Source organism: Xenopus laevis, chromosome 3L (assembly GCF_017654675.1).
Source record: "Xenopus laevis strain J_2021 chromosome 3L, Xenopus_laevis_v10.1, whole genome shotgun sequence".
In the NCBI taxonomy this organism is placed as follows: Eukaryota; Metazoa; Chordata; class Amphibia; order Anura; family Pipidae; genus Xenopus; species Xenopus laevis.
Genome location: NC_054375.1, coordinates 139,214,812 through 139,271,793, shown reverse-complemented (window position 1 = coordinate 139,271,793; position 56,982 = coordinate 139,214,812). Strand labels below are relative to the sequence as shown.

At 41.4% G+C, this 56,982-nt stretch overlaps 2 protein-coding genes across 4 annotated transcripts; both read left to right on the top strand.

Annotated features, from left to right (window-relative positions):
• Window positions 1–12,907: 12,907 nt before the first annotated feature.
• Window positions 12,908–56,491, top strand: LOC121401602 (charged multivesicular body protein 7-like). The gene is made up of 9 exons (XM_041587094.1): window positions 12,908–13,328; window positions 14,018–14,137; window positions 14,233–14,331; window positions 15,382–15,436; window positions 15,519–15,656; window positions 16,159–16,192; window positions 19,284–19,418; window positions 24,708–24,760; window positions 56,393–56,491. Exons 3-7 carry the CDS (start codon window positions 14,251–14,253, stop codon window positions 19,330–19,332), a joined length of 357 nt encoding a protein of 118 aa, XP_041443028.1. The 5' UTR covers window positions 12,908–13,328; window positions 14,018–14,137; window positions 14,233–14,250; the 3' UTR covers window positions 19,333–19,418; window positions 24,708–24,760; window positions 56,393–56,491.
• On the top strand, window positions 33,063–44,336 carry LOC121401600 (tubulin monoglycylase TTLL3-like). 3 transcript variants are annotated; one of them, XM_041587087.1, is made up of 15 exons: window positions 33,063–33,171; window positions 34,125–34,157; window positions 35,008–35,380; window positions 35,860–35,948; window positions 36,651–36,747; window positions 37,542–37,591; window positions 38,079–38,198; window positions 38,870–38,984; window positions 39,919–40,047; window positions 40,298–40,475; window positions 40,945–41,093; window positions 41,588–41,804; window positions 42,378–42,813; window positions 43,521–43,536; window positions 44,158–44,336. In XM_041587087.1, the coding sequence occupies exons 1-15, from the start codon at window positions 33,109–33,111 to the stop codon at window positions 44,220–44,222; spliced, it is 2,130 nt and encodes a 709-aa protein (XP_041443021.1). In that variant the 5' UTR covers window positions 33,063–33,108; the 3' UTR covers window positions 44,223–44,336. The 3 variants fall into 3 exon arrangements, with proteins under 3 accessions (XP_041443021.1, XP_041443022.1, XP_041443023.1); XM_041587088.1 differs by lacking the exon at window positions 34,125–34,157; XM_041587089.1 differs by lacking the exon at window positions 44,158–44,336 and having other exon boundaries at window positions 43,515–43,789.
• Window positions 56,492–56,982: the final 491 nt, after the last annotated feature.

Here is a 56,982-nt window from a genome sequence, read left to right as displayed (position 1 = left end):
ATGGTGCACTTACATCAGACATGTCGGATAGTGCAGAAAAGAGAATAGCACTTAATGAAATTTGGCAGGGGGCAAACTAAATGTATCCGACTGTCCGGATGAAAACGCTGCAGCCCATAATTTAACTTGTTCATTAATGAATAGGGGAGGGTAATTGTAAAGTAAATGTATCAGTTTTGCAGATGACACTAAATTAATCCAGCCCAATTAATTCCATCCAGGATGTGGCAATCCTTGCAAAACAGGAATTCTTGACAAACTGGCAATCTGGGCAGGCTAAGTGGAAATGAGATTCAATGTTGATAAAATGTAAAGTCAAGCACACTGGGATGTAAAAATAATCCAATCACTTTATACCCTTAAATGGGACTGCACTTAGGCAAATCCTTATGGAAAAGGAACCTTGGAGTCCTTGTAGATCAGGGTGCTTCGCCAATTGGAGGCGAGTTGAGGCTGTCTGCCTCATGGCGGGCAGTGCCCCAGCTTAGGTACAGGGGCATGCCTAAAAATGCTGCTCCTGGGTACTTTAAAAGAGCGAATTTTCCGCGGAGGGGGGTCAAAGCAGCAACTCTGCTGCCTCAGGCGGCGGAGGAGCCAGGATCACCCCTGTGGGTAAAAGCCTGCGTTTTTGCGGTGTTGATTTTATATTCCATGAATTCTACTTGAACCTCTCTATTAGGTAGAGAGGTCAAGGATTCGTAACAGCCAGGAGAATATCGTCTGCGAACAAACCAATTTTCTGTTGCCCAGCAGGGCGTGGGGATGCCCCTTCTATTATCCTGATTGTCCCTATACTGTGGGCTAAAGGTTCAACCATTAAGGCAAAGATAAAAAGGCGACAGAGGGCACCCTTGCCTAGTCCCATTAGTAAGCTCGAAGGCGTCTGACAGGAGCTCCCTTGGTACCAAAAACTTTAGCTGTGGGCATTTGAGTATAGTGGAGAGAGCAGCTTTTTAAGAAAGTTGGTCCAATCTGAATTTGGCCAATGTAGCTTTCATATATTCCCCAATTTAACCCTGTCAAACGCCTTCTCCTGCGTCCAGGGGAAAGCAATAGAGCTGGTGTTTCAGTGCTTTTGAGTAAGTGTAAAATATTCTGGAAATCGCTTGGAGCTATCAGCCCCTTGCCTGGTTAGGTATGAATCCCACTTGATCGCCCTTTTTGATAAGTATTGTAAATTAGGTCCCGTTGAGCTTAGCAACCTTAGACGTAATTTTAGAGGTCAGTAATTAAGCAAAGTGATGGGGTCATGTAGTTTTGACACTGGTCGTGGGATTTTGCCTGGTTCTAGGGATGGTAGACTACACTGCAGCATGTAGAATTCAGGATTAATCAGACCCTGTGTCCCATGAATGCCTGTAAATAATTTAAGTAAATGCGGGGATATACTATGTCAAGGTATAGTTTGTAATATGGTTTGTGAAAGCCGTCAGGGCCTGGAGGCATTTACCAAGTTTCAGTTCTTTCAATTCACAGGGATTGCACAGACTTATCTTCAAGCTGAATGGGTTTTGCGAAGGGAATTTCGCATTGTTTGCGGGGTTGGTGAAGGGAGCGTCCAAAAGTGTTCAAATATGCGTCAATTTGGTTCCTGAGAAGTGGTCTAGAGTTTGCCGGTCAGAGCCATAATTGTATCTAACTTTTGTATAATAAGCGCAAATTTGTTTGCTATTTGTTTAGGGTCAGATTATTTTTGTATGAGCGTCCTGTAAGTGTTGTATGCGGGTTTGAGCTTGTCTTTGTCTTAATATAGTTCGCCAATAAGCCTTGTTTCCCTTAGTGTAAACAAAGTTGTTTCATACATGTACTCTGTACGCCGTTTTAGCAGCCAAGATCGTATTGTAATTTAGTACGTGTAGCCTCTATTTGTTTGACTGTATTCGCGTGGAAGTGCTGTATCGAGGTCCCTTTCTAGGTCTGCTAACTGAGATTCTAGCATCTTCTGTTCCGATTCCCTTTGCCTTCTAAGTTGTTTTGCCTTGGCTATTAATTCACCTCGCAAAACAGCTTTGTGCGCTAACCAATTGTTTTGCCAGTTAGTGTCTCTAGGATTGTTTTCCCTGAAAAATTGTAATATCCTCTGCTCAATATATCCCCTGGTTTCCTCATTCTGTAACAATGTATTGTTCAGTTTCCAGGGAAGTTTGTCAGCTATTCTATCTAGGGGGAGCTCCATACCGATTGGGGCATGGTCTGACCATGTTCGTAGACCAATCCAAGGATTAACGACTTTGTGTGGTGGATTGCAAGTCGGTGAGGAACATGTCAATCCTAGTGTGTGTTTGGAATCTAGGGGAATAGTATGTGAAGTCTTTCGCTGAGGGGTATTTAGCTCTCCATACGTCTATTAAGGCAAAGTTGTGCAAAAGTGTTCTAAATTTGGAGGCCTGGGCTAGCCGAGATTTGTTCGTAACCCCCCTACCATCTGCTCTTTGAACATCAATATGTGGGTTTAGGGTGAGATTAAAATCCCCAGCTATTATGCATTTCCCCTGTATATCATTAAGCAGTTTGGTAAAAGTTTGCGTCAGGAATCTACTTTTGATTGTCATTTGGGACATACATATTTATCAGGGTATATTTAACATTGTCAATCATACATATGAGGAGGATATACCTGCCTGCGGGATCTACAACAGACTTCAATAGTTGCCATGACACACGGGAGGATATCAAGATGGACACTCCCTTGGTTTTGTTTTGTGAGTATGAGTGGTAGCTATGTGGATAATGCCTATCTGAAAACCGTGGCGGGTTCTTGACACAGAAATGTGTTTCCTGGTAGAAAAGTATATCAGCCTTGGCCTGAAAAGCATCTCTAAGGGCTTGATTCCTTTTATGGGGGGAATTCAATCCTCTAGTATTCAGAGAGTAAAAACGTGTCATCACAACAAATTGACCAGTTGCTTTACCCGTTGGGATACCCCTAAAATATAATGCGACACTGCAACAATTTCGACATAGCTTGCTCGCAATACAATATTACGCTGATTAAGTAAGACATAGGACCCTGCAATTGTATGATACCACTGAGGTATGGTAGAAAAAACAGTATAATAAACATTGTTATCAACAAAACATAGAACATTAAACAATAGAACTGCGAAAACGCATGTGGTAACGTGTGGTAGATACCACGGTGTGACTACTCAGCTAATGTGGAGTCAATGGGGGCTCCGGAGATACAATATCTCATTGTGGACAGGGGAGTTTCTGGGTTACCTTACTGTCCTGTACTTTTAGCTTCCTCAAAGGGGCAACAAGATTCAATATCTCTGTTATGGCAGCTGGATTGTGGGCAACTTTAAGCTTTCGTAAATATCAAAGACATGCACAGTTTCTCGCTTAAAAACATTTATTGGTGCATATTAACCACAAAAACTAACATGTCAATGTACAATTCACACACACCCACAAAGCAGTGTCTCACCCCCAGTCTGCCTACCTGTCGTTAGCCACACATATGTAACCCTTGAACCTGCAGAAAACAATTCTGCAGGCAATTAATACACAAATGTGCAAGTATCTAACCCTAGAACCTGCATTAAGTAATCCTGCAGGTATTTAAGGGACATGACCAGCACCAGCCACACCTCCTCTGATGAAGCGCCCAATAGCGCGAAACGCGTCAGGAGGGTGTGGCTAACAACAGGTAGGCAGACTGGGGGGGAGACACTGCTTTGTGGTGTGTGTGAATTGTACATTGACATGTTAGTTTTTGTGGTTAATATGCACCAATAAATGTTTTTAAGCGAGAAACTGTGCATGTCTTTGATATTTACCTTGGTTTAATTGGACCTGTGCACAGTACTCGCTGTATAGACAGCAGCTACCCCATAATTGATTTTTGTTTTACTACAACTTTAAGCTTTCGACCAATCCTTCCTCACTTTATGCTGCTGTAGGGGAGCCCTACGTAGTGCTGTAGGCTCTGTGTCTTGCTCCGGCGACATGATGTTCCATCTGATGAGCGCTTTCCGCGCATCGTCAGCTGTTGACAGCGTAGTGGGCACTCCATTCCTTTGCACTTTACCGGATAACCCCATCTGTACGGAATATTGTGTTGGCGTAGCAGAGACGTAGTTTCAGCAAAGGCCTTCCTCTTTAGTAAAGTTGCTGGCGATAGATCGGTATAGATCTCCAACTTCTGGTAATCAGGTTGCCACCCCTCTTTCTTGCAAACAAGCGATAGTAACTTCTCCTCGCCAGCACATCCCGTGGCGCCGCATCAGGGGCCGCCTTGGGTTTGGGAACCGATGAATGTGATCCAGTTCTCGTTCGAGCTGGTGGGAGTCAGGCATAATGGCCGCCAGCAGCTGTTGTATGTGCTGCTCTAGGTCTTGCGGGCCTACCTCTTCAGGGATCCCCCTAAGCCGCAAATTGTTCCGGCGGGATCTGTCTTCTAGGTCAATTATCTTGTCGACCAGTCTGTCTGTCTCCGCCTGTACTTTCGTATGCGAGTCCGCGAGGTCATTATGGGCCTCCGCAAATTCGGTTATTTGCTCCTCTAGGTGCGCCGTCCTCTCGCCAATGTCTTGGATATCTTTGCGAAGTTCATCCGACATCTGCCGAACATCATTCTAGAGGGTACATTTCACTTCCTGCAGCATTTCGCGGATTTGCGTTGCTGTCGCCGGAATGCTCTCACCCTGCGGCTCCGTCATAACAGAGGCCTGCGATTCCGCACCTTGCGGCGAATCCAAGTTGGCGGAGGAGCATGTGCGACGCTCGAATAAAATAAGTGGAGACAGCTTTTTGTTCTTTTTTTTTTGATTTCTCTTCTGGCCCATGACTTGGAGGGATCACTCTGCCAGAGTAATAGCCCGCAATGGGCAGCTTAGATTCGCCCCCATAGGATCTGTAGCTCCCTCGTGCACGGAGCTCTTCTCCTATGCGTCCATTAAAGTTGCTAGGCAAACTCCGCCCCCAAGCTCAGCTTTCTTAAAGTACAGATATCAGCCTTATCTGTACTTCTTCAGACAAGACTGGCACTAGATGAATCCATACGGACATTTCTGCAGGGAGTACAACATCTAAAACCTCCGTTCCGATCCCCAGTCCCAGGGTGGGACTTAAACCTAGTACTCGAAGCGCTTCTTTATCCACCGTTTGAACCAATGGGATCCATTTCTGAATCACTTCTGACTAAGAAAGTGCTTTTCCTGATGACAATATCCTCAACCAGACGAGTATCAGAACTCAGAGCTCTGTCTTCTGAAGAACCGTACATCATTTTCCACAAGGACAAAGCCGTACTCAGAACACTACCCTCCTTCCTACCAAAGGTGGTATCTCAATTTCACATCAATCAAGAAATAGTAGTGCCAACCTTATGCCCTGATCCCAAGAACGACAAAGAGCGCAGACTACACAAATTAGATGTCGTCAGAGCACTTTGTTGGTATGTGGAACTCTCAAAAACCATTTCGGCATTCTACATCCTTGTTTATACTACCAGCGGGCCCTAAAAAAAGCCAGGCAGCTTCTAAAGCAACACTGGTAAGATGGATCAAAGAGACAATACGGCAAGCCTACTTATCCAAAGGGAAGGTTCCACCCCTGAATATACGAGCTCATTTGACGAGAGCAGTCGGAGCTTCCTGGGCATGGCGCAACTCTGCCTCAATTGAGCTGCAGAGCGGCCACCTGGTTTTCTGTTCATACATTCTCAAAATTCTACAATCTTGACACGTACTCCTCAGCGGAGGCAGAGTTTGGCCGCAAAGTACTGCACTCCATAGTGCAGTAAAGGTGTCATCTCTTTTCAACTCAGTTTAATTCCTCAATTCCCACCCGTTTGTCTGGGGCTGCTTTGTTAAGTCCCCTAAGGTCCCTGTGTCCCCCAGAGATGACAGAGAAAACAGTATTTTTCATACTCACCGTTAAATCTGTTTCTCTGTAGCCGATAGGGGGACACAGGGCTTCCCGCCCCTTGAGGAATGGTTGACCACGTTGGTCTAAATGGGAATATTCTTCTAGTTTTCTTACCTGTTCTGCCATTCGGCTATGGTTTTATGAAGTTATTATAGCAGTATCCTTGGTACAAACTGATGGAATAAGTAAGTGTGTGGGGTTAAGCTGGCTATCCAGACACGCCCCCTGAATGATTTTCATAAGTGTCCTGCCTCCTGGAGGATGGAGCTTAACCCCTAAGGTCCCTGTGTCCCCCTATCGACTACAGAGAAACAGATTTAACGGTGAGTATCAAAAATCCTGTTTTTTTAAGTATATATTGTGTGTCCACGCAACATGTTTTTGGGCATCAAGGGCCTTTTTTTCACACACTTGAATAAGGGCCCTTGATGCCCAAAAACAGGTTGTGTGGACGCACAATAAAAGCTTAAAATAGCAGTTATTCTGCTTGTGTGCATTTCCTAACCTCTATATTGTGACATATATATATTTCTCTTGCCTAATTGGGGGACACAGGCAACATGGGGATGAAGATCCTGCAGCAGGAGATTGGACACTAAGTTGTTAAAAGTTGACTCCTCCTCCTGCTCTGGGTTTCATCCCCTGTCTCCTCCTAACAACCTCAGTTTCATTTAGTGTCCTCAGAAGGAGAAGACATATACCTTGTGGCTGGAGCAACTGATCAGGACTACGTGTTACGATCTTGCCACACTAAGGGGCCATTGATCCGTTCAAGAGCCCCTCCAGCTATTGACTTAGATGCCCTACAGCCTTCCCGCTCTACGGAGGTCTGCAGGCTTGCTCCTATCTCCCTGCGCTGCTTCCCGCTCTTCGGAGGACTGCAGCAGCGCTGTGCACTCCCTCTGGGGGTTGCACTGTATGCTACAAATACAGATATATGTGTTTTTCATATATATTTTTATTTGTCATCTCTTTAGGGAGTTCTTACTACAGGGCATGGACCAGCTGGCATACTGCGTGAGTATGATTTTATTTACCCCCACATCTCTCTCTCTACATGGCAGCAATGTGGCCTATCTCGCGATGCAGGCTCCCCAGGCTCTCCTTACCCTTCCCTCTCTTCCGTTTAGGGCCTACTCCCTCTCCTCCGGCTCCTTCCGTCTTCTGGTTCTGGCGCGTCTTCTTGCGTTCCAAGCTGGAACGCACTTCCGCTTCCGCCCAACGCTGCCTGTGTATCGCGCCTTTTCACTGCGCCGCACCTGTTCCCTTACCGGCGCCCATCTTATTCTCTCCTGCGCAACACGCCTCAGGCTCCCTACAGCAGGCACTCAAGACTCTGCCTGGTACATTCTGTGTCCTACTCAGGGTCAGCAACGGAGTTACAGCTACTCCTTTTCCCTAAGGCAAGTACCTTTTTTGTTTCTGATCTTAGGCATTAGCTCTCAAGGTCTCTTACCCCATGTGCCTTTGATCTGTCTCCGCAGGTCATCCACGCCAAAGAACCCTCTCTGCCATCCACCCCACACTAGGCTGGGGACCCCTGTCTCATAAAAAAAAAAAAAAAAAAAAAAAAAGATCTTTTATTTACCTTACAAGGAGCATCATGGCAGACAAAACAGAAGAGCCCAGGACCTCCAAGTCCTCAGCTCTTACTCGCTCCCATACTCAAATTTCATTTTTGGCCTGCACACAATGCAAAGCTAAATTTTCCACCGCTTCGGCTGATTCAGTGTGTTTAGTATGCAGACCACCAGACTCAGTGCCACCTCCAATGGCCAGCACTTCTGATTCTGAGTTAGTTAGGGCTTTATCCCTCTCACTTGCAGGCATCCAAAACCTGGCCCGCATTCCAGAGACCCTAGACAAGGTCCTTGAGCGCCTTTCTCACCCTCCCAGGTTCGATGAACGTCCTACTGGTGCTAAAAGGCATGCTCTTTCCCCTCCAGATTCCCCAGGTGAAAATTTCACTCCCTCCGATGAGGAAGGCCAAGTTTTATCAGAGGATGACTCTGACCAGGAGCATCTGGATCCAGACTTAGACTCTCCGAGAACACAAAAGGAGGTCGAAGGTCTCATACAAGCAGTACTTAACACACTTAACATTGAAGACTCAGTCACGACTATTGAACCTGCCAAGAACATCTTCAAAAGACATAAGAAAAGTTCACATGTATTTCCAGCATACGAACAACTCGACGACTTAATAAAGTCCCAGTGGAAGCACCCTGACCACAGGGTTCAGATTTCTAGGAGATTCTCTCAAACATACCCCTTTCCTCAGGAGTGCACCGATCTCTGGGCGACACCTCCAGCAGTAGATCCTCCGGTTTCCAGACTGTCAAGGAACACCACCATACCTGTAGCAGACGCGGCTGCATTCAAGGACCCTATCGACAAACGCCTCGAAGGGTTCTGCAAGTCGGCATTCACAGCGTCAGGCTCCGCATTTCGTCCAATTTTCGCTATTGCCTGGGTCGCAAAGGCCATGGAGGTCTGGGTGGAGCAAGCAGCACAACTTATTGGTTCAGAGGATCCTACTACTGACAACCTGTTGTCTCAGATTGCGGATGCTACCTCCTATATCGGCGATGCAGCAATTGACGCAGCGAAGATGGTGGCACAGGCCTCAGCCCAATCTGTGGCGGCTCGGAGGTTTTTGTGGCTGAAATCGTGGTCTGCCGATTTAACATCCAAACGCTCACTAGTCAGCCTTCCTTTTCAAGGAAAATTACTCTTTGGAGCCGAGCTTGACAAAATTATATCCCAGGCTACGGGTGGCAAGAGCACCCTACTCCCTCAGACTAGGACCAAGAGACCTCCTTTCAAACGAAGGCCCTTTTTTCGTCCCTTCAGGCAAGGCCAACGTTCCAAGACACAGACGGATAAATCCAGCTCGAATTTCCGATCACGCTATCAGGGCAAACAAAGACCCAGCTGGTCTTCCAACAAGACTACAATTAAGCCCCCCCAGGACAAGTCCAGCTCAGCATGAAGGGGTGTCCACCCCCGAAAGGATCCCACTAGGAGGCAGACTCAAATTCTTTCGGGAGGTGTGGCAAAATCATGTACGGGACCTCTGGGTCCTTCGGGTGGTTTCACAAGGACTATTGATAGACTTTACGCAAAGACCACCCCGCAGATTCTTCATTTCAAGGTTGCCCAGTCTCAGACTCAACAAAGCCAGGTTTCTCTCGGTCATACACGACCTTGCCAAGGCCGGGACCATACAGCCAGTTCCAACTTCAGACAAGGGCAGAGGGTACTACTCCAACCTATTCATGGTACCCAAAAAAGATGGGTCTCTACGTCCAGTGTTAGACCTCAAAGACCTCAACCCCTTTGTTCGAAAATGTCACTTCAAGATGGAGTCAATCCAGTCAGTTTTGGCAGCTATGGAAGACGGCGAATTCATGTCAGTAATAGACATCAAGGAAGCCTACCTCCACATACCCATCCACCCGGCTCACCACCAGTTTCTCAGATTCTTCGTCGACGGTCAACACTGGCAATTTGTAGCCCTTCCCTTCGGTCTCTCATCGTCTCCTCGCACCTTCACCAAGGTCATGGCGGCAGCACTAGAGGGGTTGAGACTCAAAGGAATACCGGTCGTTCCCTATTTAGACGATCTTCTCGTAAAGGGCCCATCAGCATCCGCAGCTCATCGCCACACTACCCAGGTCCTACACACCCTGACCAACTTAGGGTGGATGATCAACTTCAACAAATCCATTCTAACTCCGACACAGACAATAGACTACTTGGGTCTGATCTTGGACTCCAGGCAGGGGAGAGCCTTCCTCCCACGGGACAAGACCTACACCCTGCAGGACAGGATTCAGACCATTCGGACGGCTCCCACGATCTCCCTGCGGGTGGCCATGATGGCTCTCGGGACGATGGTAGCGTCCTTCCCAACGATTCCATACGCTCAATTCCATACCAGACCCCTTCAACATACCATTCTACTTCAACAAAGGAGGGATCGGAAGGATCTCGATCGCCGAATAGTCCTGCCGCACAATGTAAAACTCTCCCTCGACTGGTGGCTCCAACCACATCGCACAGCAGGCGGAAAACCATTTCCCCCACACCACTGGACAATTCTCACGACGGACGCCAGCCTACGGGGTTGGGGAGGCGTACTAGAGCAAACGACGGTCCAGGGCCTTTGGGATCGAGAAGAGAGAAAACTTTCCATCAATCTCCTGGAATTGAGGGCGATTCGATACTCCCTAGAGAACCTGACCCACCTACTCCGGGGTCGAGCAGTGCGGATACAATCCGACAATGTAACAGCCGTTGCATATATAAACCATCAGGGCGGCACGAGAAGCCAAGCAGCCCTCCGGGAAGCAAGCAGCATCCTGGAATGGGCGGAACACAACGTACCTGCCACATACCGGGGGTCGACAATTGGATAGCGGACTATCTGAGCAGAGAAACGATAGATCACGGAGAGTGGTGCCTTCATCAGGAAGTTTTCCAACTCTTGGTGGAGAGATGGGGACTTCCAGACATCGACCTGATGGCGTCCCGAAGCAATCGAAAGGTTCAACGCTTCGTGGCAAGAAGCCTGGATCCTCTGGCTTACGCAGTAGACGCTCTTGTGATCCCTTGGCAATTCTCCCTAGCGTACATTTTCCCACCCCTGGCGCTGCTACCAAAGGTCATAAAGAAGATAAAAAGAGAAGGAACTCAAACGATTCTGGTGGCACCGTTCTGGCCAAGAAGAGCGTGGTTCGCAGACTTGGTACAGCTGGCGTCGGCGAACCATTTCATCTGCCTCAGAGGGAAGATCTCCTGACTCAGGGTCCCATCATTCACCCGAGTTCTCATCAGTGGGCTTTAACGGCGTGGCTCTTGAGGCCCTAGTTCTCAGAAGAGCTGGAGCTCCTGCCGAGGCCCTACCCACCATGCTTCGGGCCCGAAAGCCTGTTTCAGCAAAAGCCTACCACAGAGTGTGGAAGACATTCATCATGTGGTGTGAGGACAGAGAGTTGGATCCTCAGAAGGCTAAAGAAGCGGACGTCCTCTCTTTCCTGCAGGAAGGCTTAACGAAAGGTCTGGCGGTTAGTTCACTGAAGGTTCAAGTTTCAGCACTGTCTGTCCTGCTCCAGAAGCGACTAGCACTCAGGAGTCATATCAAAACTTTCCTTCAAGGCGCTACGAGGTTGGTGCCTCCATATCGTTATCCTGTACCTCCCTGGGATCTTAACCTAGTTCTCTCTGTTCTTCAGGAGGATCCTTACGAACCCATTGACTCTTTGCCTCTCTCTACTCTGACTGAAAAGGTGGTTTTCCTCTTGGCCGTCACATCGGCTAGAAGGGTGTCGGATCTGGCGGCGCTTTCCTGCAAGCAACCATTCACCATCATACACAAGGACAAGGTAGTGCTCAGGCCTACTCCGGACTTTCTACCTAAAGTAGTTTCGGAATTCCACCTGAACCAAGATATCATTGTACCATCCTTGTGTCCGGATCCCAAGCATCCTCTTGAGTGTAAACTGCACAATTTGGACGTTGTTCGCGCTATCACTTCATACTTGCAGGCCACCAAGAGTGTTAGGAAGACTGATGCTCTCTTTATCATTCCTACGGGGCCTAAATGCGGTTCCAAGGCCGCCAAGACGACGATCGCTAAGTGGATCCGTACTACGATCACTCGGGCTTATGCCCTGAAGGGAAAGCCACCTCCACTCAAGGTGAGAGCTCACTCCACCCGCTCTCTCAGCACGTCTTGGGCAGTCCGACACCAAGCTTCGGCGGAACAAGTTTGCAGAGCGGCCACCTGGAAGTCCCTTCATACCTTCACGCGCTTCTACAGACTACACACACTAGCTTCAGCCGAAGCCAGCTTCGGGAGGAAGGTGTTACAGACTGTAATTGGTTGAACGCCTTTTGGGGTACGCAGTGTCCCGCCCTCTGGGTTGCTTTGGGACATCCCCATGGTGCCTGTGTCCCCCAATTAGGCAAGAGAAAGAGAGATTTTTGTACTTACCGTTAAATCTTTTTCTCTTGTCCTATATTGGGGGACACAGGCCTTCCCTCCCTGTTCTGACACTGTTACTGACTAAAGTTATATACTTGTTATTACAGTTCGTATTTTAGTGGATGTTTTCCGATATTTTACTAAGTTTTCGGTTTTAAGGGGGTTTCCAACTTCCTCTTCTGTTTTGGGTCATTATGCTCCTTCTTCGGTCGAAACTGAGGTTGTTAGGAGGAGACAGGGGATGAAACCCAGAGCAGGAGGAGGAGTCAACTTTTAACAACTTAGTGTCCAATCTCCTGCTGCAGGATCTTCATCCCCATGGTGCCTGTGTCCCCCAATATAGGACAAGAGAAAAAGATTTAACGGTAAGTACAAAAATCTCTCTATACTTCTAAGCATCCATAGCTGCTTCCTGTAAAACACAGAAAGACACCCTAATGCAATCAGAATACACAGTGCTGGTGCTCTAATACAGGCACGACAAGTGACCCTATAATACCGGCAGAATACATTGAGGAGAATGGGCACTATAATTCAGGCACATTCAGAAGAGTTGGCATTCTAATACAAGGAAATAAAGGAAAAAAGGGCTGGTACTCTAGTTCACTAAAGGGGTAGGTTCACCTTCAAGTTAAGTATTATTATTATTAACATGTATTTATATAGCGCCAACATATTGCGTAGCACTGTAAAGTATGTTATAGAATGGCTAATTAGAATGGCTAATTCTAAGAAAATTTTCCATTGGCCTTTATTTTTTCTTCTTTATAGTTTTTGAATTATTTGCCTTCTTCTCTGTCTCTTTTCAGCTTTCAAATGGGGGTCACTGACCCCCATCTAAAAACAAATGCTCTGTGGGGCTAAAAATGTACTGTCATAGTGCTTTTTATTACTCCTCTTTCTATTCAGGTCTCTTTTATTCATATTGCAGTCTCTTTTCAAATCAATGCATGGTTGCCAGGGTAATTTGTAAAAGTGCAAACCAGAGAGCAGCTGAATAAAAAGCTAAATAACAAAAATAATAAAAAATCAAAACCATTTGCAAATTGTCTCAGAATACCACTCTCTACATCATACTAAAAGTTAATTCAAACGTGAACAACCCCTTTAATAATACAAGGAGAAGAACTGGCATACTAATACAGGCTCAATATAAAAAGAAAGATGATACATATAAACCTGATACAGGGAGAAATCTGGCATTTTAGTACAGTTACTACTGGTGGGTAACTAAGATCTTCCATTGGTTTAGAAAATATTCTGGCACTGGTTATTTTAGAGTTGCATTTGGCCTCTCACCTGCCACTTTCTATCATGTCCTGCCCCCTTCTTCCAAATGATACAGACATAGGGACTGACAACATAGACTGTTATGTGAAGCTCTGACTATTAGAGCAGCCGTCTCTTTGCTCTGCAGGCTGACGGAGGAAGCCAGAACCTATAATCGGCAGGAAACAAGAACCAGGTGAGCAGAACAGACTTTATATCCCTCTGTTTCTTCTGTCCATTCCAGCCTGCTCAATAAGTAAACCTTAAAAATAAGTGAATGTAAAATTGATGAGAGAGTGCTATTCTAAGCATTTTTGCAATGTACATTAATTTTTTTTTTTCATTCCAAGATGTTAAAGGATACATGTACTGTTATTATGAATGAATTTTGTTTCAACAGCACCGCCTGCTGGTCATTTTCTGACCAGTCTGACCACCAAGTAGTCAAGGAAGTTGTCAGGCGAAAGAAGGAGGCTGCTCTGATGTTCTTCTGGTTAAGAAATTAGAAACCTTTATCATATCTTTAATAACCAAAAGAACATCAGTCGCTGTTGTAACAAAATTCATTCATAATAACAGTACATGTATCCTTTAAAATCTTGGAATGAAAAATAAAATAAATAATGAATATACACTGCAAAAGTTCTTAGAATAGCACTCATAACACATTTTAAATTCACTTACTTTTGAGGTTTACTTATCCTTTAAGATCTGCCTCTAGTCTCTCCACCTTTGCATCTTGTTGTGCTTCGTTTGCCTACATGGTTGTCAAACCTGGAAGTACAACTAATGTCCTGCTGCTGACAATGGTTGGTTACAAGATCTGCTAGTAATTATATTTCATTAAATGGGTGCTTGTTTGTCTGCCCTTAATATTATTCCCAGGCTCTGCGTTGTTTGCAGAAGAGAAAGCTAGTGGAGCGTCGCATTACGGAGCTGCAGAACAAGCAGGACAACATACAGGGAATCTTGGAGAGGATATCGGCTGCCAAAACAGACCGCAAGGTGATGGCATTTAGCACTGAAAGAGCAAGAAACCCACAAGAAGTGACTTGTATTAACAAACTGGGCTAATGATAGCGATATGTTTACGGCCTTAGGTTGTCTCTGCGTACCAGATGGGAGTCTCTGCTCTTAAACAGGCCCTAAAAGATGTCACTTTGGAGAAGGCAGAAAGTATTGTGGATCAGATTCAAGAGGTAATAATGGCTAAGGCTAAAAGGGGAATTGTCTGTGCCTTTTGTATGAAGACATCATTATACTGTAATACCTCCCAGCTAGGATTGCCACCTCACCTCTTTAAAACATATGGAACCCACAACCTGCATGGCTAATTAGCAATTCATTTAGATTCATGCTGCAGACTGAACTGATTTTATGTGCAGCCATGCATCATGCCTCTAAATAAATTGCTAATTAGCCATGCACGCTGTGGATTCCATGGGGCAAATTCACTAAGGCGCGAAGCACCGAACGCTAGCGTTAATTCGCTAGCGTTTGGCATTTTCGCTACTGCGCAAATTCACTAACGAACGCTGTCGTAGTTTCGTTAGTGTTACTTCGCAACCTTACGCCAGGCGAATCTTCGCTAGCGACGAAACTACGCAAATTCACTAACTTGCGCAGTGTAGTGAACGCTACCTTTTACGCTAGACTTCCTTCGCCATCTCAGACCTGGCGAAGCGCAATAGAGTAGATATGGATTGTTTAAAAAAAAGTCATTTTTTTTTTCTAAGTCCCAAAAAACGCTGGCGTGCTTTCTACATGATGGGTGATAGGCTGAAAAAGATCGAAAATTTTTTGGGGCTCCCCTTCCTCCCCCCTACATTTCCTGACTCATGGCAACTTACCTAGACAGTGGGCACATGTGTAGGGCAAAATAAAATTTTTATTTGCTGATTTGAAGGTTTTCTAGGCATTTGTAGTGCAGATACGTGTTCCTCCATTGAAATTTGAATTTCGCGCCGTATGCAAATTAGCCTTCACTAGCGCAACTTCGCTTTATATAGCGAATCAACGCTAGCGCAACTTCGCAACCTTACGCTACCCCTGTGCGCAACTTCGGATTTTAGTGAATTTGCAGAGCCCTGGCGAAACTACGCCTGGCGAAGTGCGGCGAAGTTGCGCCTGGCGCAACTTCGCATCTTAGTGAATTTGCCCCCATATCTTTTAAAGGGGTGAGGTGGCAACCCTATTCCCAGCATGCCTTCTTTGTCTCTGACCAATCAGCCTTCTTGTGGCTGTAACAGTATTGTGATCTCCAGGATGACCTCAGTCAGACACTGTCCTCAGTCACCGACGCAGGTAAGATATGTACTTTTATTTGATGTATCTTTATCTCTGTCTGCTAAGGATTTCACTCCTACTCTACTGCTTCTTGTTTCAGATGTTGACTCTGATGATTTGGAGAGAGAACTCAATGACATTCTCCAAAATGAAGAGATGATTATTGACCTTCCTGATGTTCCTTCAGGCCCAGTGATCATTTCTCCCCAGCGCCCTACAGAATGGAAGATGGACCAGGGTGAGTCTGCAGCACTTAATATTGCTAAACCTGTTGCAAAATATACACCACACTCTGTACTTCATAATATACAGCCCTGCCTCTAGTTATACATGATAGGTTTCCCCTGCTCTTTATATAGTATGGCTCTTCTGTATCTTAGTTTGTAGGGTGAACCCCCGGTGTATTTCCCATTTATACTACAGGACTTTGGTCTGTATCTTAGTTTATATATCTTAGATTCCCGGTGTATATCCCATTTATACAATATGGCTTTTTTCTGGTCTGTATCTCAGTTTATAGGAGGGATCCCTGGTGTATATCCCATTTATACAATAGGACTTATCTCTGGTCTGTATCTCAGTTTATAGGAGGGATCACCGGTGTATATCCCATTTATACAATAGGACTTATCTCTGGTCTGTATCTCAGTTTAGAGGAGGGATCCCCAATGTCTGTCGCATTTATACCAGGACTAACTAGATAAAAGGCTAAACTACTACTGTATGTTGTCTATCCTCAGCTGCTCATTCTCCAGCAGATGGATCATTCTTGAGGTCTGTTCCAGAGCCAATGCTACAGTGACAATACCAAAAGGTTGACTTTTATGGCTGCTTGTGCCCTACTCACAGGACCTATGCTGAGGAACCACTATGACTCTAATGAACCAACAGAGTAATTTCTTATGACCTTTACGATCATTTATGACACCCCAGACCCCTCTATAAGACTTGAGAGGACAGATACTTGCATAAAATCAGGGGTACTGCCAAACAGAGCCTCATTTAGGCTGCCAGCCCACATAGGGGGTACCAATAGCAAATCACAGCACTTATTTGGCACCCCCAGGGATGTTTTTATACATATATATATACATATATATATTTATTTATTTCTCCTGTTAATGTTGGCATCATGCTCCACTATGACCACATAAGCAATAACTCAACCAATCAAAACCATCCATTGTGTCCTGCACAGCAAACCCCTTGTCTTCTACATATCAAGTAAATGTATATGGTCTCAAGCCATCAGTCGGGAATTGTATATTTCCAGTATCACAGATTAATGCCTTAATATTTATTTTTGTCTATATCTTTAGTTTTGTCCAGAGAACAAATACATCTCAATGACATCTAAAAGCAAGAAATTCCCTGTAGTTCCCCTTCTCATAGCTGTAACATTACAAAACTGAGCTTGTCAGTCATTATTACTCATTGATTGCTGGTAGTCAGTCCCACTTACTGCTTGCAGAGCACATTCACATGCATATGCTTTCACTGTGCCAGCCTCATGTTAACCGTTAAGGGATACTGTCATGGGAAAATATTTTTTCAAAACAAATTATTTCATAGTGCTGCTCACACTTCTGCACGGAAATTCATCTTTCAAAAGAGCAAATGGATTTTTTTATATTTAATTTTGAAATCTGTCATGAGCTAGACATATTGTCAGTTTCCCAGGTGCCCCTAGTCATGTGTCTTGTGCTCTGATAAACTTTAGTCACTCTTTACTTCTGTGCTGCAAGTTGGAGTGATATCCCCCCCCTTCTCTTCCCCCAACCCCAGCAGTCCATCACAACAATGGGAAGGTAACCAGATAACAGCTGCCTAGTAGAACTAAGAACAGCACTCAATAGTAAAATCCAGGTCCCACTGTAACTCCTTTAATTACATTGAGTAGGAGAAACAACAGCCTGCCAGAAAGCAGTTCCATCCTAAAGTGCTGGCTCTTTCTGAAAGCACATGACCAGGCAAAATGACCTGAGATGGCGCCTAAACACCAATAGTATAAATTAAAAAAATACACTTGCTGGTTCAGGAATTAAATTTTTATTGTAGAATGAATTATTTCCAGTGTAAACTGTGTAATTTATAAATAAAAACTGCACCATAAAAATCATGATAGAATCCCTTTAAAGGGTAACTATTGCAAAAATGAAAATGTTATATTAGCTTCATCATAATGAAATAAGCTTAGAGCTCACTCAAATAACTGATTCCAGTACAAACAAAATCTAACAAAATAACTGCCTTTTGCACAAATCCTGCATGTAGAGAGACATGATGTCTGGTGATTTTAATAGAGTGAACTCTAATACATCTTCTAGGCAAAAGGAACCCCCCTATAAGATATATTGGATCTAACTGTCAATGAATATCTGACACCCAACTGCTGCATGAAGAGAGAATGGAGAGAAAAAGATGCTGAGAGAGAAATAGTGAAGATAAACTTGATTATTTCAGAAACAGTACAGAATATTTAATTGAATGTATTTAGAAAGTTTCTTATTTCAGTATGATGAAGCTTGTATTCCATTTTCATTTTCGCAATAGTTACCCTTTAAGTGCCAGCTACATGAAATGTGAATATGTTCACTTTAACCCCGGTACCATACCTATTTAGAAAAGTGGTTGTGGGGGGGGGGGGGTTTGTCGGGGGCCAAATCTGTACGTGGTTCAGTAAGGCAGCCGGTAAGGTGAGTGTGGGCAGAGAATAGAGGCAGGGTGGGAAGGTGTCGGCAGCCCAATGAGGAAGCAGTGTATTAATTAGGCATGTGTATCATGTGACTGGGGAATGTGAGTGTGTAATGACTAATGTTATGCAGTAGCACAGAACATTCTATGGAAGAAGCCAAACATTTGCACATGCAGCACAGTCTGACCCAACACAAAGAGCAGATATAACATGTTACTATGGCAGCCAGCAGTTTTATATAGTCACCTACAAGTTGATAAATGAAAACAAATACCTGATTAGTTGTTGTCTGCAACTGTATTTATGCAAGGTGGCACCTAGGTTAGAAAATAATCATTTGTAAACAAATTATTGGCCTGGGCAGAACTTAAGTGTTTCCATCACTGCTCTGTTGTGCCGTCACTAACCCAAACGCTTTTGGTCACCTATTAACCCTTCCCTGGCTCAATCTGGGCACTATTTAATAACTAAAGTAAATATTTTCCACTCCCAAAATAACATTATAGTATAAGGAGGAGTTGTTTCTACTGTGGTGCTTTATAAACATATATGGCCATTGATTTATCATATTTTATAGTAAGTAATAAGTACAGTATGTTAGAGAGATGCTCCCTGTTGTACATCACAAAGAGTACAGCAGCTCTGTCCTATGTAACACAAATATACAGTATGTTTATGGCCCTTTAATGAATACCATATTGTTTTTTCTGGAAGACATACTGTATACAAATAGTACTTTGAAAGGGGAGGGTCATGTATTGAATAATCCCATGTAGCGGATGAATAGGAAACTCTAAGCGATGGTGATGCTTTCCCTTTCCTCATATAATTTCTCAGAATGTTTGGAGAGCTGCCAGCAATGTGAGATTACACGCCGGCTCTGCTAAATGTGACAGGCTCTGGGAATTTACCTGGAAATCCTATGTCCCTGCCCCACAGCTTCATGGACTGATTCAGAGCAATTGCCTCGGGCTTCCAGATCTACGGGGGGTCACTTTGGGTCTAAAATGTAAATAAATGTACATATACTATAAGCTGCTGATCTGTAACTAGTACTGCTGTCCGGAGGCTTGTAGTTCAACAACATCTGTGAGGCTGGACTGCAGAGTTGATCATTACTGGTATAAATAGCAAAGATCACTGAATTCCTTTATTGTTTCTTAATTGCAGAAGTAGAAATCATGCAGAACATTGCCAAAGTGGAACTGTTAGTTCATGAGTATTAGAAGAGGCATAAGAAAAGGAAGTAAAGGGGAATTAGAGATCCTGTGATAAAGGGCAACGGCTGCAGTCATCCTACCCAAGGTAGTTCTTTCAATATATTTGGTCAAATGAGAGAAAATATCCATAAACTTTAAAGGGGTTGTTCACTTTTGAGTTAACTTTTAGTATGATGTAGAGAGTGATATTCTGAGACAATTTGCAATTGGTTTTCATTTTTCATTATTTGTGGTTTTTGAGTTGTTTAGCTTTTTATTCAGCAGCTCTCCAGTTTGCAATTTCAGCAATCTGGTTGCTAGGGTCCAAATTATCCTAGCAACCAGAGATTGATTTCAGTAAGAGACTGGAATATGAATAGGAGAGGCCTGAATAGAAAGGTCATACCTCCCAACTGTCCCTTTTTCGTAGGGACAGTCCCTCTTTTGACAGCTCAACCCGCAGTCCCTCATTTGTACTGGAAAGTCCCTCTTTTCTCTGCACTGAACAGCCAAAAAAAGAAACAAAGTTTCTCACTTAATTGGCTTTTAGCAGAGAGCCCAGAACAGCCACAGCTGCAGATAAGATACTGTTGTAACAATTTTGAGACACAAAAACACAGTTTAGATAAGGAGAAATATTTTCAAACATTCATAACCTGCCAAATTTTGTAAAACAAACATGGTAATTAGGGGGTGTGGCCACAGAAAGGGGTGTGGTCAAAAAAATTGCTGCGCTACGTGCGGGAAAAAAAATTTTTGTCCCTCTTTTTACTTCCAAAATGTTGGGAGGTATGGAAAGGTGAGTAATAAAAAGTAGCAACAACAACAAATGTGTAGCCATACAGAACATTTGTTGTCTAGATGGGTCACTGACACCCATTTGAAATCTGGAAAAAGAAGGCAAATAATTAAAAAAAACTATAAAAAAAAAGAAGAAGACTAATAGAACAGTTGCTTAGACTTGGCCATAACATACTTTAAAGATCATCCTCCTAGTGAGCAGGGTTTTTCCTATTGGCTACGCAGAGACACCTAAAGCCAATCTGGGGTCAGATTTCATTTGGCAGGAGCGAGCATGCTGGGTAAATTGCCGTGTTTGTTCTAGCACTGGATTGGCAGGCTTAGAAGCATTATTAGGGGATGAGTTGGACTATTCCAGTTTTAAAAGGTTATAGACCTGGATTCTGGATTTAAGTCAGTCCCACCATGTGACAATGAAAGAAAAGTCACGAAAACAGCTGAAATGTAAGTCCTGAAGCGGGGAAAAGACCCAAAGTCACTAAAGGAGTCGAAGTTGAAGTTCTGAAGCCACGAGTTCAATTCTATGGAACACCAATGTATTATTTTAATAATCTGTAGGCCCCTGCCACCAAAGTTTTTTAAAAAAATATTCTCTGGGGCCATAATTTTTTTTACTTATAAGGGGGGCACTGGCGCCAATGTTTTTTTCAACTCATAGGGGCCCTGGTCCCCAATTATTTTTTTTAACTTGTAGGGGGCCCTGACCACCTAATTTTTTTTTTTTTTTTTAAAAAAAACAAAAAACTTTTATTGGGGGCCCTGGCACCACAGTTTTTTTTTAACTAATATAGGGCCCTGTTCATCAATAGCTTTTTATAACTTGTGTTTGTGGGGGGAGGGGTTACCTTTTTTAGCGCTGATGTCTGTGTGGTCTTTTAACTGTCCTGTGGAGTGGGCGGGATCTGGGATGGCACTTGTGGGCCAGGGTGGATGGGCCCCAGCAGGCCCTGAAATTTTCCCATGATTTTTAATGGCGGCCCTGGCTCCATGTCCTCTCCCAAATAGCGTTCCACCATGCTGGAGTGGAATCCTTTACAATGCATTGATTGTGTTAGTTGCTGGGGACTCTATCCCGGGGCAACAAATAAAATATGGGATCCATTTCACACAAAGTAATATCAAAAATGTTTTGGCTACTCTGAAGTTGGAGACAAAAGGTTTATGTTAATTAGACTATAACAAACAAGGGAAAGTTGTGCTCGCCACCGGGTGCAATGAGGCTCTGAGCACACAATCCATACAGACAAATTAAAGAGATCCTCTGCACTCATCACATTATCAATATATTAAGGACATTGAGACATTTTGTGCCTTAAGCTACTAAAAATGCCTTCCCCTTTAAACAAAATAGGGATTGTTTGTCCATATATTAAAATATATTTAAGCTGGCCAAGTCATCCCTGGTCTGGCCAGTCCTACACACAACTTTCAGGTGAGCACAACTTTCCATTGTTTATTATAGTTTATACAGGAGCAGTGGCCAGCCCCATGTTGTGGCCCCCACCCCTTCCAGCTATAGTCAGGTGATAGTCGTTAGCCAACTAAACCCTAGTGGCTAAAAAATTCACATTTTATATACTGAACTTATTGCACCAGCCTTAAGTTTCAGCTTGTCAATAGCAGTAATGATCCAGGACTTCAAACTTGTCACAGGGGGTCACCATCTTGGAAAGTGTCTGTGACACTCACATGCTCAGTGGGCTCTGAGCAGCTGTTGAGAAGCTAAGCTTAGGGGTCATCACTAATTATCCAGCAGAAAATGATCTGTAATATAAGCTGATGCTACAGGGCTGATTATTAAATTCTGATGCTAATTGCACAGGTTTCTGTGCTGCCATGTAGTAATTATCTGTATCATTATTATCTGAAGATGGCGCCTGTTCGCTCCACTGCACATTTCTGCTTGTATAGGTCAGCTTTACTATGAGAAGCACTGTTTATTGAAATAGACTCTGCGGGGATGGAGAAGAGAGGGGGCTCATTTGATGGCTGTGGATGGGGACTTTTGATGAGGGGGGTTTAGTTCTCCTTTAAAGGAACAGCAACATCAAAAAAGAAAAGTGTTTTAAAGTAATAAAAATATAATGCAGTGTTGCCCTGGACTGGTAAAACTGGTGTGTTTGCTTCAGAAACACTACTATTGTTTATATAAATAAACTGCTGTGTAGCAATGGGGCAGCCATTCAAAAGAGAAAAGGCTCAGGTTACACAGCAGATAAGCTCTGTAGAACATAATGGTGTTATCTGTTATCCACTATTTAACCTGTGCCATATAGTCTTTTTTTCTATTTCTACCATTGCTACACAGCAGCTTGTTTATATTAACTATAGTAGTGTTTCTGAAGCAACACACCAGTTTTACCAGTGCAGGGCTACAGTGCATTATATTTTTATTACTTTACAACACTTCCATTTTTTTTGGAGAGAAAAGAATTTAACGGTAAGTACATAAATTTTCTTTTCATTTCTTTGGTATTACTGTTCCTATAAGGGTTTCTCCTCAAAGGCAGGTTTATCTAGCCCACCGAAGATTCTGCGTTCCTCTGTTTTCTTACACAAAGGTGGACTTCATCTTAGAAAGACTTGTGGATGTGGTGAGCACTAGTATTTGTTGTCAAGTGTGAGCAAGAAAGAACTAGATCACTTTAACAAACCTGCCTGTCTATCTGTCCCAGGGAATAACGGACAGGTGGTGAGTCAGCACCATGGTTGTCAGGTCTAATTTCCAAAACCAGCCAAAATCAGCTACAAAACCAGCAGAAAACTAGCCAAGAGTCACTTCAAAAGTATCCCAAAAATAGCACAATATGTGCAGTGGAAAAATCTAAAAAAAAAAATACATACATATATATATATATATATATATATATAAATACACCTTTTTCAAATTTTTACTGATTTGCAAATTTTTCCATGAAGTAAAATAGGACAGATTCGCCCGTCACTAGGGCCGTAACTACAGAGGGGGACCCAGGAGGTATAGGGAACCCATGAGGCCCTAATTCATATACAATTTCAATAAATGTTGGTAAAACAGATCAACCTATTGACATTTTGGTGGCCAGCAGATTTTTGCCCTAAAATTGTCTGAAATTGAGAAAAGTCACAAGATAATGTGAGAGGGATGGGAGACTGGGGTACAGAGCCCAAAATCTACTCCAGACTTCTACACAAGTCCGTCCCTTTGCATGCTGGGTATTGTAGTCTTACATTAAACTTGGCTGTCAGCAAATTGTTAAACAAAAACTACATTAACCAACATGCACTGGGAGATGCAGGCCTGGTACATTAGGGGCGGATAACAAAAAACTTTGGCTGTACAAACTAGCCAAAGGCCCAAAAAGTAGCCCAAATCTGTACCTTGGCTAGTTTGTACTTTTAAAACCTGCCTGGGCTTTAAATTAGTAGCACAATTTGGCTGGAAACCCGCCAAACTAACAACCCTGTCCTGTGTAGCACTTCCTTCCTGTCAGCTCACAGAGGTGGGGACTCCTCCCCCCTTGCACAGAAACAACACAGAGGAGAGACAAATATACACATCTCCCCTGCATTTATATAGTCCTGTAGCCTTTTTATACTAAGATTTGTTTGTTACACTAAGGGGGTTATTTACTAAACTCCGAATGCAAAAATCACGAACAATTCATGATTTTTTTGTTATAAAATCACTTTTAAAAAATCACAAATTTTTTTGAATTTATTAAACACAAAAAGTCTGAATCTGAAAATCCGACATCTCAGACCTGCCGAGGGTTGCATAAAAATCAATGGGAGAAGTTCCAATGATTTTTTGATGTGCGCTGGGTTTTGTGCAATACCAGCAAGTTCACTGAATTTTCGAGTGGAAATTCCGGAAAAAAACCCGCGAAATAAGTGAAAATCGGATGAAAAAAACCTAAAAAAAATCAAATTTTTACCCGCAAAGCTAATTTTCTGGAAAATCGAATAATAAATAAGCCTAAAAAACCCAAGCGGATTTGATTGGACTTTATAGCAGAAAATATTGAGATAACTTTGGACTTTGATAAATAACCCCTAAGACTTGTTTATTTTCCTGTTTAGGCTCAGGTAAATTCTACACCAGTAGAGAAGTGCCCAAACCATATTGCACAGCCCGTTATTTTTCTGAACTTCCTGACAGTTGGATTCCAATAAAGCAAATGACATTCTGCATGGTTGATCATCTTTATGGCTCTAATTGTTATTTTGCAAAAGTTTCTTTTTTTAATTGTGAGAAACCAATATCCAATAGATATCTGTAGGATAAGACATAACATTTCCCAGGAAATAATAAATAATTGAGAGTCTGCAAAACTGATGCATTTCCATATCATTAAATCACACAAATTGTTCCTCACACCAGTTACTAATACAGTAACTGATTTTCAGTTTCCCCTAATTTTACATTGTTGTTTTGTGGTCCCACCATATTTTCCTGGATTTTACACCACTTTTTCTGGTCCCCTGAAAAATGTAAAATGGGGGTTCTGCTGTAATTCTTTTAGAACACGTTATGGTGCTCTGCTTATTCTCAGAATATATGACTACACTGACAGAATGTAACACCTCGTACTTACACACTTATATTTCACAGGTACAAAGCAGAACTAGCAAACAAATTATGCTGGACAGTGGGCGCTGGATCAGGTAGGGCAGATTTTTAATTATTACATTCCAAATACATATACACACACACACACGTGTATGCGACCCATTATCTGGAGAACTGTTATCCAGAAAGCACATCTCCCATAGACTCCTTTTTATCCAAATAATCCAAATTGTTTTTTAAAAAAAATGATTTCCTCTTTCTCTGTATTAATAGAACAGTGCCTTGTATTTGATCCTAACTAAGATATAATTAATCCTTATCAGAGGCAAAACCAGCCTATTGGGTTTATTTAATGTTTACATGATTTTCTAGTAGACTTAAGGTATAAAGATACAAATTACAGAAATGTATCTGTTTTACTACATTGGTGTGTATTATTTGTTTCTTAGTGGGGTCCACCGTAGGTAGGTGTATCCCTGGATCCCACTAGGTGGTGGCTCTGCTATTGAGCAAAATTCCATAGGGTTACACTAGCAAATTTATAGTTAGAGAGAAGGGGTGGATTTTCCTCTTTGGCGTCTGGTGTTTGACCCAGCTGGATATTTCCAGGGAGCCTGGGTGCAACAAGGCCCAGTAAAGCCATTCTGTCCTAGAGGGACCAGTACCTCTAGAGAGTAAAGTCCAGGGGCAGGGACCCTGTGAATGAGGCCAGCTACAAATCTGAGATCCTGAGGGTGTATCTATCCAGGTGTTAAGCTATGTGCAAAACCAGTGGACCATTTGTCTTGGACAAATAATCTGTTATATTTTTGTTGCAAGAACCTCCTGTTGCTCTACATCTCAGGCTCCAGCCTGGTGTGTTAGAGTCTAAAGTACACATGCTCTATTCCCATAGCTGGCAGACATTAACCCTTTGGATCTAAAATAGCCCAAAAAAAATTACATTTTGGTGCCCAAAGGCATGGGTTAATGATTTTTCTGAAGGCTGAGCTGCTGTGTGTACTGTTTCTTTAAATCCTCATGGCAGGCTGCTGGACCGAATAGGAGAAGACAGTCCTGCATTTTTTTGCTCTAAATTATTTGGCTGTGGGTTCGATCTGCGAGGTTCGTTCTGGAGTACCCTCGTTGGCCAGCGCCTGTGTCAATCAGCCCAGTTGTGCGAGACTTCCGCGTCTCCATTCTTTGGGTGCGAGAAGCACTTTGAAGCACTTGGGGGAAGACGGGTCCAGATGTTCATCACTGCCGCCGTTTTGTTGAGAAGTTTCCTGGAGACGGATGTGTCTGCACTGTCCCTGATCCGGGGGTGCTTACTACCTCTAGCAGCTGCTAGGAAGCAATTTATTGTGCTTACACACACTACTGGACCGCAGTTGTGGCTGGATACACCTGTGTGAACTGTCGTGCATCTTGCATATTCTATCCTGCAGTTGCAGGTGAGAACTGATTCCTGTTCATCACCCTCCACATGTATTTCCATAATGGCGTATGGTTTAGATGGATGGGAGGATTTGGATGTCCAGGCAAGGAACCCTAAGATATGGGACCCCTTCCTGAGATCCTTTCAGCTTTTCTATGGGCTCCAGAGTTTGAGATGCCTAGAGTACAGCTTTATCTGTTGAAGGACTTTGAAAATAGTGGGTTCTAATGAAAAAAAATATACTCCACGGAGTAGCATCTGTTCCTTGTGCCTACTACCTTCCAAGTGGCTGTCATGCTGTGGGACACTTGTAAAGGTGGCAGGGGCAATCTTTGGGCTGCTGCCACTTAGGCAGCAACCCCGATGCCGCCCCCCTCTCCCGTTCCGTGCTTAAAAGTTTAGCGTCGGAGCGGGCCAAAAGGGGCGGCATCACTAGTGCAACGAGCGCATACTGCACTTTCTGCACTAGCAGAGCTAAATTTCCGGTTTAAAAAACGGAAATTTGGCTCTTAAACTTACAGGAGGCGGCTTTTTGCCGCCCTTTGTAACTGGCCAGTCACTGCTGCCCGAGGCAAGGTGCTCAGGCGGCAGCAGCCCACGGATTGCCTCTGCTCATGGCAGGAACGGCCCTGGAAGGGGGTGATGTGATATCTGGGATAAAGTATAAACATTTTGTACCACTTGCCAAAAACGTTGCCTCAGTTTCCCTTCTTATTTTTTTTACTTTACTACACAATTTGAAATCATTTGAGAAAAGCAATGCAACAGTCTTGGTTTCAATCTTAATTATTCCAAAGATTAATTTCACTCCATGTTTACACCAAAAATAAAGAAATTGACACATTTTCAGTTACGTAGGCTATTGCTTGTCTTATTACTTTTCTAAGAACAATGTTCTCAAATTAAATAATCTTCATTACTAAACAGACATGGAAATACTTAATATTAAACTGTATTGCTTAATTGTGTAGCAAATGTATGGTTTGTCATTTGAAACAGATTTAAGGCAACACTGTCCCAGGGACAACTGTTGTTGAGAATAATATGCTGAATCAAGAAAATGATCCTCAGTAATAGGAATCCCAATGCTATACTTTAGAACTGTTGTATACAGGACTGTGTGATCACAATGAATATTGTAGTATAGAACGATGGAAATATTAGGAGCTAAGTGCTTGTTATAATTGTCTTTGGGAAGTGTAGGGTTTTAAGCATATTACAGCAATTATTACATAAAAATGTTGGTGTTTGCACATTAACAGTGAAATCACTAGTGAGTGCTATAATTACACGTGGGCTGCTTTTAGAATCCTTCTTTTCTCTGGAGGCTGAGTGCAAGTAAATTTGTGACATAAAAGCGACATACTGAACCATATAAACATTGATGATCAGGGCCCCAGACAAGATGGTGGATAGGGGCGTAACTACAGAGGAAGCAGACCCTGCAGCTGCAGGGGGGCCCAGGAGGTTTAGGGGCCCCATGAGGCCCTACTTAATGAGCATTTTCAATATATATTGTTAAAACAGGACAACCTCTGGATATTGTGGGGGCCCTGAAAAAAATTTGCTGTGGGGCCCAGTAACATCTAGTTATGCCACTGATGGTGGCAACCAGTGTTTGTAGACCTGTTCTTCTCTGATGGCTGCTCAGCCTTTACTGAAGCTGACACTACTTTTATTATCCTTTTCCATAAGGTTATATGACTGCAATAACATTTTCAAGGTGCTATTATAATGCCAGTGAAAAAACATTTAGCTACTAGCTTTAGCATATTTTTTTTATTGTTTTTTTGCTCATGCGATCAACTGGCTACCAACTGAAGATCTACTGTAGATTGAGATCTCCATGTCCTGAAGGGAATCGTGGGGAAGCAACATGTGCCATAGGATGATAAAGATTATAAAGAGATAATTGAAAAAACTGCAAATCTCAATATGAGAATGATTTTTGACCCCCTAGAATACCTCTCTAAAATGGCTAATCTGAACCTAGTTTCCTTCTTATCCAATGGCTTCCCTGTCTACCCATGCTTATGGATTTGCCTTGTTAATTTTAGGAGGGATAAAAATACTCTCATTTTACCAAATTAAGTTGATATTTTTCAGGGGTGTCCGAAATATGGGCAGATGTAAAATTAAAAACAAGATTTATAATTTTATTTATTTTATTTTTAACCATTGTTAGATTTCATTCATAAAAATATATATTTCCTACATACACGCTAATTGGCAGATTTATTAAGGGTCGAGCTATATCATACTTAGTGCTCTGCCCCAGTGAATCCAAATGTGACTTCAAAGCACTGTAAAACTGGGACAACAATTTTTGTTCCAGATTATGCAATTTTTTAAGGAGTTTGTTCAGATTCCAGTATACAAATGAGGGTTTGGAATCAGTTCAGATTCATTCTAATTATCATGCCAAGAGTATTTGCCCAAATCAAAAAGTTATGAATTCATATATTTTTTATTGTTAAATCTTTGTGTTAAAAATGAATGTGTATGAGTGTGCCTATGTAGCTCAGCTTCTTATTGCTGCAAACATTGCAAATAAATAGTGATAGGCTAATTTGGGCGTGGTTTAATTGCTAGCAAATTTTGGGAATTTATTCACCGGCTTCAAATCATTGAAATTCGCCGTGAATTTGCGCTTACCAAATAAATTCACCCATAATAGGTAATAAACTAACTCAACATGCACTTAATTTTCTGCAATACTCAATGGCAAGTTGAAAGACAGTAAGCCATACAGGAACATCTTTTTAGGGTCCCAAAACTTCATACAGATGTATATTTTTGCAAATATATCGAAATGCACTTGTGGCCCATAGCTGTTACAGGGTCATCTGCAGCATAAATAATAAAACAAATCCCTTTTATTAAAAAAAAATGAAATTGCAGAAATTAGTTAAAAGGTCAACCAAACGAGCGCCCTACCATCATGAAGCTAATGGATCCCATCTGTTAATAATAAAAGTATGTTTGAATTTCCAAAAAAAAATAATTCAATTATCTCAGTAGAACAAGATTTTTTTAACCATGTGCCAAACAAGCAGGTAAATATCTGAACAAACTCTGTCCCAATGTTGACACACAGAGGTGTAAAAATAGAGAGAATGGACCCAATGACTAGTGATGGGCGAATAAATTTGATTTAGTGGAGAATTTCTGTGTTTCGCTCCGATTTTCAAAATTTTATGTGAAAATGTCTGATCTTCCCGATTTTTTTGTGAAAACCTTCAGATTTCACGATTTTTTAGTGAAACCCTTCAAATATCACGATTATTGAGTGAAAACGACCGAATTTCACGATTTTTTTTGTGAACTTTCCGATTTCGCAATTTTTTTTTTAACCATGTGCCAAACAAGCAGGTAAATACCTGAGCAAACTCTGTCCCAATGTTGATTCACAGAGGTGTAACAATGGAGACAATGGACCCAATGACTAGCCATGGGCAAATAAATTCGGCTGCCATGAATTAGTGGCGAATTTCTGTGTTTCGTTCCGATTTTCACAGTATTTTTGTGAAAATGTCTGATTTTCCCGATAATCAGACAATTTTTCGTTTTTCAGGTGATTAATAGCAAAAAATATTGGAAAACCTGTAAAAGTGTGAATGGCTCAAAAAGAAAGTCCAATAGGATCAGCACAGCTCCCATTCACTTCTATGGGACCTGGACTGCTTTTACTTGGAGAAGTTTTGTATCAGAGTTTTTTGTGGTTTTTACACTTCATAAATCTCAGTAGAGTATTAGAGAAATTTTAAAAACTCAAATATTTAGAGAAACAAAATATGATTAGTAAATAAAAAAAATCTGAATGTTAGTAAATAGGTCTCTTGGTGTTTTCGGCACACTTACTGATAGAACTGTATAATGGATGACCTGAAAAGATTCCACTTGATACGAGTGGACTGAATATTCAGGAGAAGAGAAGACGTAATTACTTTATTGTGGAGAGGAGGATATTATATTATTACAGGAATAGAAGGGCAGAGGAGTTCATCTTAATGTACAGCCAGAATTAAAGCCATGCACTAAAATAAATGAAAAAGAATGGAATTGGGGAGGGCGTGGAATCCTTCTTGGCAGAGAATTCACCTGGACTAAAGTTACAGAAAATGATTATTGGTGTATGCTGCAAACTGCCCACTATATGTGAGGAGAATGAAGTCCATCTGATATTAAAAATGGAACAAGCTTCATCACTGGGTTAAGTTGTTATCATGGTTGACCAGTATCCAGACAAGAGTATTCGCTGATAATTTGATCTTTGTAATGCCCAACTTAATGGAGTCATTACCCTCCTTGCTACAGAAACACAAGGGAATCATTTATATGGCAATTTTCTCCTGTTGGCCTCAAAGCACTTTTCACAGCAAACAATGCAGCCATTATAGGTGCACAAAGTAAGCCGGGACACCAGGAGATTGAGTTACTGGTCTAAGGAGTTGTAACAGGGAATCAAACCAGTGTCTCTAATATGAGATCCCACCTCAAGGCTGATCATTTAACCTCTAGGCCAATGACTATTTCTCCTAGAAAGCTCCCTTCAACTATACAATCAATATGAACAAATCAGAAGTGCTTCCAGCGTTTCTTCCCCCCTCACTTGAAGTTAATTGGGAGATAACTCAGATATCTGGAAGTCTACATTCCAACTGACCCTTTAGATATTTACACATATAACTGCAAAACAATGCTGGCTTCCATTGGAATTGTTAATGTCCCTGCACCTCTTGCACACAAACTGGACTATAAATGATTTGAACTCAATGGGCAAATTTGCACCTGGGCTGTAACTAGGGTTGGCACCTGGCTGGTATTTCAGTAGCCTAACTAAAAAGGGGCTTGAATTTCAAATTTAACAACAATGTACTTGTTAATACATTTCTATACATTTTACCCTTGCCTGCCTACCTAATCCCTGATCCACCCCAAATATATATTCTCATTTTACCGCATGTCTGCTGTGATGTTTGTCCCATTACATCATCGATCTGCTGAATTCTATGTCATTACCCACCTCCAGCATCCCAGTGCCTCCTGACTGGTAAAAGGTGGAATCCCTAGCAGTAACCCATGGCAACCATTAAAGTTTTGTTTTCATGTTCTACCTGTAGTTGGCTAGAAAAATCTAATCACTAATTTGTTGATATATTTAATTCCCATGTGCTCCATTGAGCATGAGTAATTTACAGTATGTTTATATTAGAACAAAGATAATGCTATCTATAGATTTCATTGGGTTTAAAAATGTTACAAAGCGACGATTCCGTGAAATACAGTACAGGCGGTGTTATATGTATTTCTTAGAAATCTCTTAAATCAGGATCTTATTTCATGGAAAAGCTAGTAACATACAATGGAGAATCTTTGACACCTCATCAAAGACTATATTTCTGGACCTTAAGGTTATATTGTGTTTATTCACAAAAGTGCATAATCTGTTTCATTCAAAACAACTGCAAAAAATAACAACAAAATAGACTTAAGACTTTGTGAGGTCATCACAATGGTTGCATTGGTTACCACCGTTAGGTCATCACAATGGTTGCCATGGGTTACCATTGTGAGGTCATCATAATGGTTGCCATGGGTTACCATTGTGAGGTCATCACAATGGTTGCCATGGGTTACCATTGTGAGGTCATCACAATGGTTGCCATGGGTTACCATTGTGAGGTCATCACAATGGTTGCCATGGGTTACCATTGTGAGGTCATCACAATGGTTGCCATGGGTTACCATTGTGAGGTCATCACAATGTAATGACCTCACAATGGTTGCCATTGTGATGTCATCATATGACATTGTGATGTCATAATGGACCCTAAGCTTTCTGTACATGTAGCACAGGAAACAGGATCCAAGTTGTCATTTGATTTTCCAGCCAGCTGAGGTAAGCATCAGAGGCAGAGGGTGTGGTATATTAAAACTACTAAAACTTATATTAAGGATAGAAATATATAAATAAATAAGAGAGAGAGGTGTATATATAGTGAATAAAGTACCCCTTGTATAGTGAATAAAGTACCCCTTGTAAAATATAAGGATATTATAAGTTAGCGAGGCATTCAGGCCATGGAACTCTGAAGTGAGTTCTAATATCTTCATATTTTGCAACAGGGGATACTTTATTTATTACGAGTCATGACAGAAATAACATCACTAAGCTCTGATTACAACAATGACATCACTAAGCTCTGATTAAAACAATGAAATCAATTCAATGACCATATAAGGTCAAAGGCTGAGTGCTTCCATAGTGATGTCATAATGGACCCTAAGCTTTCTGTACATGTAGTACAGGAAACAGGATCCAAGTTGTCATTTGATTTTCCAGCCAACTGAGGCAGAGAGTGAGGTATATTAAAATTACTAACACTGATATTAAGGATAGAAATATATAAATAAATACATAAGAGAAACAGAGTTGTATATATAGTGAGTATATTTAGTGAATAAAGTACCCCTTGTAAAATATAAGGATATTATAAGTTAGCGAGGAGTTCAGGCCATGGAACTCTGAAGTGAGTTCTAATATCTTCATATTTTGCAACAGGGGATACTTTATTTATCATAATATATACAGTAATAATACAGTTTGTGTGAGTCATGACAGAAATAACATCACTAAACGCTGATTACAACAATGACATCACTAAGCTCTGATTGCAACAATAACATCAATTCAATGACCATATAAGGTCGAAGGCCAAGTGCTTTTATACAGTTCATGGAACTCAGTGGTAACTTCTAATATCCTCATATTTTCCAACAAGAGGTAATTTATTTATTATAATACACAAGTTTTAGTGAGTTGTGTGACAAAAATGACATCACTACTCACCTTTATAACTGATATTTATAAGGATATAATTTACAGGATATTTATGGCTCTTGTATATTATTATATATATATAGTATAACATATATATTTTTTTTTCTTCCTTTATAGAAAATCAAATAACAAATCAAATAACAAAATCAAATAACAAAATCAAATAACATCTACATTCTACAATGAACACTTTAACGAAAAGACTTTGGAAATGTATTTCTTATTGCTTTCCATTTCGTAAAAAGGTAAGATTTCAAATAATATATATAATATAGATATAATGTATTTAATATAATTAAATGCAATATGTTGTCAAGTTATAAGAATCAGCTCACCAATAAAAAGTCTCAAAAGTTGTAAAATCTGCAGTAACAATTTATCAGAATTTCACAAATATTTGCCTGGGCCGTATCCAATAGAGTTTTTGCTTCATTGTTGTACTTGTAGCTGGCAGAACAGATATAGTCACTGACTGGCTGCTATTTTTTTGTGGCCACAGGTGCAGATTTCCATAGTGTTAGTAAATAAGTCATATTGTTTATTCACGAATAATTAAAAATAAAAGTCCATATAAAATTTGGATTCAGGTATTTGTCAGTTGGCACCCACTCCATATTGGGCCACATATTGTGGAGAATGTAGGTACATGAACATACTTTAATATGCTACAGTTGATATGTATGTTCAGTGTATACCAATGTGTAGCATTTCAGGTCTGTTAAGAAGAATCAGTGATACCTCTCCTTTGACTTGTGCTGCCAGTTGTATACAGTACATGTTGGGTATATGGAAATCATGGGCTGTAAAGGGTCCTACAAATAGGTTTTTCTGGACTGGGGAGGTCTAGTCCTGCCTCTGACTGTTATTAATTCAATTTTTCTACACCTGGCTAGTGATGGGCGAATTTGCGCCGTTTCGCTTCGCCGAAAAATTAGCGAAATTCGCAAAACGGTGAAAAATTCGCGAAACGACGCCGGCGTCTCGTTTTGACGCCGGCGTCCGTTTTTTAGAAAAAAAAATTGCTGACGCCGCGAATTTGAGCCTGCCGAATAAATTCGCCCATCACTACACCTGGCCCATATTAATAGGGATAATTTGGCAAAGAGCTATGTTTAAATACCCAGTATTAACATATTCTTTACTGTCAAATGAAGCGTTTAACTATAAACTGATAATATATATTTTCTTTCTTTATCAGAAACCTAATGACAATGCTGTTGAAGAAATTGAGGTAGGCAGGAGATATTTGTAGATTAAAACAGAACATTCTTTTATTCTTCAGACTGCCTTTCCTTTCATAGTACAGATTTACTTTAGCAACTTTCCTACATACTGACCTAATATATAATGGACGTTTAAGGTGCATGTGGAGTTTTTAACGTATCTTCAGTGCAGACCGAATCCCTTTTTCCTCCTTTTTACCTCTTCTTGTTTAAAAATAAAAAAGTGTGTGTATATATATATTAAACTTCTACACTGCTGCTTTATGAAAAGGCACATGTAGTATTGCTGCCAAAAATACCTTATTTACATATATATATATACATATATATATATATATATATATATATATATATATATATATACAGGTACAGGATCTGTTATCTGGCAAACCGTTATCCGGAAAGTTCCAAATTATAGAGAGGCCATCTCCCTAAACTACATTTTATCCAAATAATTCCACATTTTTAAAAAATGTTTCCTTTTCTTCTGCAATAATAAATTAGTTCCATGTACTTGATCCCAGCTAAGAAGAAATACCAGCCTATTGGGTTCATTTAATGTTTACACAATTTTCTAGTAGACTAAAGGTATGAAGATCCAAATTACAGTAAGATCTGTTATCCAGAAAACTCAAGGTCCCGAGCATTGTGGATAACCAGTCCCATACCTGTATATACACAGTTATACAAGAGTGGACATTGGCTGCTCATGAATCTTTGGGTTTTCCTATAAAATTAGACACATTTCCACATTGCACCAGTGGGTTATGGGCCTAACGTGTGGAACTGTAGCATTTACTTTACACTTTTACCTTACTTTTGTGAATCTCTTATTCTTGCAATATTTTATCTTAACAGATCAAACAGGAATCACTGGAAAAACAACCTATTGAAGCTAATAGTGAAAGAGAAACGAGTTATGAAGTAAATAGTGAAAGAGAAACAACTATTGAAGCTAATAGTGAAAGAGAAACGAGTTATGAAGTAAATAGTGAAAGAGAAACAACTATTGAAGCTAATAGTGAAAGAGAAACGAGTTATGAAGTTAATAGCGAAAGAGAAACAACTGTTGAAGCTAATAGTGAAATAGAAACGAGTTATGAAGTTAATAGCGAAAGAGAAACAACTGTTGAAGCTAAGAGGAAAAGAGAAACTACTACTAAAGCTCATAGGAAAAGAAAGGCGGCTAACAAATCTAAGAGTACAAGAAAAACTGCTAAGAAGCCTAATGGTAATTAGTTAAATGCTTAAATGCTATCTTCTGATTGGCTGAACACTTTCTACCTGTTACTAGAAATGAACTAGTTGGTACTTGTTACTACTCCATGTCCCATCTTTAACCTTATAGTCCAACACTTCTTTCATATTAGTGGCAGAACATGATTTAGATGAATAAATGTGTTCATCTTCTAATCTTCACCTTTATCAACTGTGAAAATTTGTTGTTATTTGTTAACACTTTCCTAAATAGATTTGCCCCTGTATATGTCCTAGTACATGATGTTCTACAAGATTATTTCAAAGAACTGTCTTGTGTTATCATGTGGCTTCATAAAATAGGTTTTATTCTGAATTTCTCCAGTCCTGGGAATTTTGTAGTAAATTGCCATCTTCATTTTGTACTCTTTGTGGTTTGTTAAAATATTATATCATTATTCATCACTCCTGATAATATAATATATGTATGTTATATCTCTTTTGCACATGCAGTTTCACCTGAACGGGATAAATTGTACTGTGACGAATGTGTATCCAGACAGAAGAGATGCTTCGAAGACCAGGTTAAAACATCAATTGCGGTAAGTAATTTACCAGCACCAGGAATTCTTTTAGCCTATGTTGTGAATATAAGTATATTAGGAGAAAAAAACCTAAAAATGACATTGCACAGAGAGTCCATCTCCTACAATGTAAATGATCTTAGTTTGGTGCCTGACTTCCCCAAGGCTATAATGACTTTACATAGAAAAGTTAAAGAACACTAGGAGTGAATAACAGATAAGCCACATTCTGCTCTTCATGTGTCCTGTTGTGAGAGCCATGATTGGCTGGAAGGAGGCACCTGGGTCTAAGATAGACACAATCCACTAAAGTAACATAGTAATTCTGAATATACCTGTAATGGCCATTTTTACAAATGACAATATTAAAAAATATTTTACATTGGTACCAGTGTATTGCTGTGAGTAGATATGCTGATAGCCAACTCATAAGGAAATAGGTAGATGTGAAGAGCATTGTTACATTTATCCCTGATATCTGCCCAATATGCAACAAGTACACAGTTAGTATTGGTTGTATAACAAACTATTATGTTCTTCCACTACAGCTATTTCCAAACCCCAAGACTTATGAATTTGTTTCTTTTATATACCTTAAGGTCCCTTAATATTACATAGAAGAAACATGATCCCATGCAAGCAATTTATTCTGTATAAGCCACCTTTAAGAAATTACTGTATTTGGAATCTCTAATGCGTTTCTCTTTAAATATCCCACAGAAAAAGAAGGTTTTCTGGACTGACTTTAAAAGATCCAATGACTTCGAGAGAGGCCTATTGAGTAGAGGATGGGTGAAGAAAATTGCCCCCACCTTCAGTAAGTCTGCTTAAAAAAAACAAATCTCTTCAAGGATTTTAGAGATATTGAATTGCTAATGATAAAAATGAACCTAGTGCTCCCCACATGCTAGCATATAAATGTCTGCCCTGGGGTTTCATGAGCACAAAGTTGATGAAGTAGAGTTGGATAAAACCTCATGGAATAGGCGACAATTGCATGAAAGTTGCATCCAACTTTATCTTCCAGTGACTTTCTGATCTGAAAATATTCCACGTAAACACATCCCTAGGCCAGAATTTATAAGGAATACTTTTTCTGTAGGCACCTGACACCAAAAAACATGGTTTTGTTACACAGTTGAGTACTCTAGTCTTAAGCCTTAATATTATAGAGATAATATTATATTCCCTAATGTGCCTGGGAAATATGGGCAGAATCTGCTACTAGTGGAACCTTTCTGAGCAATCGAATAAACTGCTATAATGATACTAATGCAGGGATCCCCAACCTTTTGAACCCATGAGCAACATTTAGAAGTAAAAGGAGTTGGGGAGCAACACAAGCATGAAAAATGTTCTTGGGGTGCCAAATAAGGGCTGTGATTGGCCATTTGGTAGCCCCTATGTGGATTGTCAACCTACATTGAGAATCTGTTAGGCAGTACAACTGTTTTTTATGCAATTAAAACTTGCCTTCAAGAAAGGAATTCAAAAATAATCACCTGCTTTGAGGCCACTGGGAGCAACATCCAAGGGGCTGGAGAGCAACATGTTGCTCACGAGCTACTGGTTGGGGATCACTGTACCAATGCAATGTTTTTCTCTTGATAGATGCTGGTCCCAAGAAAACTATATTTTGTGACCCAACATATGGACATGAGGTAAATCCATATCTATGTTTGTACAATACAAAGATCTATGTAAGAAATGTGTGGGTAATCTTAATCTAACCACTCATGGATATGGCCAATTTAATTGAGCATTAAGATAAATATTGTTAATGTTTACTATTATATGCTTTCTTTTATCACACCATTGTCATTGTTCAACCCAGAACAGTGTACAATGACTTGCCCTTTCCTATAGCTAAACATATTTCTTTCTATGAACATAAATATAAATGCACTACATTTACTATTCAGTTAAAGTGCATGATGTGACTGGTGGAGAGGAGCCAAGCAAGTTAGCAAGCTACAGTACTTAGTGCAACTTAATTACAGAGTATGGTAGCAGCATAACTAGCAGTTACTAGGCCAGTTGTTATTTCTTCTGTGGTAAAAGAAGTAATATAATGCTCCAGAAGTTTACTAATCATTTTAGTGTACTTGCCTTCCATGAATAAACTTTGTATTTATTTTTCTTTTTTAGATTATAAGTCGTTATGACATACAACCCAGCCTCATCCTGACACGCAAAAGAGTTGAACTTCATCTTCTGAAAGAGGATCAGATAACCAATCACTTTTACGGTGTGGACGCCACAAGCAAGGTGAGCCAACTGCAGTGACTTACAATGACCCATAGCAACCAATTAGAGCTTTCATTTCTATCTTGCAGTAGACTGATCAAAATGAATTGCTTATTAAATACTATTTGTAAATGTATTCGTAATTCAACCCCACATTCTCAGTGAAATTTGCCGTTTTATTATAATAGCCCAACAAAAAATAAAAAGCAACTTGTTTTAGATGATTTGATCCATGTCTGAACTGGAGGCCCCAGTATTTAACCAGTGTAAAGGCCCAAATAGCTCCACATTGGCCCATTAATAAATACTGGTGCATTGCATTTTGATATTTGCAGGACTGCTTCTTTTTTATCTGAATCATATGGCTTCCAGTTAACATGAGTGGAACCCATTATTTCCAAGTCAAAGACGGTTTCCAGTAAATGGAAGTGGAAATTATTTTACATAGGGTTTCCAAGAGAAAACAAGGCTATGATATGATGCCTCTTGTCACTGGTCATACTCACAATGTAACTTCTTCGGACACAGGTGACCTGGTGGGAATATAGAAGCCAGAAATGTGGCCAATCAGTGGCTCTCTAGATGTTGTTGCATTCCAATTCCTAGAATTTTTCGTATATTTATTTGCTATAATCTTTTTTGACTTTTTATATTTATAAAATGCATAACTAAATATGTTCTTTGTATTCTAGAGTGGTCTGTGCAATCTATTAAGGCAATGGTGTTTGTCGTGTGATGCAAATCCACACACTTTCTTCCCTCGTTGCTACATGTTTAGTGAGAAAAATGAAAAACAAGCATTCATTGGTAAGTGTGCATAAAATACTGTATCATGTCATTATGTCTTGGGTATAGTATCTTAAATCTGGGCTTTATATCCTTCAAAACCAAAGTATTATTTAACTTAGTGATCTACAACCAGTGGCTTATGAGCAACCAGTTGCTCACCAACTCTTTGGATGTTTCTCTCGTTGGCCTAGAAACAGGCACTTATTTTTAAATTCCAGGCTTGGAGGCAAATTTAAATTGCATATAAACTAGGTGTACTGCCATGTAGAGGATCCTGTATGTTGTCAGGCCACGTAGGGGCTACCAAATCACATCACTTATTTGGCACCTCCAGGGACTTTTATCATTTTTGCATTGCTCCAAAACTCTTGTTTTATGTGAATGTGGCTCATGGGTAAAAAATGGATGGGGCCCCTGGTTTAACACTAAGGTTATTTTATATATTGCATTTTTTTCATGGAATAGTTATTATGGTTTAGCTTTTACACAAATGTATTTATATAACAATTGAAAAGGCAACAGAGCACACATTCCAATATAGAACACTGGCCAGGCCATGACTAGTCCCTCCCCTCTCCTTGATGTCTCTCACTTATCACCTAGTCATTAGAATGTTTAAGAGGGATTCTGAAACCACTGGTTCTATATAGCTGTCCATATGAAATAATGTTCCACCCTAAATACAATGTGCTCTAATGTAACAGCCATTAGAAGTTCCCATAAGTATATTATAGTGCATGTTAACGACAACTCTCTGTATCTACTATAAATTGTGCCTATATACATTAATATGTAAAGGAAAATAAATCCATAGTATCACCTGCTTAGAAATATAATTCAAAGTTCCATCTTTCTTTAGAAACTAAATATTTGCCCTGTTTGTTCTCACAGTTATTGTTAGTGTCATCTTTTGGTTAAATAGAGTATTCTAACAAAATTTACCTTTATTTAGATGACTTTACCATGACTGCGGCATGTGGTATCCTAAAATGGGTTTTGAGAACCAATGGAAAGTCTTTGCAAGATGAAGTTATTCCCAGCCGGAAAGAAAAGGAAGAAAAAACGGCTATTTGCATGTCAGGTAAGGGAAAAGCAGCGGCACCTGGTATAGCTACAGCTACTCTGATAACAGAAAATGAGTTACTTGTAGTATTTAAACAAGACCCCTTCTTTGCAGTGACTATAATTGGACAATAACACCTTGTTCATTTTTACACTGTAAGATTAGACTTGAAATGGAGTCACTGGCATCTCATGGTTTTCCAACCAACTATATTTGTTTATTGTTCTCACTTCTTATTAATCTCCTCCTGTTATGTTCTTTTCTGTAGATGCTAAAATAAACAATCATGGCCCTGCAAGAATTGTTCCAGAAGATATTATAGTAACAGCCCTTGTGGCTTGCCAGTTTCATCTGTACGACATGACACATGAGGATGAAGACGACGTAATATGTGCCGGGATAGTTGATAGAAAACATTTCATAAGTGACTACTATCAGGTTATGCAGTAAGTAATGTCAGATGAAACCATTCATAAAAATTTAGATTTAGAAAGAAATTGTCCTGATTATAGGAAAACAATGACAGTGAACACTCTATGGGGTGATTAATGAATGTTCATAGAATGTTTGTTTCTTCGAATCATAGTTTTTGCGCAAATTCATGAATTTTGGAAAACAATGACAGTGAACACTCTATGGGGTGTTTAATGAATGTTCATAGAATGTTTGTTTCTTCGAATCATAGTTTTTGCGCAAATTCATGAATTTTTCTTATAGTTACTTAATCCATGATTTTTAAGTTATTTAGCAAGTCTAAAAACCATAAAATCTACGAATACAAGGGCCTAAAACAAATCACACAGAACAGATAACTTATTGGTATACATTATAATATTCTCCATAAACATTGTATTGCAATAGTGTGATGTGTATTATGTATAACTGTCTCTCATCCCTGCCCTTGTATTGTTACAGTCATGGTGCGCACATACAGAATTCAGACAAGTATGTTGATTACTGCCACCAATTGTTATGTAAGCTGAGAAGAGTGAACCCACAACTAGATATAGATGGAGAAAAAAACATCTGGATTTCAAAACCAAGAGCTCTATCTAGAGGAAGAGGTAAGAGAATCTGTGAAATGGGTACTCAATTGTTGTTTAGGGGGAAACAAAAGTTCAGGTTACTGGTGGGTGCCCCCACAGGACATTAAATGACTCACATACAGTAACTAATGCAGAAGATCATGCAAGGGCTTATATAGTAATAGCTATTTCTATGTGATCCATACAAGGGTAAGGGACCTCACCGCCAGTGAGGTTTTGGGAGGATCCATGAGGGTTTTCATCTCATCTCATACATTTTGGCACATAATAAATTCCCATTTTTCATGGCCAATTCACAGTTATGATTATGGTTATTTCTGTGCAATAATACAGAATATGTATAAATGAATTCCTAATTAGATGTGTGAGATGTAGGACCAATATGGTTTCAAAGGAGCAACCTTAGTTATTGGTCCAACGCATGCTGATTTTGTTGCTTCAGGCGTTACAGAATGGTTTACTACAATATTGATTTAAACAGAGATTGATTCATGTTTTACATTTTATTACAGGGATACGTTGCAGAAATGATCTGAAAGACATATGTTCCTTGGGATGGAAATGGGTGGTTCAAAAGTACATAGAGAGACCACTTCTTGTATATGGAACCAAAATTGATCTCCGTCAGCATTTCCTCATAACGGACTGGTACCCCTTAACTATCTGGTTCTATAAGCACAGTTTCCTCCGTTTCTCATCTCAGCCCTTCACGCTGGAGAGTTTAGATACGTAAGTAGAGGGTGCAAAATCTTGCATTCTATTTATTTGTTATACAGTAATGACGTGATGTTGATATGACTTCACTGCTTTGTACTCTCAGAGGCTCATGTACAAACAGAAATAAGACTACTCTCTGCCTTATTTTAGCATGTTACAAACTGGTATAAATATCATAAAACCTTTTTTAATTTAAAAAGTAAGAATTACATTATAAAACACCTTGGACAATTGTGCCATTGTTGCTTGTAACTTAAAGGTAATTTATAGGTTTAATCCACGGTGTATACGATAATGTTTGGGATAAATCACTTTATGGCATGAAATGTATTTGCTTGTTTCCTTTACATCTGTGAAGTGGATGAATATGCTAAAGGCTCTGTTCTTCTAACCTCTGATTCTGTAACAGTTGCATTGGTTACAGGGCTCTGTAATTTTGCTCTAACTATGGTAGTCAGCTTGCTAAATCTAATGAATGGCTAAGGCAAGATTAGAATATTTAGTGACTCACTGGATACCGACACTGGATTACTAGTGATGGATCAGGCACATAAACCTGACCATTGTATTGTTTTATCCTTCCAGCGCCATCCATGTATGTAATAGCGCCATACAGAGAAAATTAAAGAATGCACCAAATCGTCACCCCAACCTGCCTGAAGAAAACATGTGGCACAGTGACGAATTCAAAGAGTATCTTTGTACAATCGGAAAAGAGCAAGTCTGGGATTCAATCATTATACCAGGGATGAAGAAAGCCCTCATTCATACAATGAAGGCCGCTCGGGAAAATGTGAAGTACAAGAAAAACAGTTATGACCTTTTTGGTTCAGATTTTCTGTTTGGAGAAAACTTTCAGCCCTGGCTACTTGAGATACAATACAAACCTGACATAACCAAAGACACGTCAGTAATGAAGAAAATTGTTCCACCAATGGTAGAGGACATTCTACGTGTTGTGATTGATTACAAGGATGACCCTAACTGTAATGTGGGAGGATTTGAACTTATATATAAACAGGTAAGTGCAAGTCAAGGGACAGAAACTTAGATACTGATGAATGTCTAAAGAATAATATAACCTCAGGCATATAATCTGAGTACATAATGTTTTTGGGCTGTGTTTATTTACATAAGTATGCCATGGGTGGGTATTTGCTACTTCAGGCTCTCTTACCCCATGGGAATGTCTTGTAGATTGGACAAAATTGGTGTCCAACCCCCTGATAAGTTTAACACTGGCCCCAAGGGGATGAGGGGGTTGCAATTGCACCCAGGCAAGTAGTTATGCCACCAGCACTCGCCTCAGCCTTGGAAATGGCTATTAGTTGTTACGCTCAACCCAAAACTAAGCAGTTCCTCTTAACTTAGAACAAGGTTACAGACATTTGTAAGCCAATACGTTTTAATCGTATCCAGAACAGTAAAATATTCAACTACCTTATAATTATAGGAAGGTATTACGTGAGAACATACAAATTAAGATTGTAGGCAATATAACACAGATTTAACACTAGGACACTGGGTATAACTTTTGGTATTACATCTGAGTATAGGAGACATCATTTTGAATACATAATGAAAATGATTCATTTAAGCCTAATGGACTATATATATATATATATATATATATATATATATATATATATATATATATATATATATATATATATATATATATATATATATATATATTAGTGCTAAAAGCTTTCTGTTTTTCAGTTCTAGGCAAATTATACTGGAAATGTGTCACGGTCAGCACCCAACACCAGAACAGATGCCAGGCACCCTGGTCTCGGCTCGTACTTCACCAGTTAAGTGACGGCCTTTGGCCTCGGGAGGAGCCCTCAGCTTACTCAGATGCCACCTGGACTTAACGAGAGGTGCAAGGCGTAAGTTCTGGCAGGCAATGGGGCACGACTGTTTACAAGGATGCTGGAAGATAGGAAGCCACCATGAACAGGCAGGCCGGACCAGCAGTAGGAATCGTCAGGCAGGTAAGGGTATAAACCAGGTTATCAATTGGAAGGATTCAGCATGAGAGTAGTAGAGATTCAGGCAAAGATCAGGATTGGAGAGATCAGCGTAGTAAGCAAGCAGGTATGGGTCAAACACGAAGGATCAGTCAGGATTCACAACAATAAGCTCTCAGGAACAAGCTAATTGAACCTACAATGGGCAATGAGCTAATACTAAAAATCCCCTTTTATACATTTGAATTTCCGCGCCAATGCACGCTGGCGCAATCACGTCAGCACGCCTGCGCCTTTATGCATTGCCCTAGAGGACTGGAACCAGCATGGAGCAGGGAGCAACGCGCGTGGACCCCACTGCCGGTAGACCACCAGGGTTAGAGCCTTACAAAATGGGATTCTCAGTAAAGAAAAAACATTTAGAGATCTGAAGATAACAACCATCTCTGATCCATAACAGGTGGCTAGTGGGATGAGTCTTGGAGGAAGGAATAGTCCAACCAACCATTTCCTTTTGATGCCTATTTTTTTCTTTGTTATACCTTTTTTAAAATAAAAATTATTTCCTTAATCACTTTTTTGTCTTCCTTATGAATAATAGAAATACTTTTTAACGTTGGTATCAGTTGACACCCATAGCTACACCCACAAAGAGCACCTCTTAAAAAAAAAAAAAAAAAAAAAAAAAAAAATATATATATATATATATATATATATATATATATATATATATATATATATATATATATATATATATATATATATATATAGGTACAATAGGTACAATAATTCCATCAAAAGCACATTTAGTTTGATGCAGAGAGTAATGTTCCAAAGAGTATGCCATTTATTTTGTGGTATTTGATTTATTGATCATGTAATTTATGTAACTATTTTTTGGTTGAACGTGTCACCATTTTCCATCTTTCCCCGCTGTTAACTCCTGGCCGGGTGGTGGGTCAATGATATCATGGGGGGGCAGGTTGGTGACATTGCGAGGATGGACCTGTCATGTCAGTGGACACTCCTCATGTTAGGATTAATGCTGGATGCAGTTTGCAAAGTGCAAATAAAATGGCAGTAAGGACAAAGATGTGGCACCTCCTTTCCCCTCACCCTTAGTTCTGTCATACTTTCCCATTCAATGGAAGGGAATATGGCGGTGGACAATGGTGGTGATTGTTTACCCCCCCGGACCAAAAATATTGTTGGAGTTGTGAGCGGACCCTTTGGAGACTTGATGCTGCTTTGTAAGATAAGTCTTTATTGCAGCACGTGTGAAGGAGAAATGAGCAACCACTTTTGATTTAACCCTGCAGCCTACAAGGTTTTTATAGTCTCTCAGCTGTCACTCAGAAAAAGGGGGGCTCATACCTCAAGGAATTCTGTCTCCTACAAGACGGTCCCTATATGCTTTACCTATTACTTACACATACCTCCCAACAGTTTCAAAATTGATTTGAATAAGAGACTGGAATATGAATAGGAGAGGCCTGAAAAGTAGCAATAACAATACATTTGTTAGTATTTGTTTATAGATGAGGGTCAGTGACCCCCATTTGAAAGAGTCAGAAGAAGAAGGCAAATAATTAAAAATCTATACTAAATAAATAATGAAGACCAATTGAAAAGTTGCTTAGAATTAGCCATTCTAAGATGCAAGTCACACAATGTCCCCAATACATGCTCAAAGTAATGAATAGCACACCCAATATCAAGAAAATAATGGAAAAATGTATTACAAAAAATAAAGAAAATACAAAACAATTATACAAAAATACTAAAGAAACAAAGAGCCCAACGCGTTTCAACCTTAAGGGTCTTCCTCAGGGGCACAAATAGACCAAAAAACAAAAAGGCAGAACGAGCCTTACTGTCCATAAGGGTTTTATACCCCAAGCTATGTGTCTTCGTTCACAAATCGGCGTCTAACGTCACTTCTGCTTCCCCAGATAGTAAAGAGGCCATGCAATGAATTGTGGATCATCAAATGGAACGCATATGCGTTCCAACATATCGTCCAAGTTAGATTATATGCAGTAACATTTAATAACATTTCCAGCAATGCAACTGTGTGCACAAAAGTATCTAGATCCACTCCTCATCAATGAAGACATTAATTCAATTCACGCAGCAACGCTCACGAAGGTCTGAAATATAGAGAACACGTCACTTCCTGTCATTCATCCTATTTGCACATATGTTCCTCACATTTGGAACGCATATGCATTTCAACTCATTATCTAAAGAAACTGATTAGATAAGTGTCATCTCTATCTAAGGCTCCAGGGAGTACCTAGCCAATAAGACTTTAGGGACTTTTTCTCCAGGTCTGCTTGGGGGACACAGGGACAGCGGGGATATAGCTGGTACATCTAGGAGCCAGGACACAACTAGAAAAAACTGGTTCCTCCTCCACTGGCTATACCCCCAGTAGGTGGAGCTCAACCCAGTTTGAGTTGTGTCCTCAGGAGGATAGGACATGTGTTTTTTCTCTCTAACAAGATGTATGTGCTTCAGCTTGACTGACACTTGGGGATGTACAGGCCCTCTACACTGCGTAGAGGTCCATTATGTCACCCACCTACGTGGGACCAGTCTCTGGGTTTTTTTTAGAATGCCTTTTTGCACTAACCACCCAGCCTGATACCCTTTTTCCCTTCTGCAGGGAAAAAGAAGAGCTGGCTGGAGGACTGTGATCAGAGGCTCCTGGGGTAAGTCATAACTATGCCTTTTCGCCCATTTGACACAGCGCCTAGCGCGCTTAGAGCCCTGGCTGGAGCTTACTGTTTGCTGAAGAGCGGATACGCCTCCCTTCCGCACAGCTCCTTATCTGTAAGGACGCAGGTCGGATCGCTCTCTCTCTCCCTCTCCCGCAGCATCGGACACGCTTCCGGTTAAGGGGAGCGGGGAGGGCTGTGCGCAACAGCACTTAGCTGCAACAGCACAGGTCAGAAGCTTTTCTCTCATGCGCGCCACCGTCTATGCATTCCATGGTGGTTTCGCGCGCATTGTAACAGCGGCGGCCATTTTGTTTCAGCCTCTGAGAGACTGCACTGCACAGTTGTGCGGTCCAAACCGCTCTGGGTTCCTAGCGATAAGGGGATTTTTCTGCCTGCACAGAACGTCCTGCCTACAGCTCCAGCCACACAGTGGGGTATTCTGCCTGACATAAAATCAGCAGGGCACACCCAGAACAGCTGTTCCTCCTTCCCTGTGCCATCCTCCACAGGTTACTGTTCAGCTAGGCCTTCTATTTACACGGAGTAGGTCCCATTCCACTCCATCCTATTAGCATGTTCGAGGGTCAAAGCGACAACCTCTTTCCCAGGGCAGCACCAACTGCCTCTGTTAGATATCTTGCCTGTGCCAAATGCCGCAAACGTTTGCCTTCAGGGCACAAAGACCCATTATGCTCCAAATGTAAACCTGTTGTTCGTGATTCTGAATCCCCAGGACCTATCATTCCTCCGGGAGATCAGACTTCTCAAGGTGATTCCTCATCTAAGGGAGTAACTCCACAGCGTGTCTCCCCACCCAGGGACCCTTCTCCTCCGCAATGGGCAGCCCAACTTGCCACAGGGATTCCTAGATTAGCACAATCCTTAGATAAACTATTGTCTCGTTTGGAGAATCCTAAGGGGAAGGCTGCAAAACGAAGAGCTCCATCCCCATCCGATGATGGCAGCGGTTTTCCTCCCTGTATGTCTCCCATTCATCCCTTAGACTCAGATGATGAGGGCGATCAATCCGAGGGTGAACTTCTATCCAATTCTGACCAAGACGAGGAGGAGTCCCACAAACCCTCTTCAGAATCTGTGGATTCTCTAATTTCTTCAGTTTTAGAGACTCTTCAACTTCAGGAACCAGAAGCATCTGCCGAATCCTCTAAGACTCTTTTCAAGCGTCACAGCAAAGCTTCTCCAGTTTTTCCTTCTCACTCTCAACTTGATCAAATCATCCAACAGGAGTGGGACAAACCTGAGAGGCGTTTTCAAATAAACTGCCGGTTTCAGAAGCTCTACCCCTTTCCACATGATCTCACAGAAAAATGGTCTCTACCACCATCTGTGGATGCACCAGTGTCCCGACTTTCCAAGAATACCACTCTCCCAGTCCCTGATGCATCATCCTTTAAGGATTCCATGGATAAGAAGCTAGAGAGTCTTCTTCGCTCTCTTTTCTCAGCATCGGGAACTTCTCTACAGCCTGTTTTAGCGACAGCCTGGGTCAGCAGAGCCATCCAGTCCTGGTCCGAGTCCCTACTTGACGCTATCGTCTCGGGGGTTCCTCGACACAAACTTTCACACCTGGCTTCTCAGATTAAAGAGGCAAATAACTATATTTCCGAGGCTTCCCTGGACGCAGCCCAAGTCATTAGTAGGTCCTCTGCCTTAGCAATTGCAGCTCGCAGATCCTTATGGATGAAACTATGGTCAGCCGACTTCTCTTCCAAAAGATCCCTGACCTCCATTCCCTTCAAGGGTAAGCTTCTCTTTGGCCCAGAATTGGAGAAGATTATCAGTCAGGCCACAGGAGGAAAAAGTACTCTCCTACCGCAGCCCAAGGCACGGCCCACCTTTCGAAGGGGAAGACTTTTTCGTGGCTCCCAAGCTAAGAATTCCAGATCTTCCCCACCTAGACAATCCTTCTCATCACGTGGTCGTTTCCAAAATAAGCAAAGACCCACCTGGCACAACAAGAAGCACAATCTCAAGTCCGGGGACAAGTCTACCTCGGCATGACGGTGTCCCCGCACCTTCAGCCACGTCACCAATAGGAGGGAGGTTAAGTCTGTTCGCCGACGCCTGGCTCACACTTGTACAGGATGCCTGGATCCGGAAGGTGGTGACTCAAGGTTATCATCTAGAGTTTTCAACTCCTCCTCATCGTTTCTTCATGTCCAGACTTCCGACAGAACCAAACAAGCGGACAGCTTTTCTAAACGTCATCTCCAACCTCCTCCTATCAAAGGTGATCACCCCTGTGCCCACGAAAGACCATTTAAGGAGCTACTATTCAAATCTGTTTGTAGTACCCAAGAAGGACGGGTCAGTTCATCCCATCCTAGACCTAAAGGAGTTAAACAAACATATTCGTCCCAGACGCTTCAAGATGGAATCTCTCAGATCTGTCATTTCTGCAATGACTCCGGGACAGTTCCTGGTCTCTCTGGACATAAAGGACGCTTATCTACATGTCCCCATTTTCCATCCTCATCAGAGATTTTTGAGATTTGCCTTTCAAAACCATCATTTCCAATTTACAAGCCTCCCCTTCGGCCTCACATCAGCTCCCCGGGTCTTCACCAAGATCATGGCTGCAGCCACGGCTGTGATCCGTGGTGCGGGTGTCTCCATCACACCATATCTGGATGATCTGTTGATCAAGGCTCCTTCCTTACGGGAAGCTCACCGTTCCCTAGAGATCACTCTGGACAAGTTATAACAGTTCGGTTGGGTTCTGAACCTCTCCAAATCTTCTCTAACTACCAGCCAATCCATGATTTTCCTCGGCATGCAATTCAATACGCAGACGCAAAGGATCTCTCTTCCTCTAGAGAAGGCTCTTCACCTCCAATTGTTGGTGAAATCACTCCTGCAGAAACAGCAACACACTGTTCGGTTTTGCATGAAGGTGCTGGGAGTCATGGTCTCCACCATAGAAGCAGTTACATTCGCCCAGTTCCATCTCCGAGAGCTTCAATGGAACATTCTCACAATGTGGAAACGACGATCCCTTCTACAAGAGATTCGCCTTTCTCGCAAGACGAGGGTATCTCTACACTGGTGGCTGAAAACCTCCCACCTTACATCAGGCAGACCGCTGGGAGACCCACACTGGAGAGTTCTGACCACAGACGCAAGCCTGTTCGGATGGGGAGCTGTTCTCGAAGGACATCCAGCTCAGGGAGTCTGGAACTCAGAAGAAAAGAAACTACCAATCAATCTTCTGGAAATTCGAGCAATTCGTCTAGGTCTCCTTCACTGGCAGCGGGACTTATCGAACCAAGCAGTAAAGATCCAGACGGACAATGCCACAGCGGTGGCTTACATCAACTACCAAGGGGGCACAAGGAGCAGAGGGGCCCTAAACGAAGGCAGAAAAATCTTCCTCTGGGCAGAAAGTCAGAACATCATTCTTTCAGCCATATACATTCCAGGTCTCTTGAACTGGGAAGCGGACTTCTTAAGCAGACAATCCATAGACCCGGGCGAATGGTCACTAAACGACGAGGTGTTTCACGAAATAACACAGATGTGGGGCACTCCAGAAGTGGACCTCCTGGCGACCCGTCACAACCGAAAGGTGAACAGATTTCTAGCTCGATACAAAGATCCTTTAGCCTTAGATGTCGACGCCCTCACAGCGGACTGGCATTTTCGCCTGGCGTATGCCTTTCCTCCCCTTCCACTCCTGTCAAGGATAATCAGAAGGTTACAGACTGTTCAGATAACCCTCATTCTCATAGCTCCAAGGTGGCCTCGTCGCTCCTGGTTCACAGATCTGATCAATCTGTCTGTGGCAGAACCATGGACTCTACCTCTCCTTCCAGACCTTTTAACGCAGGGTCCGATCAATCACCCAAATCCATCACACCTGAACTTGACAGCGTGGCTCTTGAGACGCACATCCTAACACAGAAGGGGTTTTCTGAGGCAGTGGCTCGCACCATGTGTGCAGCGAGAAAACCAGTTTCAGCCAAGACATACCATCGAGTCAGTGGTGCACCCGCAACAGAAGGGCCTTCAGGACTTTTTCGATCCCTGACATCCTTGAATTTCTTCAGGAGGGATTATCCATGGGTCTGTCCCTAGGTTCTCTCAAGTCACAGATCTATGCTCTTTCAGTTTTCTTCCAGAAGCGACTCGCCTTGTTATCTGACGTTAAGACCTTCATGCAAGGGGTCGCACATGTCGCCCCCCCAATACGACCACCAGCTCCTCTCTGGGATCTCACTCTAGTGTTGCGGGCACTCCAACATCCACCTTTTGAACTGCTGGGGTCAGTGTCCCTTCAATGGCTTACTTGGAAGACGGTGTTCCTTCTAGCAATTGCTTCAGAAAGGCGTGTTTCGGAACTGAATGCATTATCCTGCAAGCCACCCTTCCTAGTTTTTCATCACGACAGAGCGGTTCTCAGAACTATTCCCTCCTTCCTTCCCAAGGTGGTCTCGGATTTTCATTTGAACCAAGAAATAACGATTCCTACCTTCTGTCCTTCGCCATCAAATCCCAAAAAGGTGGTTCTACATTCTCTGGATCCCGTCAGAGCTCTAAAATTCTATCTTCACAGAGTTAAAGACTTCCGTAAAACTGATGCTCTGCTGGTTCTGTCTTCGGCCCCCAGAAGGGTTCTCGGGCCTCAAAATCTACTATTTCCCGTTGGATCAAACAAACCATTCAGCAAGCGTACACTGCACAAGGTCGAACACCTCCGTCCAGGATTACTGCCCACTCTACCAGAGGGATGAGTACGTCCTGGGCATTCAGAAATCGGCTGAACAGCTGTGCAAGGCAGCTACGTGGACCTCCGTTCACTCCTTTGCCAAATTCTACCATTTTGATACCTTTGCGGCCTCTGACACTCGCTTCGGCAGGAAGGTGCTTCAAGCCGCAGTGGTTTCTTCCACTTAAGCCTCAATCTCCCACCCGGAGCCTTTTTAGAGGGACAGCTTTGGTATGTCCCCACTGTCCCTGTGTCCCCCAAGCAGACCTGGAGAAAAGGAGATTTTGTGTAACTCACCGTTAAATCTCTTTCTCTTCAGTCGCTTGGGGGATACAGGGCTTCCCTCCCTGGATTGAGGCTCTCTGTTCTTCCGTCAGACATGTTACGATATCTGGATAGGAGTATTGCATTTTCTCCTTAGTTTATTATAGTTATTGTTATTTTACTGTTGACTTTGTTACAAACTGAGTTGAGCTCCGCCTACTGGGGGTATAGCCAGTGGAGGAGGAACCAGTTTTTTCAAGTTGTGTCCTGCCTCCTAGATGTACCAGCTATAACCCCCGCTGTCCCTGTGTCCCCCAAGCGACTGAAGAGAAAGAGATTTAACGGTGAGTTACACAAAATCTCCTTTTAACAGTGAATTCACAGATAGTCTAGCCTGGCCTCCCCCTATGGATTAGCACCCCTCTTTTTACTTCAATGGGTGTGCGCCTTCTCTCTATATCTTATACAATTTCCCCAATAGACCTGCTTATCTTAAATAGATACAATTGCTTCCTTGCTTATCTTAAATTCTAACTAATGTATAGAAGTGCACCTGCCACATATTCTGGACTCTCTCAAGTCAGTTTTAGAAACTTTGTATCTTTTTGTGGCTGGAGATCAAAGTGCAGGAGATCAAAGAGAAAGTCGGGACATTTCAATAACAATCCGGGAATGCTGGTTGAGCTGTCAAAATTGGGACTGTCCTGCGAAAAATGGGACAGTTGGGAGGTATGCTTACAGACAGCTCTGATACTGGCTGCCCATCTGGATGATTACACAGAAAAACAAAACTATTTTCTACAAGGTCACGTCTGCATATACTGAAAGCATATTATGTGTAACTCTTAAAGCAACAGTTACATCTCATACAATAATGTATAGAGTATGAATGGATATGCAGAGGGTGTCACAATATCACAATATGATCACAGTACATAGATAAGAATTGGCATTTGTTTGATTTAATGTCCAGGCTGCACTAGAGAATATCCCAATGCTTATAGTGCTAAACAGCTGGAGGGCCTCCCTATTATTAGGGTTGCTACCTGACTGGAATTTTACCAGCCTGCAAAAATATAGGAAGGCCGGTATTTTTTTCCAGAAAAGGTGGCAACCCTCCCTATTATACATATGTACAGATATTTATGTCATGTACAGTATTTGATTTTCCTACTAAACAGACTTTCCTATTGCCTGCATTGTTTTGTCACTGGCTAAATATCTGCCGACACTGTTAGGCCAGGCTTGTCCCGGAGAAAAGTTGCCTAAAGTTGCCCTATTCTTCCAATGACAAATGCTGGGGGAAATAATGGGAGTATCATAGATAAACCCCCCAGATAGGGTCTGTGATCAGGGGAATGGAAGAGGGTCAACTAATGATGTCCCTGGACATAAAGGATGCGCATCTACATGTGCCGATATGGCCACCGCATCACCGCTTCCTACGTTTTGCCTTTGCTAACAACCATTACCAGTTTGTAGCCCTTCCATTCGGGTTATCAAGAGCCCCCCGAGTGTTCACCAAGCTGATGTCAGTCTCGGCATCGGCTCTACGTCTACAAGGGATCTCAATCACTCCCTACCTGGACGACCTGCTCATAAAGGCCAGAACAGCAACAAAAGCAAAGCAAGAAAAAAAATCTGCATAATAAAAGTCCTTTTCAAATTAAACATGAAATCCAATTTCTATTTTTTATTTAAGCATTCATAGCTGTTGTAAGCTCATTTAAAAATCTCAGCTGTCAATCAAAATTTGTCTGCCCCTCCTCTATGCCCGTGGCATAGAGGCGGGGCAGACAATTACTTTCACTTTCAATTCAGCACTTCTTAGATGTCACTGCTCCCCACACATTCCTACAGTTCTCTTTACCATAAAACTGTGTGGCCAGGGCATGTGGATGGACATTGGGTCCCCCATTCTGGTGCACAAACAAAATTCCGAGATGATGCAAGGCTTGTCTTAATAACAGTGTCAACAAAATGGCTGCTGCCTGCTTGCTGTAGTTTTGAAATCTCAGACTGAAGGAAACAAGATTCAAATAATTTATATAGTGTAATTAAAGTTCATTATCCTTGACTAATCTGATAAAATAGGATTTTGAATAATTTTTTTGGGTGACGGGTCCCCTTTAATAACCAAAAGAACATCAGGCGCTGTTGTAACAAAATTAATTCATATTAACAGTACATGTATCCTTTAATATCTTGGAATGAAAAATAAAATAACTAATGAATATACACTGCAAAAGTTCTTACAATAGCACTCATAACACATTTTAAATTCACTTACTTTTGAGGTTTACTTATCCTTTAAAATCTGCCTCTAGTCTCTCCACCTTTGCATCTTGTTGTGCTTCGTTTGCCTACATGGTTGTCAAACCTGGAAGTACAACTAATGTCCTGCTGCTGACAATGGTTGGTTACAAGATCTGCTAGTAATTATATTTCATTAAATGGGTGCTCGTTTGTCTGCCCTTGATATTATTCCCAGGCTCTGCGTTGTTTGCGGAAGAGAAAGCTAGTGGAGCGTCGCATTACGGAGCTGCAGAACAAGCAGGACAACATACAGGGAATCTTGGAGAGGATATCGGCTGCCAAAACAGACCGCAAGGTGATGGCATTTAGCACTGAAAGAGCAAGAAACCCACAAGAAGTGACTTGTATTAACAAACTGGGCTAATGATAGCGATATGTTTACGGCCTTAGGTTGTCTCTGCGTACCAGATGGGAGTCTCTGCTCTTAAACAGGCCCTAAAAGATGTCACTTTGGAGAAGGCAGAAAGTATTGTGGATCAGATTCAAGAGGTAATAATGGCTAAGGCTAAAAGGGGAATTGTCTGTGCCTTTTGTATGAAGACATCATTATACTGTAATACCTCCCAGCTAGGATTGCCACCTCACCTCTTTAACACATATGGAATCCACAACCTGCATGGCTAATTAGCAATTTATTTAGATGCATGCTGCAGACTGAACTAATTTTATGTGCAGCCATGCATCATGCCTCTAAATAAATTGCTAATTAGCCATGCACGCTGTGGATTCCATATCTTTTAAAGGGGTGAAGTGGCAACCCTGCTCCCAGCATGCCTTCTTTGTCTCTGACCAATCATTTCCTTCTTGTGGCTGTTACAGTATTGTGATCTCCAGGATGACCTCAGTCAGACACTGTCCTCAGTCACCGACGCAGGTAAGATATGTACTTTTATTTGATGTATCTTTATCTCTGTCTGCTAAGGATTTCAAAAAGATTTATATCAAAAGATATCTGTCCCAAGGCTTTTTTCTTTAGTAAAAAAATATTTTATTTAAATTCACATTAAACTATAGATACATACTGACCCTCACATGGCCCACCTTACGCGTTTCGTACCTTCAGGCGCTTAGTCATAGGTGATGGAGACACCTATGACTAAGCGCCTGAAGGTGCGAAACGCGTAAGGTGGGGCGTAAGATAAACTTGATTATTTCAGAAACAGTACAGAATATTTAATTGAATGTATTTAGAAAGTTTCTTATTTCAGTATGATGAAGCTTGTATTCCATTTTCATTTTCGCAATAGTTACCCTTTAAGTTCCAGCTACATGAAATGTGAATATGTTCACTTTAACCCCGGTACCATACCTATTTAGAAAAGTGATTGTGGGGGGAGGGGTTTGTCGGGGGCCAAATCTGTACGTGGTTCAGTAAGGCAGCCGGTAAGGTGAGTGTGGGCAGAGAATAGAGGCAGGGTGGGAAGGTGTCGGCAGCCCAATGAGGAAGCAGTGTATTAATTAGGCATGTGTATCATGTGACTGGGGAATGTGAGTGTGTAATGACTAATGTTATGCAGTAGCACAGAACATTCTATGGAAGAAGCCAAACATTTGCACATGCAGCACAGTCTGACCCAACACAAAGAGCAGATATAACATGTTACTATGGCAGCCAGCAGTTTTATATAGTCACCTACAAGTTGATAAATGAAAACAAATACCTGATTAGTTGTTGTCTGCAACTGTATTTATGCAAGGTGGTACCTAGGTTAGAAAATAATCATTTGTAAACAAATTATTGGCCTGGGCAGAACTTAAGTGTTTCCATCACTGCTCTGTTGTGCCGTCACTAACCCAAACGCTTTTGGTCACCTATTAACCCTTCCCTGGCTCAATCTGGGCACTATTTAATAACTAAAGTAAATATTTCCCACTCCCAAAATAACATTATAGTATAAGGAGTACTTGTTTCTACTGTGGCGCTTTATAAACATATATGGCCATTGATTTATCATATTTTATAGTAAGTAATAAGTACAGTATGTTAGAGAGATGCTCCCTGTTGTACATCACAAAGAGTACAGCAGCTCTGTCCTATGTAACACAAATATACAGTAAAGGATGTTTATGGCCCTTTAATGACTACCATATTGTTTTTTCTGGAAGACATACTGTATACAAATAGTGCTTTGTAATTAAGGGGAATTTTACAGGACTTGGATTTAGAGAAAGGGGAGGGTCATGTGTTGAATAATCCCATGTAGCAGATGAATAGGAAACTCTAAGCGGTGGTGATGCTTTCCCTTTCCTCATATAATTTCTCAGAATGTTTGGAGAGCTGCCAGCAATGTGAGATTACACGCCGGCTCTGCTAAATGTGACAGGCTCTGGGAATTCACCTGGAAATCCTATGTCCCTGCCCCGCAGCTTCATGGACTGATTCAGAGCAATTGCCTCGGGCTTCCAGATCTACGGGGGGTCACTTTGGGTCTAAAATGTAAATAAATGTACATATACTATAAGCTGCTGATCTGTAACTAGTACTGCTGTCCGGAGGCTTGTAGTTCAACAACATCTGTGAGGCTGGACTGCAGAGTTGATCATTACTGGTATAAATAGCAAAGATCACTGAATTCCTTTACTGTTTCTTAATTGCAGAAGTAGAAATCATGCAGAACATTGCCAAAGTGGAACTGTTAGTTCATGAGTATTAGAAGAGGCATAAGAAAAGGAAGTAAAGGGGAAATGGAGATCCTGTGATAAAGGGCAACGGCTGCAGTCATCCTACCCAAGGTAGTTCTTTCAATATATATGGTCAAATGATAGAAAATATCCATAAACTTTAAATTATCCTAGCAACCAGAGATTGATTTCAATAAGAGACTGGAATATGAATAGGAGAGGCCTGAATAGAAAGGTGAGTAATAAAAAGTAGCAACAACAACAAATGTGTAGCCTTACAGAACATTTGTTGTCTAGATGGGTCACTGACCCCCATTTGAAATCTGGAAAAAGAAGAAGGCAAATAATTAAAAAAAACTATAAAAAAAAAGAAGACTAATAGAACAGTTGCTTAGACTTGGCCATAACATACTTTCTCCTTGGTCTGCTTGGGGGACACAGGGACTATGGGTATAGCTTACACCACTAGGAGGCAGGACACAACAATAAAAAACATTAACTAATCCCTCCTCCTCCTGCTATACCCCAGCTCCCAGGCGGAGCCAAGCCAGTTTTCGTTGTGTCCT

What these genes read in the sequence shown, in the direction of transcription:
- LOC121401600 (XM_041587087.1), top strand. Translation starts at nt 33,109, where the DNA reads ATGAACACTTTAACGAAAAGACTTTGGAAATGTATTTCTTATTGCTTT. An exon ending in GAAAATTGCCCCCACCTTCA is followed by an intron (nt 36,748 to 37,541) that starts GTAAGTCTGCTT and finishes TTCTCTTGATAG; the next exon opens with ATGCTGGTCCCAAGAAAACT. An exon ending in AGCTCTATCTAGAGGAAGAG is followed by an intron (nt 41,094 to 41,587) that starts GTAAGAGAATCT and finishes ATTTTATTACAG; the next exon opens with GGATACGTTGCAGAAATGAT.
- LOC121401602 (XM_041587094.1), top strand. Translation starts at nt 14,251, where the DNA reads ATGGGAGTCTCTGCTCTTAAACAGGCCCTAAAAGATGTCACTTTGGAG. An exon ending in GTCCTCAGTCACCGACGCAG is followed by an intron (nt 15,437 to 15,518) that starts GTAAGATATGTA and finishes TTCTTGTTTCAG; the next exon opens with ATGTTGACTCTGATGATTTG. An exon ending in GCAGATGGATCATTCTTGAG is followed by an intron (nt 16,193 to 19,283) that starts GTCTGTTCCAGA and finishes TCTTAATTGCAG; the next exon opens with AAGTAGAAATCATGCAGAAC.